Source organism: Quercus suber, unplaced genomic scaffold, assembly GCF_002906115.3.
Source record: "Quercus suber isolate HL8 unplaced genomic scaffold, Cork oak 2.0 scaffold_10, whole genome shotgun sequence".
Classification (NCBI taxonomy): Eukaryota; Viridiplantae; Streptophyta; class Magnoliopsida; order Fagales; family Fagaceae; genus Quercus; species Quercus suber.
Window position 1 is genome coordinate 1,615,525 of NW_027069476.1, and position 60,948 is coordinate 1,676,472.

At 37.7% G+C, this 60,948-nt stretch overlaps 5 protein-coding genes and 2 non-coding genes across 7 annotated transcripts; 3 read left to right on the plus strand and 4 right to left on the minus strand.

Annotated features, from left to right (window-relative positions):
* Positions 1–186: 186 nt before the first annotated feature.
* LOC111986518 (SNF2 domain-containing protein CLASSY 3) lies at positions 187–20,744 on the minus strand. Its single transcript, XM_065778161.1, has 7 exons — positions 19,770–20,744; positions 18,620–18,763; positions 16,535–18,299; positions 1,614–1,708; positions 1,385–1,492; positions 891–1,049; positions 187–746 (listed from the first exon to the last, which is right to left on the minus strand). Exons 1-7 carry the CDS (start codon positions 20,742–20,744, stop codon positions 606–608), a joined length of 3,387 nt encoding a protein of 1,128 aa, XP_065634233.1. The 3' UTR covers positions 187–605.
* A 20,023-nt stretch (positions 20,745–40,767) lies between these two features.
* Positions 40,768–41,205, minus strand: LOC136069523 (uncharacterized). Its single transcript, XM_065778164.1, has one exon. The coding sequence runs from the start codon at positions 41,203–41,205 to the stop codon at positions 40,768–40,770; it is 438 nt and encodes a 145-aa protein (XP_065634236.1).
* Positions 41,206–41,307: 102 nt separating this feature from the next.
* On the minus strand, positions 41,308–42,381 carry LOC111986519 (uncharacterized). Its single transcript, XM_024018160.2, has one exon. The coding sequence runs from the start codon at positions 42,379–42,381 to the stop codon at positions 41,308–41,310; it is 1,074 nt and encodes a 357-aa protein (XP_023873928.2).
* Positions 42,382–47,896: 5,515 nt separating this feature from the next.
* On the plus strand, positions 47,897–51,149 carry LOC111986521 (tRNA (guanine(9)-N1)-methyltransferase). Its single transcript, XM_024018162.2, has 3 exons — positions 47,897–48,466; positions 49,539–49,898; positions 50,718–51,149. The coding sequence occupies exons 1-3, from the start codon at positions 47,906–47,908 to the stop codon at positions 51,039–51,041; spliced, it is 1,245 nt and encodes a 414-aa protein (XP_023873930.2). The 5' UTR covers positions 47,897–47,905; the 3' UTR covers positions 51,042–51,149.
* On the plus strand, positions 50,293–50,374 carry LOC111986529 (small nucleolar RNA R32/R81/Z41). The gene has a single exon (XR_002880184.1). It is a non-coding gene; the product is annotated as a small nucleolar RNA R32/R81/Z41 (small nucleolar RNA).
* A 769-nt stretch (positions 51,150–51,918) lies between the features above and the next one.
* On the plus strand, positions 51,919–51,990 carry TRNAT-CGU (transfer RNA threonine (anticodon CGU)). The gene has a single exon. It is a non-coding gene; the product is annotated as a tRNA-Thr (tRNA).
* Positions 51,991–52,575: 585 nt separating this feature from the next.
* LOC111986522 (nuclear transcription factor Y subunit B-6) lies at positions 52,576–56,118 on the minus strand. The gene is made up of 2 exons (XM_024018163.2): positions 55,968–56,118; positions 52,576–53,396 (listed from the first exon to the last, which is right to left on the minus strand). Exons 1-2 carry the CDS (start codon positions 56,017–56,019, stop codon positions 52,768–52,770), a joined length of 681 nt encoding a protein of 226 aa, XP_023873931.1. The 5' UTR covers positions 56,020–56,118; the 3' UTR covers positions 52,576–52,767.
* Between the last annotated feature and the right edge of the window lie 4,830 nt (positions 56,119–60,948).

Sequence of the window (60,948 nt, forward strand, 5' to 3'; positions counted from 1 at the left end):
TTGTGACGCATTGTTTAGATCTAGATAATGTACAATAGAATCAAAAAAGAAACGAACCCATTTGGTGTTGTGCTAGTTTGTAGTGAGTCAAATTGGCGTGGAAGATTGGATTTGCCACAGTAATGTGTATATATATATATATATATATATTTTTATTTTATTTTATTTTTTTTTTGTCAATTATAATACAGATAACAACAAACATGATGTATATATTTATCAAAAATTTTCTACATTGGTTTTTGTAACTTTTTTTTTTTGTCAATTATAATACAGATAACAACTGGAAGAAAAGAAAAAAACAGGAGAATATTTTCTAAGGCTCTGCTTAGAAAGATCACATCTTGCTTTAAATCCTCCTCATAAATGAAGCATGCATTCTAGAAATCCCTATGCAAAATTTTCCTAAAAGAAAACTACTATCCACCAAAGTGTAGAACAAGATTGAGCCAAATGTACAAGAATTCTCTACATGGCTAAACAAGCATGACTCTACGGTCAGACCTCAAAACTTTGATCAACTCCAAAGAACTATTACAGGAAAAAACCTCTGGTTCCTCTTCTTCTTTTGTGCCATAAATGCAGTGGAGAAGAGATTGAGAAGGTCACAAGCCATTCTTCTCACTCTCTTTTACCTCGCCAAACATCTTTCTGCCACCAGAAATGGTTCTCAAGAGCTGTTTTGAGCACACATCCTGTGCCTGTGTGGCATTTTTCACACGATTGGCTCTAACCCATGCGGGTTCCTGCCAGAAAACAAAGTTCCATATGACCTTTAGTTTATTAATACCCAAAAATCTTAATTCAAATTATAGTATTATACATATTCTACATAAGTAAGAGAAATGGATATGGAAAAGAAGATACTTTACAAAAGAGACAAGAGTCACCTCAGGAACAAAGCGGGAGAATCCAAACTTAATCAACAGGAGGATATGTTCAATGACCAAAATTATTGCAAGTCCAGGCTCTATGCTCCATTTCCCCTCATGATCATAAAACCATACTAGAAATGCGCAGTTGGTGCATATTGACATTACTATCAGGAACTGAAAATTGAAGAGACATACTAAAATCAGTTGGGCATTGATGGAGTACATAGAAAACCACCTTTAGATTTGCATCTAGTGTGGAGTTTTGAAAGAATGGGGGAAATTTTAGGAACAGTGAACAGACAAATCAATGATTTCTGCTTTGTGAATTTGAAAACGTTTGTATGAACTATGAATGTGTGATTTTTCAGTTCATCATAGTGTTGCATCGACATGATCACACCCATCTAGTTTGTGTTGTCCTAGTATTTTAAATGTAGAAATAAGCATAGATGTTTTTCTTCCAAGAGTATTCATGATAAAATAGTTCTCACATCCAGATAATTAAGTACCTGAAAAATGTTCAGCCAAGCACCAATTGTCGTGGCAGCACGAGGGACAGGCCTTTTTAACATGGCAAGCAGCTTTAATGCATCTGTTCTAATTTCTGTAATGTTGTTCTGCAAATTGTGGAACTTCATCATTCACTTTACTTTGAATCAAAACAAACTCAAAAATTAAATAAAATAGAAGGGAAAAGAAAAAACACATGGTGGAAGTACCACAAAAAGCATTATATACCAAAGTAGCGAAGGCAAATGCGAGGGGGAATGCACAAGCAAACATCATGATCATTCCAAACTGTAAAGCCAGCTCCAAACAGTCTGCAGGTGAATCTTGATAATCAGTCAAACAAAATGTCACTAATCTATTCCCAAATTAATTGATATTAGAGAAACAGTAACCCACTGGCCCTGCTCCTACTTCAACCAGAAATACTGAAAATCCAATAAAAAAATTACAACTTTCTAACCCCGAACAAAAGCTGGAGTTTTTTTATGCCTTACCCCGAAGAAAACAAAAAACTTTCATTCAGCCTACCCCAGTACAACTATTATCCTTCCGGGCTACTTTGAGTTGAGCACCTCAGCCCTTGGAAACCAAAACAATGTATCACATAACACTCACAGTTCTCTATTTTTCTTTTGTTTTTTTCTTGACACTCTACCCAATTAAACTAAAAACACAAAATTTTACACCACAGAATTCAAAAAAAGGAAACAATTCATCTGCGAGATTGAAAACTAAGTGTGAATTAAGCCCTAATTTAACCAAATTATCCTCAAAACTTGACCAAAGCAATGAATTTCTCAACATTTCAATTCTAAAATTCCCATACCACTCCGTTTAAGCTAAACATCTAAAAAAAAAATTAAAATCTCAAATTCATTGCCAAATTAGCACTAACCATAACTAATTCCCACACTTCAGCTTAAGCTAATTCAGGTTTTTTTTTTTTTTTTCTTAAAAGAGAAAAAAAAAAAGGTCCACATGAGAGTCAAATTTGTAACTTTCTTTTGTCTTCATCTTTCCTTAAGCTGTCTCAGCAACTAAACAGAGCCAAACTTTCACAAAACAAAAACATTTCCTGACACTATCAACTCTAAAACTCACAAACCACTCCGCTTAACCTAAACATATAAAAACAAATTCAAAATCTCAAATTGTAGCCAAATTAGCCCTAACCATAACTTATTCCCTCACTTGAGCTGGCTAATTCAGTTTTTTATTTCACATGAGAATCAAATTTGAAAATTTCTTTCCTTAAGCTTTCTTGGCGACCAACCAGGCACCAAAGCAACAAATTTCTAGACACTACCAGCTCTAAAACTCACAATCCACTCCAATTAACCTAAACATACAAAAACAAATTCAAAGCCTCAAATTCATCACCAAATTAGCCTAACCATAATTAGTTCCCTGACCTGAGCTAGCTAATTCAGTTTTTTTTTTCACATGAGAGTCAAATTTGTAACTTTCTTTCCTTCAGCTTTCTCGGCAACTAAACAGTTACCAGAGCAACGAATTCCTCGACCCTACCAGCTCTAAAACTCACAAACCACTTGGTTTAACCTAAACATACAAAAACAAATTCAAAACCTCAAATTGTGGCCAAATTAGCCCAAACCAAAACTAATTCCCTCACTTAAGCAGGATAATTCAGTTTTTAGTTTCACACGAGTCAAATTTAAAACTTTCTTTCCTTAAGCTTTCTCAGCAACCAAACAGCCACCAAAGCAACAAATTCCCGACCCTACCACCTCTAAAACTCACAAACCACTCTTTTTGACCTAAACATACAAAAACAAATTCAAAATCTCAAATTTTCGCCAAATTAGCCCTAACCAAAACTAACTCCCTCACTCGAGCTAGCTAATTCCACAAAAGAGTCAAATTTGAAACTTTCTTTCCTAAAGCTTTCTCGGCAACCAAACAGTCACCAAAGCAACAAATTCCCCGACACTACCAACTTTAAACCTCACAAACCACTCCGTTTAACCTAAACACACAAAAACAAATTCAAAACCTCAAATTGTCGCCAAATTAGCCCTAACCAAAACTAACTCCCTCACTCGAGCTAGCTAATTCCACAAAAGAGTCAAATTTGAAACTTTCTTTCCTTAAGCTTTCTCGGCCACCAAACAGTCACCAAAGCAACAAATTCCCCGACACTACCAACTCTAAACCTCACAAACCACTCCGTCTAACCTAAACACACAGAAACAAATTCAAGACCTCAAATTGTCGCCAAATTAGCCCTAACCAAAACTAATCCCCTCACTCAAGCTGGCTAATTCCAGAAGCTTTTTCTCGGGAACCAAACAGAGAGCGCAAACCGAAAAAACTAAAAAAAAAAAAAAAAAGAAGTTTGAAAAAAAAAAAAAAAAAGGCAAAAGAGGAATGTAGGTAAAAGGACCTTCAAGAGCTTGACGAGAGAGTCTTTGGTAGAAGGAGGAGTCTCGAGCTTGGATCCGACCTCCTTCAGCTGAAGCTGAAGCTTCTGAGCCATTCCTTCCTTCTTTCAAAACGGCGTCGTGTTTTTTTTCTCAAAGCTCTTCTTCGTCTTCGAGCTCTTCTCTCATCAGCCTCTCTCTCAACAACAATATATTGAAAATCCAAAGGGTTTTCGGGTTTTCTCTCTCTCTCTCTTTCTTTTTTTCTTTCTTTCTCTCTCTCCCTCTCTCTATCTAAAGCTTATTTTTTAATGGGTTTTGTCCGAACAAGTGAGCGAAATAAACTCTTGAAATGAAACCGAAGAAAGTGTGTGTGTGTGTTTTTTTTCTTTGCCCGAATTGCTGACTTCACAAAGCTGTGCCTATTATGTTATATGTAAGAGATGTCTTTGTCCCGATAGATGCTGTGGCCTTTTTTGTTGTAGTCTATAAATAAATGACACTCGTTAATAAAATATATTTAAATTCAGTTAAAGTAAAATTTTATTTTGTAAAAAAAAAAAAAAAATTATGATGCATCCAAGAATGGTTATTGTTGTACTTATGAGACTTTAATGAGCTAATAAACCCAAGTTTAAGTTCCTTTATAGATAATAAATACAAGAAATTTGCATAACTAATTAGGTTGATAATGTCCACTTTATGATAATTATGTAGAGAAATGTTTCAGTTACAAATTATTTTACAATATTTTTACAAACTGTTGATATGGCCAACTTCTTATTAGTTTTCATCTAGACCCGTCATTAGTATCACTTTTTCATTTACCAATAATCACTTATCACATCAATAGTTTGTAAAAATTTTTATAAAAAAATGTGTATCTTTAACATTACTCAATTATGTATGCCTAAAACATTTGAATAAAATCATTAATGACTTCTAGGTCAAATGATTATTTTTTTGGTATTTTTAATGGTAACATTTAGGTTTGTACCATTTTTTCCTGCTTAAAATGTATTAATAAAACACTTAGAGAAAATATATGTTTCATTACATTGCTCTAATTGGCTCTTTGTCTTCGAGCTCAATAACCACTTCTCTCATAAGCATCAGCAATATTGAAAAACCAAAGGGGTTTTTTCACATTCTCTCTTTTTCTTTTCTTTTTTCTTTTTTCTCTCTCTCTGAAGCTTATTTCTGATCTATTGGGGCAGTTTTGTTTAAATAAGTAAGTGAAATAAACTCTTAAATGTAACCAAAGTTTTTTTTTCTTACAAATTGCTAACTTCACAAATTGTGCCTATTGCGTAATTGATATCTATCTACCGATTGATGCTATGGGCTTTTTAAATGATTTGTTTCTTTATGGTGATGCTTGTGTAGGTTGGATAACCTTTAGGGAAAAGCTAACTAATGTATTAAAACTATTGGTTTAAGAAATATTTTTAAAAATTTGTTATGAAACAAAAAAAAAAAATTTACTTTTTTTTTATTTCTCATGTAAGTGGTATCAAAATTTTTTTAAAATAATCTATTAACAAATGCTCTAACCGCACCCATTAACTGGCTTCTAATTTTTTTATGACGCACCCAAAAACTATTGTATTTATGAGACTTTTTTTTTTTTTGATACCGTATTTATGAGACTTTAATGAGCTAGTAAAATCAAATTAAAGTTCCATTGTAGATAATAAATACAACAAATTTGCGATTACGTCAATAATGTCTACTTTATGATAATTTATGTGTGACTAACACATTTGAGTAAAATCATTAATGACTCTAAATCAAGTGATATTTTTTTTTTAGCATTTTCAATGAAAACGGGTTTTAATCATTTTATCTCACTTAAAATGTATTAAAAAAAACGTAGAGAAAAAAATCTATTTCATTACAATGCTCTAATTGATTTTGGTCCACACTTTGCACGTTTCCTCATGTTTGGCACTTTACAAATGTCTCATCCCAAATTTGCCACTTGTCATGTTGCTAGTAAGATAGAATTTTTTTAATTTTGTGACCAACATATTATGCTATGAAATTTCCCTAGTTCATTAAGCCCTAGTGCCCTACAAGGTTTTTTTTTTTTTTTTTTTTTTTTTTTTTTTTTCATCTCAAAAGAGAATATATAACTATTTTAAATCACACATTATTTTTGCCTAACTCATTTTTTTTAAGTAAAATAAAAGGGAAATTACACTTTAACCACTTGTGGTTTGCTCGAAAAACAGTTTGTCTATCTGTGGTTTAAAAATTGATACTTTACCCACCTGAGATTAGCTCTATTTGTTTCTAGTTACCCACCTCTGTTAAAAATAAGGGTAAATTTGTAAATTTGTAAATTTTTTATGTCTCTCCTCTTTAAACATAAAAAACTAAAAAAATTAAAGGAAAAGAAGATCTAAAAGCTAAGTTTTGTAAAAATTAAATCCTAACTTTTAAATCTTCTTTTCATGTATCAACTTTTAGATCTATTTTAACACTGTGTACCATAAAATGTTACAATTGGGTTCCCCTCATAACCTTCCTCCCACATGCAACGGTACCCAAGCCTGTTTTTTGAATCCTCACAATGGCTATTTTCTCTACATACTTTGTTTTGAGCAACTTCACAGTTCTCGCAACCAAAATAGCCCAATCAAGAACCATCGAATGGGAAATATTTTTTTGTAAACTTGTAAGATAATCTGAGGAGAAATTAAATTGGTCTTTTCGGATAGCAAAGGCAAAGCTACATGGATTATTGAAAGCTAGACGTGTTTGTGGCCATTAAAGCTCTTTGCTTCTACAATAATATTTTTCAAACCTCTTACAATATCTATCTGCAACACCCAATCCCAGAGCAATTTCCATTGACTACATCACTTTTTCTTTGACATTCGGTCAGGCAGTTGGAGCTCTTTTAATTTTTAGGTTAGAATATCTAAAAGTTGATACATGAAAAGAATATATAAAAGTTAGGTTTTAATTTTTACAAAACCTAGCTTTTAGATCTTTTTTCCCTTGATTTTTTTAGTTTTTTAATGTTTTGAAAGGAGAGAGACATAAAAGAGTAACAAAATTACAAATTTACCATTGTTTTTAACAGAGGTGGGTAACTGGAGACAAACAAACCTAACCTCAGGTAGGCAAAGTGTCAATTTTTAAATCATAAGTAGGCAAAGTGTTTTTTGGGCAAACCACAGGAGGGTAAAATGTAATTTTCCCTAAAATAAACCAATGAATTAACTATATCAAACAAAGACATATCTCATATTTAAGACATATCTCATATTTAATCTATATAATGAGATAATGAGTTAGCACTAAATCATAGATCATTAAAAGAAAGAGGAACTAATTTAACTCATAAGAAAAGAAAAGGAAGGATGTTGGAATTAGTGCAAAACGGCATAACATGTTTATCATATATAGTCCTATAGTCCTATTCCTAAAGTCGATGCACAGATACTTCTGACTTCTGACTTCTGACTTCACTTCAGGCTCATGACTCATTTTCTTAACGTTGGAACATCAAAATAACCTTACGTTTCAGTTATGGAATTTACTTTTTCTGATGCCCTTTTCTCAAAAACAAAAAACAAATCAAAACAAGCAAACTTTTTCTAATGCCCTGATTTTATCTACTAGCTTGAAACTTCATGCGTATACATAAATATATTTAAAAGATATATATTAAAATACATAGTATAATAATTTTAAATATATAATTTAAATATTATTGATAGTCATTCTTTTTTTTTTTTAACTTTTTAGTGCAAAACGGCATAACATGTTTATCATATATAGTCCTATAGTCCTATTCCTAAAGTCGATGCACAGATACTTCTGACTTCTGACTTCTGACTTCACTTCAGGCTCATGACTCATTTTCTTAACGTTGGAACATCAAAATAACCTTACGTTTCAGTTATGGAATTTACTTTTTCTGATGCCCTTTTCTCAAAAACAAAAAACAAATCAAAACAAGCAAACTTTTTCTAATGCCCTGATTTTATCTACTAGCTTGAAACTTCATGCGTATACATAAATATATTTAAAAGATATATATTAAAATACATAGTATAATAATTTTAAATATATAATTTAAATATTATTGATAGTCATTCTTTTTTTTTTTTAACTTTTTAAAAAGTCTATTAAGAATGTTATTAGGTAGAAAATGTAAATTGTTCATTTTTAAATAGTTTTATGTTCATTAATTCTAGACTCTTTGATTTTTGTATATGGCACAAAATTGGACTTTAATTGTAGAATCTATTTAGATTTTCTCTAAACTTTACCTATTAAAATATATATAAATTTTTTGTGCCAAATGAATTTTATTAGTTATAAAAAAAAAGGCTCATAAATATAAAATCATTCAAACTCTCTCTTTCTCTAATTTTATATATAGTGTTAGATATATGATTATGTTTTTTATGATTTGTTTATATTGGACTCGTCGTTTTCTACTCTAAATTAACTCATTTAGCATAAAAATTAAAAAAATTTCGATTAGATGGAACACATGCCATAAAATTATACTCTAATTGAAATACAATATTTACACTAAACTAACTAACTTGGTTTAAAATTTTAAAATTTTTTATTAAATGAGACACGTGGCGCAAAATTTGACTCTAATTGAATTTCAATTTAAAATCTAATTGGATTTTCTCTCAGCTTTACTTATTAATATATATATATATATATAGAGAGAGAGAGAGAGAGAGAGAGAGAGATAACTTATAAACTTGAATTGTTTTTAGTTCTACAAAGAAAAAGGCTCATAAATATAAAATCATTAAAAAATTATGTTTTTTTTGGTTTACTTATATTGGACTTCTCATTTTTTACACTAAATTAACTCATTTGGTAAAAAATTAAAAAAAAAAAAAAAAAAACTTAGATTAGATGAGACACATGTTGCAAAATTAAACTCTAATTGAAATCTAATTTTTACATTGAATTAACTCACTTGACACAAAAATTTAAAAACTTAGATTAGATGGGACACATGGCACAAAATTAGACTCTAATTGAATTCCAATTTGAAATCTAATTGGATTTTCTCTCAGTTTCACATATTATTAGATATATAGATATATAGATTACTTAATGGATTCTCTCTCTCTCTCTCTCATTTTTTTTTTAATGTAAATAGTAAAATACACTTTACCACCCACATGTGATTTGGGTTGTTTTAACTTTCTATCTAATTTTTTAAGTTTACTCACCCAAAATTATATCATTTTTGCAGTCATTACACACCGCATCACTTTCATTAATTTTTTTTGAGCTAATCACTTTCATTATTAAAAACATAATAAATAAGTAAAAAACGAAATCAACAAATCTATACTAAATTATAAAAAAAAAAAAATAAAAAAAAAAATTCTCTGCCTACAATACAACAAATCTTACCCAAAAAATTACAAAGAAAATTATGGTGAAATATCATAATAAGACCAATGCAACAAGATTCCACAATCCACAAGCAAGCAAGAAAGATTCCAACTAATGCAGCAACTTTTTTTTTTAATAATTTTATAAATCACATACCCATGGTATGCAGTGGTAACCTCACTAAATGTTGGGTATACAAGTGTGAGTGAATCTCACATTAAATAATAATGATAAGAGTAAATGGTTATTATAATATAGTTAAGCCCAAAGTAATAGGTTTAAGAATTTGGGTTGAATAGTGTCCATATATGTTATATTAAATACTTAATCTGAGTCTCTACAAGGTGCTATTCCCTTAACAAGTTGCATAACCTTGCTCATGGTCACGGTGGCACCCACCAAAAAACAAATCATAAAGGATGATATCCGATTTGAGATAGAGATTCAAAGATAGAGTTTTGGGGGAGAATTATAGAAGAAAGAGAGCCTTGGGTTTCAAATCTTGATTTATTTATAGGTAAAATATTATTTTAGTTCTTAAATTTTACAAAAAGTTTGTTTTTGTCTCTAAACTTATTTATTTATTTATTTTATCTCTAAACTTTGTAAAATGATTTTTTCAATAGTTTATAGACAAAAATATGGACAAAAAAGGAACTTCCTTCAATAGTTTAAGGGTGAAAAATATCATTTTAAAAGTAAGGACAAAAAGTAAAACATTTTCAATAGTTTAAAAACGGAAAATGAACCTTTTAAAGTTGAGATTAAATTATGTAAGGATGTGGTGTAAAACTCATATTTTACCCTTCCAATTCCATATCATTTTATCACATTTTTAAGAATAAGTCAATTTTAATACCCATATATAAATCCAACCAAATTGGGATTTTATTGAGATGTTATTAGGTGTGGTAGGATGTATTGAATTTTAAGTAAAATACTTATATGGCAATTTCAATTTCTTATTGGATGGTGTAAAACATGGGTTTTACACCACATCCTTACCAAATTTAAACTCTTAAAGTTTAGAGACAAAAAACAAACTTGTGGTAAAGTTTAGGGACCAAAATAATATTTTAACATTTATTTATTTATAATACTATGTTTTTATTTTATTTTATGTTTGTAGTGATGAAAGTGATAAGATCAGTAACGAATGCATAACAGGTCTTGGGTAGAAAAAGTAACAATTTTTAAACCATGAGTATATCCAAACCACGAGTAGATAAAGTATAGTTAATCTCATACTTGTGCCTCAATAACTTCTTATTGTCCTTCTCAAAAAAAAAAAAAAAAAAAAAAACCTTCTTATTGCCATTGTAAATGTTGCCAAATAATATTCGTTTCTAAAATAAAAATATTTTAAAAAAAAAAAAAAAAAAAAAAAAAAAAAAAACCTTCTTATTGCCATTGTAAATGTTGCCAAATAATATTCGTTTCTAAAATAAAAATATTTGAAAAAAATAGTAATGTTTGAAAGTTATTTAACATGATAATTGTATTCGTATATCATTTATTATACAGATGAGCTCAACACAGAAGTTCCACCTCTATGCTAGACACCATGTCCATGTTGGCGAACGATTACATAAAACTCATCTTTAAGAAATATCAGTTTGTGTTTTGAGTGGAACTCGTCTTTTAGGAAAGACGGCTACACTTGGACTCGCCTATCTAGTCAGTCGTGAGTTTACAAGAAATGTTGGGGTGTTTGGTAGGGGTATTTAAATAATAGTTTTTATTGTTTAAATAATATAAAATATATTTTTATAACACTTTTTTACTTATATTTATTTCTAAAAAACTTAAACAATATTTTTAGAATAATATTACCAATCGGGCCATTTTCTTAAATAATTTTTACAACATTGCAAATTCAGAAAATTATTTTTTTTAAATGTATTATTTAACAAAAATGTCCGCAAATTTGGGTTAAATTGCCATGAAACTGGAGGAGGAGGCTGATTTGTTTGGGACATCAGTATGGCTAATTTTATAATTTCACTCTGTAAAAGTAAAATGGAATATTTTAATTTTTAGGGTCACACTCATATGGCATGCACCCGACTGATGGGTGCATTTGTTGTCTCTAGTGAATAAATTGAGGGTACTTTCGATGAAAAGGGCATCACAATTCATGTTGTCATTGAAAGACAAATTTCATATTTTAAGGCTTTTTTGTCAAATAACTTTCAACAATTGTTAATTTCACACACACACACACACACACACAAATTAATGGTGAATTGGTACTTTACAAGCAAAAAGCAAAAATGGCCCACATTTCATAATACATTTTATGAAAAATATATTACATTTTTTGGTTATTGAGAATGTAAGGTCAGGATTTGTAGTCCAAACTCAAAACAATGAATTTGTAGAGAGTGGGTAAAAGAACTGGGTTATTTGTGAATTTAGCAACTGTTAACTATAATCACTGGGAATGAACTAACATAAGAACGCACTAAAAAGCTAAACAAAATGATGTCCAAAGAGGAATATTATTGATTGAACAATTAACACAGTTCTTAGAGCTTCAGTAAAATCTTTCTTCCTCTCTTATTATCTTTTTCCCCCATCCCTTATTATTAGAGGCCTCTTCCCTTTATATAGCATCCTTCCCTATCATCTCCATTGAACACTTGTTCTTTATTTACGTATCCACTTGAGTACATGTCATGTCAAGTATCTGCCTCAGCTTTCCGTGAGTGGTGGTAGCTGAGATTACACTGTTCAGGGGTCTTCTCCACATAAATGCGGTCAGGAAAGTTGCTGCAGTGCATTAAACATGGTGGTAGCAGCTTTTTCTTTTAGATATTTCTCCGTTCTTATCATCTCCAGGCATGCCCTAAGCTTATCCTCCTCATTGAAGTCGTTAGGAAAATCACTCGAACTTTCCAGATACATGCTTGATCGAGACTTCTTGTATCCGAGGAGAATGACCTCTTTGGATTACTGGTGATCTCTTTGGACTACATTTCTTGTACATTTTCAGGAATATTTCTTCCACACGGATTCCTTCTCAACCACTTTCTTCTCTTCGAACGCACAATAATTTTCAAGTAGGGCCCTAGACCCAATATATAAAGTTAGCAAGTCAATTTTCAAACTTGTGCACACAGCACTGCAGTGACGGAACCAAAGCTTGTTCAAGCGGGCCCAAATAATTATATAAATAATTTTTAAATCCACAAAATAACACTTATACATTGTTCATAAAAAAATAACACATACACTTACCATATGTATGTTTGACATAAAGTGTGTATTTACCATGATTGGTCATACCATTCCAAAAAAAAAATGATTAACCGTATATATTATTTTCTTAAATATAAGAAAATTTCATCAAGTTAATTATGTAATTCGTGACAAGTATTTTATATCATTAAAAAGTCTTGAAAATCATCCATTTAAATGACAGAAGATGTCAATTGAGTTATAAAACTTTTGACAAATATGAAATGAATCGAATTATTAAATAAAATTTACTCAAATTTTTATTAGAAAAATGGAGGGCAATGAGAGGAATTAGAAAAGTCAGGGAGCATTGGCCCCACGTCCACCTCTATCATGTAAAGTCTGTTTGGATACTGCTTATTGTTGAAAACTGAAAACTTATTGCTAAAAACATTGTAGCAAAATAATTTTTAAATAATAAATAGTGCTCGTGGGCCCTATGAATAGTTTTTAAATGATGAATAATTTGTATTTTTCCGTATAGCTGGGTCCCATGAACAATACCCAGGATCGAGCTGCTGAACGCAAATGCCAGACGTGATGAGTTTGGATACCGCTTATTGTTGAAAACTGAAAACTTATTGCTGAAAATACTGTAGCAAAATAATTTTTAAATGATAAATAGTGCCCGTGGGTCCCATGAACAGTTTTTAAATGATGAATAATTTGTATTTTTTCGTACAGTTAGGTCCCGTGAACAATGCACAGGACCTAGCTGCTGAACGCAAGCACCAAATGTGATGAGTTTGGAACGCAATCCAAACTCACACAAAGTATGAAAAATTAAGATAGATTACAATATAAACAATACAATTATAGAATTTGTAGAAGAACAAGATTAAGGTACAGTACTTTAAGTACTGTTCATTATGTTCTCATTTTAAGAATTAGTCATGTGACTATTTAACTAAAAAATACACTTTCATCCCATGTGAAAAAATCTACCTGACAGAATTTTAAAAGGAGAATCTAAAGAACAACACTTAAGTGTTGTATCTAAGTCTTGCCCTTTGTAGAATATGTGTAAAAAAATTATAATTTTTTTTTATGATGAAAAAAAAAATTATAATTAAGACATAGTATTTGTTATAGGGAAACTAATATGTCTTAGTGTCTAAATTATTATAAAATAAATAAATCATAATTCATACAGGTATAGATAAAATAAATAAATTATATGTATAATTTTATTTAAAAAGTTTCAACTTATGACGTCTGCTCTTAATGATAGCTCTTTATTATCAAATTAAGACACAAAATCGGTTTTTTGGTGTAGGCGGGGATTGAATCCCAAATCTCTTATTCAACCATTAGAGACTTTACTAGTTAGGCTAACTAGAACCTATAATTATATGTAGATTTAAATATATATCAATATATATACACATACACTAGTCTCATGACATGCGCTTTGAGTGTGCGTGAAGTTTTTTTTTTAATGTCATAATTTTCCTTTTTAAAAAGAAAATAAATTTGGATAAGTTTTTTTTGAAAACATGAATTAGTAGGAGAGTGTTTTATTTTGTAGGTATTTTAAGTAGAGTTAGAGATATATTTTTACCGGGTTGTCCTCAAATTTTTTTCCTATTAAATATATGGTTTATGAGTATATTTTTGAACCACAAATTCAATCCAAAGAGAAAAATCCTCTTATAAATGGTATTGATATATACACGCTTAAATTTGGGGCGAAGTGGGGTGAGTAAATCCTGTCCTTGTCCAGTCACTTTTTCGGAGCTTGTAAAGTCCATGTGAAATGGAGCAGGACATGGCAAGTTAGGCGGGGACATTTTTGCCATTTTAATTTATAAAAATTCCTCCTAGTATTTTCTCATTCCTTGGAAATGTGAATACCCATTTATTTTCAAAGGAATATTTCCACAAGTGTGAGAATTGAGATTATTTGGAAATGCTTATGAATTCTTTTAGAACTTCCAAGAATCTTAAAAGATTGCTCATACCAAAATTCAGAGCATATTTCCTGATTAAAACTTGATTTAATTATATCCACTATTGTTCATTCTCTCATTAACTACTGTGATCGCATTCAAATTTATTAGTTACTTCCAATCTTCACAAATGAAAGTTTTTCTAGCACCATTCAAAGCAAACAACACAATATTGTACTTTCTATGATACAAGCCACTCAACACTACCATTATTCACCTTCTTAAATTCATCCAATTGCATTATATTCTTTTTTTTTTATAGGTAAATTCCCTTCTTATAATTTTTCATTTTCCAATGGTAATTGTTACAAGATATTTTTATTTTTGATCCAACACCACCAAACCATTAACCCTATACAAGCTCTACATGTATAACAAACTAAGACATGATCATGTAATAAGGGAACAAGAAAGTATAAATGACACGTGCAACACAAGATTTAGCCAAAATAGATACTTGAAAGAAAGCATATTATTAGTTACACTTATATATTTAACAAACCCAACAAATCATTTTTTTAACTGTTTTGAAATTGTGTCAAACTTTCCTTTCCACAGGTACGGCTATCTTATTATCAAACTGAATCTAATTTTGTATGATATAATTTTAAAATCATGCTTGAAATTAAATCTTAAAATCAACTTCAGAAAATTAAAACATTACACTTTCTGTTAAATTCCTTAAAAAAGTTGAAAGTACAATTTGTACTCTCCCCATAATCACGACAATTAAGACTTAGTCCTAAAATTTTAAAGTCGGTTATGAATTCTCAATAAACCAATTAGGATTAGCATGTGTATTCTTTTTCATCATTCTATTAAATCCAAAGCCATATTTTTTGTTACCTCCTTAATTGATAGATCATTTTTTTCCCCAATATTAAAAATTAAACTTAGCCTAAACTTTCATTTCTTCGACAACTTGAGGCTCTCTTCCAAAAAATGGAGTAATTAACTTGAGGTTCTCCACTGCATTCTGCATACTCCAATAATCTAGCATAATCATATAACTTACACTTGTTTTTTCCGATGCTATATTGAATTTCCCATTGGTTATGCTAATAAGAGGAAAGGATGAGTAGTAATGTAGTATTCGACCATTATGCAGTCATGCAATCACTGTGGCCTTTGCCATTGTCATTTTAACCCTATACTATATGTGCTGCTAGCACAATATCCTTCTTTTTCAGCTTCACTGCATGCTTACTTGAGAAAACTCTTTCTTAAGTTACTTATGGTCTATATCCAAGTCAGGATGTCATACGAACCTTTTGTATATTGGGACTGCTAGATACATTTGAAAGGAGAAATGAAGGGAAGGGTGATTTTTCTTTCATTCTCTTTTCCAATTGGGTTTTTTTGGTCCAGAATGCCAAATTATAGAAGTTGTGGTTAACTAATTAGAGATTGTGCTCTTCTCTCTCTTTCTAGGTGCTGAAGAAAATGGCCACTGAAAATTCTATGATCATGAAATTGCTTGCTCTTGTTTCTTTTTATTGAATTACTGTAATTGATATATATACTAAGACAATATCCTACATATGGTTCTTACAATCAATCATGCATAAAATAATCTGATTGTGTACAAAAGTGGAATCTTGAGAAAAGCGTGAACTTGTAAACTATCATAATTCAAGCAGATTCAATGTGGCCAAATCCTAAAACTCACCAATCATAATTCAAGCAGATTCAATGTGGTCAAATCCTAAAACTCACCAAACCAGAGGTGCAACTATACAACACAAGCATCAGAGCTGCAAAATTACAGACAACAAAGCAGTTCACATGCACAGTAAATGGAACTTTCCACAAACTACATAGGACCCTGTTTTGAACTGAATATCCTAAGTTTCTACCCAACATCCTGCCTGATGGCTCAAACAAATAACATGACTAGATGAGAAAGCAAGTCTTTGCACTAGTGTTGACATGCTTCAAACCATCGAATAACCCAAATTCTGAAATCCAATCAATAAAAATAAATAAACAAAACTCACAATTACTAATTGCAAACTGAAACATCCAAACCTTATATTCTGAAATTCAAATAATGAAAAAAATCAAGAAAAAGAACTCAAAAATCAAATTAAGTACTATGCACACCATTTAAGTATCTAATGCAACTAGACTTTTTCAACCAAAAAACAAGTTGATTTCATATTACTAGTTGCTTCTCCAACAAGCTAACAGTCAGTCGATCCAGACTTCTTTTGGATTCTTATCTCTTTAAACATATATTTAAGTTTCTTACATGCTACCAATCCATCCAGAATCTTATCTTCTAAGACTTTAGGTGAGATTTTCTGCTGATCACCACTCTGACTCGAAGAAGAGAATAGTAACTCAGACAACATGTCTTTCTCAAATTGCAGATTATACTTTTCCTCTTCCTCTGCCCCGGAAGCAATAAGATGGTAGATGTACACAACTTTTTTCTGCCCAAGCCTATATGCACGACATACTGCTTGCCTTTCCACTGCTGGATTCCATACCACATCCAGTAAAACAACCCTTGAAGCCCCAACCAGATTTATACCTTCAGAACAAGCCCTTGTTGATGCAAATAATACCTTTGCTTCACTGAATGGATCATTGAAAATGTTAATTGAAGATTGCCGCTGCATAATTTCCATCTTTCCATCCATATACAATACCTCATTCCCTTCAATCCAACCAAAGTGAGATTGAAGTTGGTCCATTATTAATGATAATGGCTCAAGATGTTGACTAAAAACCAAAACTTTTTCTTTCAAAGCCATAGAAAGCCGGATGAATTCAATTAAAAATTTTGTTTTGACTCCAACCTCTGCATTCAATCTAAGTCTTTCCAACTTCTTTTGCTTGTTAGAAGGAAACTCTTCTTTACCACACTTGAGCAACAGTGAAGGATGGACAGAGATTAAAGATTTATAATGATCATATTTTAAATGGTTCTTTGTAGTACCATAGTCATTCTTGAGATCTTGCAAGAGACTCTTCTGCAGCTGGGTTGGGTGTAATATAACCAAAGAGTCCCTCAATCCAGGAAGTTTTTCTTGTAGTATGGAACCTTTGTGCACATGCACAAATGGGTCAATCATATCTCTTACCCTCTTCAGCTTCTCTTTTTTCACATTTTCATTAGTGATGTTGGTGAAAGAGCTTGTAAGAGCATCCCATTTACCTTTTTCGCGTGCAAACTTCGGCCTTGCCAGGCAGAGTGAATTATATAGCTCCTCAAAATTATTTTGGAAAGGAGTTCCAGAAAGGATGATGCGCTTCTCTGTTTTGATATTTGACAAAACCTGAAAGATAAGACTGTTGTCATTGCGAGGGATGTGACCTTCATCAAGGACTACAAGACCAGGATCATCAAGAAGTATTTTCCTGAAATTGTAGTCACGTGCAGTAAGTTCTTCATATAGTGTGTAACTCATCCACAAGATGCTTTTTTCGTGTTTCCAAGAAGTTATCATTGACTTACGAATATCATCTTTGCCAGACAACTTGGGGTGACTCAGATTGTGAAATGGTATATCAAACTCCCATTTCTTAAACTCATTTTCCCAGGTTTGGAACATGTTACAAGGAGCAATAATGAGTGGTCTGCATGTAGGGTATAGTTTCAAATATGTTTGAAGAAAAGAAATGGTTAAACAAGTTTTTCCTGTCCCAGGAGCATGTGATATAATGCATCCGCTTCCACCAGCATATGTTGTTTGGTTTTTTAACTTTTCAAGATGGATTCCTCCAGCTATATTCTTCCAAATAAACTCAAAACCTTCACATTGATGTGGATACATATAGGTCTTTAAATTAGGAATGATGTCCCACACAGTGCCTTCAGTAGGAACCTCAGGATCACAACCAGAATTGAAAGCAGATCCTGAATCTTGAGACTTTAACTCATCAGAGTGGGAGCGGTTCATTTCACGTGAGTCTCTCCAGCCCAATTTTCTAAGATGAAAATTACTCTGCAATATGCAAAAACAAGTTTAAAGAAAAGAAAAAACAGATGATAGTTTTTACAAAACTCCTCCATTATCAAATTAATAAGTACGGATTTCTAGAACTGAGAGACGTGTAAAAAAGTAGAGATAGGATCTTAAAACAGTAAAATTAAATAAGCAGCTAAACTCAACTAAGCAGCTAAACTCAACTAAGCCTTAACCAAAATTTGGTTTGACATAAAATCGCCAACCGTTCAGCTAGGTGGAAGAGAGAGATAGAAAGAAAGTATCATAAAAAATGTCGATTAATTTAAATGGGAATAAGACAAAGTTGCATGACTTACAGAAGGTAATGTGATATCCTTAATCTCTTGTGCCACATAACTGCAATATCTACATATAAGTCCGATTTGTTCATCAAGAATTAAGTCATGATCCCCTCTGAATGGACAAAGGGTAGCTCTATCAACTTTATCATTGTCTTCAACCTATTGATCAACATTAAACAATAAAGTTTCACCAAAAACAAGTGCACACACGAAAGTAATAAGTTGCAATGTGAGGCAGATGTGTTAACAATACCTTAAAGAATATAAAATACATTGAATGCATCCAATCCATTTTGTTCACCAAAAGGCCTTACAGTAACAACTCTAAATTTAAAGAAACTTGCAATTTTAGGTTTTATAGTTAATGCTTAATACACATATTTATATACATGTCATGCACATATAAGACAGCAAGTAACTGCTCTTCTCTGTGAGTACTTGAAACCAATATGTTCAAAACTGCAAGATTTGAATCAATTATGTACCTCTGTCCAAGTTCGAGGATCGAAAACACAAGCAAAATGATATTTAAAATGACATTAAGCAAAAATATAGGCTAAAATTTGCTCCAAAGATAATAAAAAAATTAATGGATCAATTTGCAATTAATCAATACATGAATTTAATTGCATTCCCCTTCTTTCAATTAGAAACTATTACATGCATAATAAATGCTTTAAACATATTTCTTCAAACTCATTGAATTATGTAAAACAATTATTCCAATTTTGATAAAAAAAAAAAAAAAAAAACCTAATAATTGAAACTCGGCTATTTATTAAGTGTGGTTTAATTATTTTCCATCAAATTTATAAGACATTTGGTTATTAGAATTTAAAACTTGATAGGCAAGTTTTATTCCTAAATATTTCAACAAAACACTACAAGCTAATAGTCTTTGACTTTTGGGCTCCTCAAAGCAACAAAGTTAAGCAAGAGCACAATCAAAATGGGATACTAAATTTACAATTTCAGCAAAACTGAATATTCTTTTACAAATAATACTTGAAAATTCCAGTTTCTAAAATATGTAAATTTTCAAAAATTGATCATAAGATAAATTGTAAGGCAAAATAGACAGAAAACAGAAGTCACTGTACGTGGCTCACTCACAGCTTTGAAGCATGAAAAGCTTTGAAGCATGAAAAGCTTTAAACCAACATACCTTATCAGGATCATCTGAATCAATTTCAGTCAATCTAAGACAATAATCAAGCTCATCCCAAAGTCTATCCAGTTCTTTCTCCTCTTCCGTTTTCTCTGGTGGCTCTGGCTCTTCTTCGACGCCAAAGGTGAACTTCAAAGGCAGAGTCATCTCAGCAGCCAGTAGATTGCTGTCAGCATCTCTAGAAGGAGCTGACTCTTGAATAGGATTCTCTCCCTTATCATCAATCTTTTCCACTCGCTTTCCTTTGCTTTTGTTTGCCTTTAATTTCTTTCCAGTTGAAACCACTTTGAAATCACCAGCATCATCACCACCATCATCACTAACATCATCACCTTCATCACTATTATTTTCCTTAGATGCTCCCTCCTCATCAACAATAATTGGACAATTTAAAGTTCCCAACTTCGTTTCCTTCTTATCCCATTTTGAATGAAAATGTGAGCGGGTTCTTTGTGATACACATCTAAGATTTGCATTGTCATCAACAAAATCTAAGTCAATCCACATGTCCAATCCGTCTATCCTCCTTTTCACTCCAAATACAGCTCCTTTTGGTCTACAACTTCCTCTATTCATATCCACATTTTCCCCCTCTTCACACCCACCATCATGAACATCCTTAGCTTCTTCTCCCAAATCAGCCACCACATCCGAATCATCACAAAGAAGTTTGTCACCACTATCAGAATTCAGAGCACAGCTTTCCTTCAAATCTTTCTCATCACTCAAATCATCTTTTTCATTACCATCAATACAAATAAAATTTGTATCACTACTCTCCGCCCCCAATCTCATCTCATTCTCACTAACAAGCCCTTTATATTTTTTCCTATTCCTACCCGCCCAGTATACCCCATCAATCTCCTTCCTTTTCTTCCTCTCGCTTTTCAGAACTTGACTGTTCCGGGTTCTGATGGATATAGGCAACCAAAGTTCTTGCTTTTGCCTGGTTCTGCTTGCTATGGTGTCCATTACTCGTCCAAGTCCCAATCTTTCTAAAAAAAAAAAAGACAGAGAAATAAAAAACCAGTATACAAAAAAACACACATATACATATAACAATACAGAAAACATTCTAAAAAAACACGTACCAAATGTAGTCCTAATCTTTCTAAAAAAACAAAGAAATAAATAAATAAATAAAACCAGTAAAAAAAAACACACACACACGTATATAAAGACAAAAAATAGTTAGCATTCGATATTGAATGCGATTTGCTGCACTAACTTATATAGCGAGAGAAAGGAAAGGGAAAAGTGACGAAACTGCTTTTGCTGCAGGTATTTATTGTAGGTTAAGGAGAAGAGGAAAACAATCAGAGTATTTTTCTTAATCTCTATTACGTACGTACGTAGGTTTATCAAATTCTAGTTGTTTAGGATTCAGTCTGTCTCCTAGTTAGCTCTTTTTGGTTTTCTGCTCTACTTCTGATAACCAAGTTTACCGACTTCATAGTTCGTATAAAATAATATTAAAAAAAAATTAATTGAAATGCTTATCATGAAAGATATGCATGGAAGATATATGATTTTTATTTATTTATTTATTTTTTTATTTTTTTATTTTTATGTTAGAGATATATTAGCTCATTAGCATAGCCTAAACTTAATTCTACTTTGGGTGCAACAAGTCTCCTACTTGTATTAGAAGTCTATTAGTCTAGGGTTTAGTCTTATATATACAATATTATGGTTCATTGTAATACAAAATTTATACTATACTCTAATATATTAAAGATGTAGCCTTTTAGAATTTCCTCTCTAAACGTAGGCCGTAAGACTAAACCATGTAACCCTCGTGTCCTTGTATTTCTGTTTTATGCTTCTTTAATAATAATAAGATAGTAATTATTTAGTAATACATATTATATAACATGTTTAAAAGTTACATTAGTTATACTTCCAATCTAATTATATATACTCAGTCATATATATACTTCTTCTAACCTAGACTATTCAGTAATGTTTTAGGGAGTTAGGGACCCTATTTTTTATTCTCGGTGCCCACAGAATGTGACACTTGAGGGTTTATGAAAAATAATGTACAACTTTTACTTCATGGAGCTTACAAATTAATATGCTACCAATTACCATAAATATTACCATATTTGTTTGTAAGCTTTATACTAGTAACTTTATGGTGAAATGTTTACAATTTGATGTAAATTTAGGGTTTTGTGTCTATCGCTTTAATTTCAGTTGAGATTTTTATTTGTGCTATATGTTTTGTTGCATAGTAAGCATAGGATTTAGATGAGCAGAACTAATGTCGATGGTAAGTTGCAAAACTAACAACCCAATGAATACCACTTTTTCATAAATACCACAATTTAAAACATAAAAAAAAAAAGTTCTTTCAGTCATTCTACTCTTTTCACCTTATAAAAAATATAGAAACATTGAAAGGCACTATAGCCAATTAGCCATTCTGCTAATTGGTAAGCTTGATTAATTTGAATTACAATGCACTTTTACATGTTTGAAATCTTGAATTTTATCTCAACACAAAAATTTGTTATCTGTTGCCTATATAACAATCTTGAATTCTACCTTAACACCTAAATAACAATTTTATTTTATTTTATTTTATTTTTTTTGAGAACAGATAGAATTTTATTGATTGTAAGTTTATACAAGAAGGTAAAAAAACAAGCCAACTATGCTTGTTTCAGAGAGACAGTAGCAAGCTCATAAAACATAAGAAACAAAAACAGAAGATGCACATTTCAAACTGCTTCTTGAGTTGCAGAGACCCGCTTGTAAGTTTCGTATGTGGCCATCGCTCCTTCCAAAATCACCTTTGGATGTGTTTGGAGTTTCTCAAAGTAGAGCTTATTTCTTGCACTCCAAATTGACCACGACAGCACTGCCCATTGCTCAAGTTCCATCTAATTAACAAAACCTTAACACCTAAAAATTTGTTATTGGACTACTTCACGATGAGTTTAGACAACCAAATGTAGATTAGTTAACAATATGTAAGTAAGAAATTATAATTATTTTAATTTTTTGAGAAATGTAAGCTACAAGATTTACATAACTCACAACAAATCTTAGGTGATAGATTATTGTGGGAGCGGTAAGATCTGAGCACAAAATAGAGCCTGTGGACCCAGTCTGAGGAGAGGGAAGGACCCACCCGCATGTCAGTCTTGGTCTGACACGTAGATGGGAATCCAAGGAAGAAAGGTGAAGAGGCCGATCCCTCCCCCGAGGAGCCCGAAGAGCGAGCATTTCTTGGGAAGCGTTGAGCAGGCTAATTGCACCAAAAGACAAAAAAGTCCTAAATAAGAAGGTAGATACGTGCAAACAGAGAAGAAAGGAAATGTCCAAATAAAGTACTCATGACTTTCGCATTCAATGCATGCACCAACTCAATTGGTCGCATTAATGGTGGAATGACTCTGAACAGTACCCTCACAGCTTTTAACACCTTCAGTAGGAAATTATTGTATACTCACGGAGTACCATAAATGCGTACTCCCTCCTCTCACATGATAGTGAGTCCCACTAATTAAATTCATGGTGGGACCCACCATTCATGTGAGATGGGGAATACGCATTTATGATACTTCGAGAGTACTAATAATTTTCCATATTCAGCAGAGCTCTGATGGGACAAGTATCCAAAGAAGAATTAGTAATTGTACAAATGGAGGGTTGTGATGTAATTCAGCTGGATATATAAAGAGAGGAAACCCCTCCAGAGTGGGGGAAAAAAAAAAAAAAAAAAAAGGAATACTGATATTGTACAGCATTATCCTGTGATTAAGACTTGAACAATATATGAACAACAGCTCTTCGGCCAAGCCCGAGAAAGTGTTAATTCCAAAAATTTGTTCTTCTCTCTCGAATTATCTAACTTTTTCCCATCCATTAAGATTAAATCATATTAGTACATTAAAGTTGACATTGGAAGCCCATCCTCTAACAAATTAATTGTATTGGGCCATCTAGCCTAAATCTACTATTCTAAGTGGGCTTAGCCTGTTGGACCCACTTACAATTATTATTGGCTAACTACTATTAGTGGATAAAAAAGTAATTTCAGTAGTGAATTCAAATTTGAACTAATAACAATTTACCACCTATGATTTTTTTGAAAATACACTTCTCCAATTCATTAGCTACGTTAGAATTTAAACATGAATTTTCAATGAGTTAAAAGGTAAAATTCAACTCACCATAAGTAGAATTTATTATAAAAGACAAACAATATATTTTAAAAAATAAACCATTACCTATACCAATCCAAACTTTTTTTAATAATCCAAACTAATTTATTAGGCATTATTCATTCGCTATGTAAGAATTTATTCATGAATTTTAAATGAAAATTTATAATTATGATAGTCATTATTAGGAATTTATTATGATTGTATTTGTATATGGATTATATATTCTAAACAAAGTGAATGCAACCAATTAAAATTAGGCACATGTAATACCAAAGAGCCATGCATGGTGACACATGTTTAGTACATTAAGCCCACACAATTCCTCGAACATTTACAACCACAGGGTTCTCTATAAAGGGGAGAGACCATTTGGAAAAGAAGATGCTCTCTCATTCTTTTTAATTCTCTTCGAGTTCTCTCATTCTTTTTAATTCTCTTCGAGTTCTGAAACTTTGAGGGATTATCTCCCTTTTGCTAAGAAGACCTTCCGGAACACTTTCACAGGCCCTCTCAAGTACTCTCTCTGACTTGGTTGAGGTGCATCAGGCTGAGGACTCGCCTTGTTTGATGTAAGTCTCATCTCTGCCACCAATCTCATCTCATTCTCACTAACAAGCCCTTTATATTTCTTCCTATTCCTACCAGCCCCATCAACCCCATTAGTCTCCTTCCTTTTCTTCCTCTTATCCTCCCCAACCACAAGAAACTCGTTTTTTAGAACTTGCCTGTTACGAGTTCTGGTGGATATAGGCAACCAAAGTGACTGTCTTTGCTTGGTTCTGCTTGCTATGGTGTCCATCAGTCCCAATCTTTCTGAAAAAACACAAAGAAATAAAAATCATTACCAAAAAAAAAAAAAAAACTAAAACGTATATAGATAGCAAGATATACAATAGCAATATAGAAAACATTAAAAAAAAAAAAAGTACTAAAAGTTAGAGACTGCTTCAGAGACAAAAATAATTAGCATTCAATATTGAACACTGGTTGAGTTGTTGCACTATTTCAGAGACAAAAATAGTTAGCATTCAATATTGAACACTGGTTGAAAAAACGATCAGAGTATTTCTCTTAATCTCTATTACATGTGTAGGTTTATCAAATTCTAGTTGTATTAGGATTCCAGTCAGTTGCAACTTGCTGCTAGCTAGCTTTTTGGTTTTCTACTCTACTTCTGATAATTATTAGTTATTTCTCCAACCAAATAAAAGTCATTCAGTCCAAAATCTTTTTGGTATCTAATCTCTTAAACATATGATTAAGTTCCTTATGTTAAATCCATCTAAAATCTTATCTTCTAAAACAGATTTTATGCTAATCACCCTACACATCCTTCTTAACTTGTCAATTATACTTTTCCTCTTCTACTGATCATAGATGTTCATGCGTATCTTCAAAATCTTGAGTACAATATTGAGAACCAAGTTTAAACTTTAAAGAAAATAAAAAACAAATACTAGATAGTTTGTACAAACGTACTCTATTATCAAATTAATTAGTACTATTTCAGTTCTCGCACATGGGGTGAGGTGCATTTTGTTGTTAGTTTTCTCCAATATTTCAATAATTTTCCTTGTAAAAAATCTTAATATTTAGTGCTCTATTTTATAGACATAGAAAGACCATAAGAGTGGTGTAGAGATTTGATCTTATTATATGTGTTTACAATTTGAAATTTGCATGATATAATCACTAATATAAATAGGCATGTTTCATACCTACTCAAGAATGCAAATATTGTTTTGATGGTGTGTTATTAAATTTATTTATTTTTCTTTTGTTAGACTTTGTTTTAACTATTGCAAAAACAGCTAATTTGAGCAAAAATACCATATTTCAAATCAATTTTTTCGCATATAAATCTTAACGACATCATAATTTCGTTATATTTAAATAATTAAGGCATCACTTCAAATAAAAAATCTAATAAAATGAATGTATTTATTCTATTAGTAATCTTTTTAATTAAGTGAATTCATTTTTATGTATATCACAGTATAAATTATAGATTATAGATTATTATAGATGATATATTATGGCATGATGTGTTAATTTTTTTTTAATAAAAAAATCAAAATACAAACTTTTGATGTATGATGTCAAGAGTCTTGTAACTCAACTGGTTGACACCTTCTGGTATTTTCAAATGAAAACATCCAGTGTTCATATAAATTTTAAATTTCTTGATAGTTTTTTTTAGGAGTGGCAAAATCTAACACGACCTATGAACATTACACGACATGACACGAAGTTGACAAATAATAGGTTGAGGCTTAACGAGTTTGTATCATATTTGGGTTGATACGACTGACTTATTTAATAAACATGTCGTTTTCGAATGTTAATTATTATTATTATTTTTTTAAACCATTGTACACACAAAATACATGCAATGAAACTCTTATTTTTTTTTAATAATACTTCAATAGTTTTTTGAGTTGAAATAATTGGATAGTTATAATGCAATGAAGTTAGTCTACTTCATAATGAAAGTAAAAATCTTTGTTGGGGGAGGGAGAGAATTAGGAATGGCAACGGGTCGGGTTCAGGCCGAGTATTTTGATACCCGGACCCGACCCGCGGGCCCTCCCTTATTACCCGAATTTGGCCTGTTTAATAAATGAGTCTTCTTTTTAGCCCCAAACTTAGCCTGTCAGGTCTCCGCAGGCCCTGTCCAGCCCCTTCTGGGCCTAATCCATAGCCCAATTCGACCCAATCTTATTTTAAAAAAAAAAAAAAAAATCAAACACAAACAGCAACACAAATCAATCAACATTGTTATCAGTTTTGCTAAAATGAGATTTTTAGACAGAAAATAAATAATAAATAAACATAAAAAATAGAAGAAACAAAAATCCATTTATCATTTATGGACTGATCATCACAAAACTCCTTGTAGAGACTAGGTTTGAGCATTTCTACTGTTGAGTGAGTGGACTTAAACCCAACTAGCCCAATACAATGAATTTGTAGAGAGCGAGTTCAAGAGCTAGGCCCTAGTAAGCGGACAACGCCTTATGCAGTGTTTTCCACCATCGAATGCCGGCGAACCGAAACCATCCTCAAGAATCTGTCCTCGGCCCAGTCCGAGGAGCTTCTTAGCCGTCCCCTTTCCCCTGGGGCTCCCCCTTCAATCTGTTTCTCCTCCTTTATATAGTCCTCCTCCAACGATCCCTTTCCTCCACTTGTTGATCATCCATGCCTTCCCCTGACAACCCGTCCCATCAGCCACCTTACTAGAACTCCCAGTGAGTTGCAGCAACCGAGGAAACACTGCTCAGGGGTCATTTCCCATTAATGCTACCTGAACATCAATCGTGCGCATTTAATGTGGAGGTGACAGTCCATCTTGGACACGCTCCTCCACCATGCTTCCGTGGTCGACACGTTATGCTTGTTCCTTCTCTTTAGATGTTCGGGAAGGCTGCTTTTGGTGGCTCGTTACTTCCTCCTCCCATGGTCTCGGTTTACCGAGGACAGGGTCGTCCTCGGCAGCGTTCCTAGGCAACTTGGACTTTCAAACTTCATCCTCGGGCGTTCCTTCCTCCTCGGCATGGGCCTTGGGTCGGGTATTGGGCCGGGGTTTCCAAATTCTCAGGCCCCACAATAGCCCCTCAAAATCCTGCTATCCATATCCTCGGACGGGAATGAGGATTTTGATATCCTCGGGCCTTCGTCAGGGCTTGCCCAATCTTGGCCTACGTCAATGTTGGAGTCTTTTCGCCTGCCCAATGCATGTTTCTGGCGCCTTGATATACGGTGCACACCCACATTAAATTCTAGTGGCTCCACACTCCCTACGTTCAACGGTGTGATGGTAATCAGTCGGTGGGGATCTTCCGCCTTTATGGGTGAGAAACTTCGCCTGGTTGTTTTTAATTGAGGATATAAGTACTCATTTGAATCGATTTTCCTCCTTACTCTTGCATTCAAGAACTCTGGCGCACATACTATGAATCCGATCAAACCTCCAACCCAACCAGCGTCCTTCTCCAGCATAAAAAGCCTGTCTGAGGAGCTTTTCCTCATTTCTGTAAGTCTTCTTCTCTCTCTTTCCAGCTCAAATTTTCTCTCTGAGTCCTTTCTTTACTTCGCCTTTTCTTGAGTTTCTTGGCCGTTGTTAGGGATGGGTAGATTTAAGAAGTTAGTTTAGTTTGAAGAGGCGATGGAGAAATTCATCGCCGATTATAGGATACCCAGCAACATGGGCCTGAGGTACTGTGAGGAAGGGGAATGGTATATTAGGAGGAAAGAGGGTGAAGTTGTGATTCCCATAATCACCTTCTTAGAATGGGGTATGAGAATCCCTATGGGGCCAGTGACGCGCGACTACCTTAGGCATTTTTGGTTAACTCCCACCCAGTGTGCCGTCATTGTGTTTAAGATATTAGGGTGTGTAGATGCCTTGAATGAGAAGATGGGGTTGAGGTTAACCTATCATGATGTAAACTAGTGCTATAACCTCCAACACTTGAAGGGTAAGTCTTACTACATGAAGACGAGGGACGATAGGGTTCGGCTTATTTAGTGCCTCCCTGAGTCCAGCAAGGGGTTAAATCTGGACTTTCTTATTATTTAGGAGAGTGGCACGATGGCCTCCATTGCCCGATAGTAGAGGGAGAGCCAGGTAGGGTGCTCGGAGTAGAGGAAGGTTGATAAGTTGTGTTTTCATAGTTTGCACCGTTTGGTTGCTGATCAGCACATACTTTTCTTTTACAGATCCATACGCCTTTGAACGACATTTCCATTTGGTCAACAAGAAAGACTTGCAATCCGTTCTCAGGGCAGATATCTTCGTGAACGAGGCTGACGATCAAGTTAGGGCTGCTCACAAGATCCTTGGGTATAATCTAACTCAGAAGTCGTTCTCGACCCCGAAGTATGTGATCAGGGCTTGTAATCCTCGGCTTCGCCAAATTACCGTGGTACAGCACGGGTTCTCATTTTCTGAAGGATCTTCCATCCCAGAGGGCGTCCCGTTAGCAGATTCTTCCTCATCCCATCAAGCTGCGGAGGTCGAGGGAGAAAGTTTGGAAAGAAAGAAAGAAGTAGTTGATCTGGGTTCGTTCGAGAACAAATTTGGTATATTCGACCAAGCCTATCATTCCGAGGATCCCTCCGGTGACTTGGGCGACCCCCGCTTATCTGAAGCAGATCTTCTGTCTCCAAGGGCTGGTACTCAAACCGAGATGGGTTTTAAGAGGCAACCCCAAACCAGCTTGTTTGATTTGCTCGAGGGCCAACCGGGGAAGGACACATCGGGGAGGTCACATTCCAAGCCTCCTTTTCCTCCACCTAAGCTTCCCCCTGCCCCATCGAAGTCTTTGCCCGCACAAACTAGGTCATCCTCCACTCTGTTAATCTCAGAGCCTCGACCAAAGCCCACCGACCCGAAGAGGAAGAGGCCTTCCAAAGGCAAAGACCCAGTGGATAGAGGGAGATCTCATTCTTTCCAAGAGGACAATGAAGCCTGCCGACCTTCCAAGCAGCTGAGGATTGGCGGTCAGGATAAGGGGAAAGAGGTCGTTCAGCAGTTCGAGCCCCAGGCCTGGCTGCTCGTTGCCATGCTTCATGGGAAGCCTTAGATGGACGACACCACCCTCAGGGACTTTCGAGGGGGCAAGGGGGCTTGCGTAGCCGATACTCTGGAGGGGTCCCTACTTCTCCCTATTGACATGGCTAAGCTAGGGGGTATGAGGAGGCAAGAGGTTGCTCGCAACCTCAAGAGGTACTTGGGCATGGTAAGACTTTTGGTACTTGTTCCTTCGTTTAAGTTTTATTCCTCAGTATCCAACTTATGGTGTACTTGTTTTGGTTGGCAAGCTATCCAAGCCACCTTCAGGTTGGAAGAGGAGGCCGACAACCAGGACAAAGCTTTAGGTCAGGAGCGCGACAAATGCCTAGATGCCGTGAATTCCTTCAAGAAATTTGAGACTGATCTCAAGAAGGCAAGGGAGAACTTGGATGAGATGACGAAGGCCAGAAACAGCGTGGCATCTGACCTAGCCGGCGTTATGAAATAGGCCGATGACCAGACAGGGCGCTTGTGGGATGTCGAGGGTCAGTTGCAGGTCGCCAAAGAGTATATCGCTGACCTTAAGCAGAAGTTGGCTGAGGCAGTAGGGGCCTGAGGCGCCGCCGAGTATGTTAGGGACGAGGCCTTGAGGGCTACAGAAGAAGCCGTGTTTGCGAGGACAAATGCTGAGCGCTCCAAAGAGTAAGCGAAGGAAGAGGCCTTTGCCGAGGGGGTAGCTAAGACCGAGGCTGCCCTTAAGGCTCAAGTCCCTGAGGTATGCAAACGCTACTGCTCCCAAACTTGGAGTGAGACCTTCAACCAAGTGGGAGTCGAGGCCTCGTCTGAGCTTAGGAGGGCCGAGAGGGTGTACTACCCCCCCGCAATTCGCGAGGCTGCCTCCGTCACCTCTAAAGTGGGTTCAGCCTTACGAGTGACGGATGAAGGCTAGGCCAGTGTTGCCGATGATCCACTGTCAACCGACAAGCCCGCTGAGGAGACTAGGCACCAAGGGGCTTTAGGGGACGAGGATTCTGGTAACCCAGCAGGGCCCCATGACGTGGTGAAGCTTCCCGCTGACCCCCAGGTCACCCCTGCCGACAAGGAGTGCTCCGAAGTTGCACATTCGAGCTAGAATTTCGAGGCGCCAGATGAAGCTTCTTGACTAACCCCTAAGGACAAGCTTTCTACCGAGTTAAAGAGATGGGCAATTTCGTTGGGCCACCATGCTATGTTGACTTGCGCCGCCCTTGTCTTCGTTCCTCTTTGTCTTGGTTTATCACTGTATATTTCGTTTTGGTTTAAAACACTGTAATGTTACCTTTTAAGCTGGATGCATGGATCTTCTTTTTCTTTTTACTTGGTGTCTATTGTCATTGCGATGAGTTTGGCTACTTATATAACCTGTGCTTTGACTATAAGCTTCACAATCTTTGAAACTCAGCACATTTTTCGTTCTAAACTGGCAACCAAAAAACGTAAAGCCCCTAGCGATGGTTCCCACTTGGATTTTGATCGATAATTGAACCACCTTAACACCACGACCTATTTTGGCCAAATTGAATGTTGAGGGAACGACTCGATGATATTGGTTCCACATCACATGAATGAGATACTGTAAACAATAAAAAATGCTTAGGAAAGCCATTAGTTGCTGACTGTGCTAAGGGGTTAGGTTCAATGTGCCTCAGAATGCTTTAAATGATGCTCATAGGCTTGTGTTTGTTTACTCCTTTGCCGAACGTAGCCAGTCTCTCTAGGGACCTGAGTCTGAGGACTATGCGAAATCTTGACTCTGTCTGACACTTAGGTTCCTTTGTGAGTAACTAGCCTCCCCTTAGGTTTGAGTTCGAGGGCCATGCAAAACCTTGGCTCAGCTTAAGGCTTATGCTCTTCTGTAAGTAACTAGTTTTCCCATAGGTTTGGGTCTGAGGACCATGCAAGACCTTGGTTCAGCCTAGTACCTAGGTATTTTTGGAGTGGTTAGTTTTTCCATAGGCTTGAGTCCGAGAACCATGCAAGACCTTGGTTCAATCTAACGTTTATGTTTTTCTGTAAGTAACTAGTTTTCCCATATGTTTGAGTCTGATGACCATGCAAAACCTTGGTTTAGTCTAGTACCTAGGTATTTTTGGAGTGGTTAGTTTTCCTATAGGCTTGAGTCCAAGGACCATGCAAGACCTTGGTTCAGTCTAATGCTTATGTTCTTCTGTAAGTAACTAGTTTTTCCGTAGATTTAAGTCTGAAGACCATGCAAGACCTTGGTTTAGTCTAGTACCCAGGTATTTTTGGAGTGGTTAGTTTTCCCATAGGCTTGTGTGCACATCGAAAATGGAGCTGATGGGGTTGGGCTCTTTCGGACTCACAACTTACTTGTATGGTGGGTTTGGGTTTCCTACACTAGGTTATCCTCGGTGCGAAAACTCAATGAGATCACTTTTCTTTTCTCTATTGCCCTAACCAACTTTCTGCTACCTTCCCTCTCTTTCTCTATCTTCTTGCTCTGACGTAAACTTTTCCAACCCCCATTTCTCCCCAAGCTTCTCATATTTATAGTTCTAAATTAGTGGTGAGGTTATGATTACTCTCTGATTTAGTGCAGCGGGCGGTCCAGTGTTATTGAACATAAGTGGGTGGTTAGGTGGGAGTGGGAAATGGTGAATATGGCTTCGAAACTTGGTTCCCACTTCAGTAGATATGCTCGGCGGAGGTGTGCCGAAAGGAACTGCCGGGTATATCCTGCACGTTATGCTCGGTTGCCGGCCACGACAGTGACCAGTAAGGATTTACCGAGCATAAGCAGGAGGCGACCCTTGGGCCAGTGTTCTGTAGAGTTTCGAGATGGGCCTGCAGAGAGAGAGAATAGGCGTATGGGCCGTATCTTCTCATGAGAATAAATGGCCCAAGTGGGACTAGGTATGAGTGCCGTACATTAGCCCCCCCTTGATTCATGCCCGGTCCTCGACGAGAATCAAGGAGTCAAACAGCGAGTGATGCTCGGGAGGTCCGGAGGGGTATTGTCTGGGGCACTCCAGTAGTCCCATTAATGCGCTCCTAAAAAGGCACACAGGATTCGGTCGTTTGGTTCGCCCCTCATAATTACCTGACGCTTCGTGAACCGAGGTGGCGTAGACGCCAGTTTGGCGTTGGAACCTGTGAAGTCTACCAATTAATCCTCATAATTGCTGATCATCCGTCGTTAATTCTTCTCAGGACCTCTATAAAAGGCCCGTTTCAAATCACTCACCTACTCTTTATGCTCTCTTTCTTCTAAGACCCACTCTCCGCCGTACATTCATCCGCGCACTCATCCTCCAGCCCAGATCCTCTTTTCATCTTAGAGCCCAAAGTAAGTCCTCTACTCTCTCCTTTTTACTTCCGCATCTTCGTTCATATTTCTTTTAGTGTTTAGGATGGGATACTCCTACCTTCTAGATACGGACGTAGCCTTAGCCACCTTTAGGCAAGCCTTTGACACCCACAGCGATGTGGAAGTGGCGTACTGTCCTGAGAGTGACATCCCTCTTCATAGAAGGGAAAACACTGCCTTTTCCCCCTTGATGGCAGTTTTGGAGGGTGGGTTGAGGTTTCCAGTAGACCTTCTTTTAATAGACACCCTTAGGAATTATGGGTTGTGCCCCGACCAACTTCCTCCCAATTTTTACCGGGTAGTGAGTTGCATGAGTCGATTAAACCAAATGTACGGTTTACAGTTGGATCAGCATGATATAAACCACATGTATAGTTTGTGTGGCAGTAAGAAAACAAATTATTATTTGAAAGCAAGAGATATGATGCGAACCTCAATCGACACACTTTGAGACCCAACAAAAATATTGGAATACTTGCCCAAGAAAGCTAAAAATTCAATTTTTTTGATAGAAACCTTGACCCAACATTTATAATCGAAACGCGAACTAAAGGTATAAGTAATAGACCTTGACCCAATGATTATAATGAATCACGAACCAAAGGTATAAAGTTTGAACGCCACAAGGAAGAATCCTTGATAAGTTCACAGTCCTTGAAGAACCAAAAGAAGAGCAAAATCTCACATTTTCTGATTTTTATTCACTAATCTCCCTATTACAATGAGTGCATGCTATTTATATGACATGACTGGAAATAGAAAATATAAAAAAACGTACTAAATAATAAAACCCTAAATAAAAGTTGATTTGGTCTGAAATTAGCAAATCCAAAATAGGAAAAATAGCTAAAAACGTTCTAAATAATAAAAGCCTAAAATTAAGGTAGATTTGGTCCAAAACTAGATGCTCCAGACTAGAAAAAATATCTATTAACTGATATGGAGCTGGAAAATCAATCAACCATTAATCCACACCATAAATCATGCCCAATTAAGCCAGATCAGCCCTCAATAGCTTGGATTAAATTTATTACGCCTTCATCTTCTTTGGGCCAAGCTTGGAACGTCCTCCGTTAGAATCAGCCCAAATCTCTTGAACAAGCCCATTAAGTGCTTCTTTGATCTTCTTAGATCTTACTTTAGTAATAGGCCCAACTGGAACATGCAATGGATCCTTGATTGCTTGTTGATTCTCATCAAGATATGAGGGTACGGCTGATCTCCTGCCTACCTGACTCAAATAGAGACTCCGCCGAGGAGTTGTTCGGGTGCGCGGCAACTGGTTTACGGTGAATTTCCTTGCCCCCTTACCAGGCGCGAAGTGGGTTCGTTCCGATCACTGACCTGCTTTCATTTCTTATTTAATTTCATGCATGAATGTACATCTATATCGTGTTGTGAACAATTTACTCACTCTAACGCTTATCCATGTGTTTCATTTCAGACGGTAGAGTGTTTGTCCCGGACGTTAGAGTCGCGCATGTGCGGGATCTGAACTTCGTGCTTAGGTCTGAAATTTTTGTCCATTCGGACGGTCAGCTCCGAGCATCCCACTTAATCCTCGGTGTCGATCCCGTGTATTCCACTTGGCAGGCATTCAGCCAAGCCCTGCTGGTAGATAGCCCACTATTGTCTTACATAGATGTTTGGCACGCCAATTTCCTCCCTCCGAAGTTTACAGTAGGTGAGGCTCGTGATTAGGGTCCTTGGTGTATTTGCTCCGACGAGCTCCAGCCAGTACGGGACGAGTAAGCCGAGCGAGTGTCCCGAGCTCGCCAAGAATGAGCCCACGAGCAAATTCAGCAAGAAGCCCCTGCTCAGCCGGAAGGTCCCATCGACTAAGGAGCCCCAGCCCCGAAAATCGAAGAGGCAGTTGCAGAATCTCCTGACCGCCCTGAAATCGATCACAACCGATCAGCGGCGATGGTGACTCGAAAGACGATGACGATAAGCTGTTTCATCCCCGGAGCCAGACCTGCCGCACAGCAGTCACAGCAGCAGGTTCGCGGCCACACCCCTCCTCCTCCCACAGCCCTCGGTAGGCAAAGGAAAAAGCAGCGTACAACCAAACAGACAGTGGTCGGCCCAGGTGATGTGCCTTTCAACACCCCTCCCTGGCTATCTGGCGGTATTGTAATCCGCGAACCTACAGCCTAAATCGGGGTGCATGTGGCGTCTTCCTCCCGTGTCATACCCACGTGGCAACCTTCATTTATGCTGCATGGCAAACTTCTTCCCTCGGATGCAAGTGTGCACGTCTGGCAAAAGGGGGCGGGTGGTCACGTCGCCCAGAGCTTGGTGCGGGGCCTCTTGCTGCTGGAGGACGTGCGTGCTTTAGAGGGCACGGATGAGTCAATGGGAAGGAGGCTGCAGTGGCACACTGTGGCGGTAAGGTTTTTTTTTTTTTTTTTACTAACTTTTATCTTCGGGGGTATGGCACCCGTTTCTTATCACTTCATCAGGCCGCGTAGCTGGCATACATACTTGATAGGTGCGTCAATGATCTTACCGAGGATGCTAGTCGGGAGAAAGCCCTCAAGGATGTCGCCGAGATAAATGCCAAGGAAAAAGCCGTGGCCGGTTCGACCACAGAGAAGAAGGCTACAGCGGCAGAGAAGGTGAGGGTGACAGCGGAGAAGAAGTACTCAGAGCTGCAAGTTAAGGTGGGAGAGACTGAGCTTAAGTTAGCGGAAGCTGAGAGCATAAACAGTGTGCGTACCAAAGAGCTGGCCGACCTGAGAGCTGCCCTGGAGGCCAGCGAGAGAAAATGGTACAACGAAGGATTTGCTGATGCCGAGAACTCAGCAGAACTCATTATAGGGGATGCTCGGAAGCTCGGCTTAGAGGAGGGATGGCTGGCCAATTTGCAGGCTTTGGAAGTCCCTGAGGATTCCCCACTGAGAAATCCTGGCCAGATTTCGTTCCCGGTGCCCGTTCAGAGCTCGCAGGACCCTCAAAGGCCCATCGATGAAGAGGAGACGACCATCCTAAGGGAACTAGTAGAGCAGATAGACTCCCACGTGGAGTTGGAGGAAACTGAAGTGGCCAGCCGCCACCGCTCTGAGGATCAGCCTGGCCAGAACCCACCCCAGACCTTGACGCAACAGCACTCCGCGGAGACTAACTCTCGAGAGCAACCTGCAGACTCTGCCTCATGATTGCCGAAACAAGACCTCTGTTTTATGAAGCTTTTTGTTTTTAATAGACTGGCCTATGTCGCCGGGCTGTGGTGACTGAACAATTCCCCCCCTCTTTCTTTTGGTTAACACTGAAATGGCCACTTGGTTTTGTGGTTGAGATACTATTTTAATTTTTAACGTGATAATTTAGTTTTGGAATGTTTATTGTGTCGTTTGTTGGTTTGCTTCATACCTATGCTGTAGTGGTCCGGGTAGTTGAATCCTGTTTCGTCGTAAGGCGGGGATATCCTGTTCCGGACCAGGCATCAGGTTTCTGCACTTAGATTAAGTGTTAAAGGTTTACGCCTGTTCGGCGATGTAGATCGAACCGAGAAGCAGGTTTCTGTCCTTAGATTTTTTTTAAGGTCTACACCTGTTCGGTGATGCAGATCGAATCGAGAAGCAGGTTTCTGTCCTTAGATTTTTTTTAAGGTCTACACCTGTTTGGCGATGCAAATCGAACCGAGAAGCAGGTTTCTGTCGAACTGAGAAGCAAGTTTCTGTCCTTAGATTTTTTTTAAGATCTACACCTATTCGGCGATGCAGATTGAACCGAGAAACAGGTTTCTGTCCTTAGATTTTTTTTAAGGTTTACATCTGTTCGGCGATGTAGATCGAACCGAGAAGCAGGTTTCTGCCTTTAGAATAAGTGTTAAAGGTTTACACCTGTTCAGCGATGTAGATCGAACTGAGAAGCAGGTTTCTGTCCTTAGATAGTTTTTTAAAGGTTTACACCCGTTCGGCGATGTAGATTGAACCAAGAAGCTGGTTTCTGTCCTTAGATAGATTTTTAAAGGTTTACACCCGTTCGGCGATGTAGATCGAGCCGAGAATCAGGTTTCTGTCCTTAGATAGATTTTTAAAGGTTTACACCCGTTCGGCGATGTAGATCGAACTGAGAATCAGGTTTCTGTCCTTAGATTTTTTTTAAGGTCTACACCTGTTCGGTGATGTAGATCGAACCAAGAAGCAGGTTTCTGCCCTTAGAATAAGTGTTAAAGGTTTACACCTGTTCGGCGATGTAGATCAAACCGAGAAGCAGGTTTCTGTCCTTAGATAGATTTTTAAAGGTTTACACCCGTTCGGCGATGTAGATCGAGTCGAGAATTAGGTTTATGTCCTTAGATTTTTTAAAGGTTTACACCTGTTCGGCGATGTAGATCGAACCGAGAAGCAGGTTTCTGTCCTTAGGTTTTTTTTTTTTTAAGGTCTACACCTGTTCGGCGATGTAAATCGAACCGAGAAGTAGATTTCTGCTCTTAGAATAAGTGTTAAAGGTTTACACCTGTTCGGCAATGTAGATCGAACCGAGAAGCAGGTTTCTATCCTTAGGTAGATGAGAGTATGAAGGCTCTTTCATGATCGGCAATAGAAGTCAAACAGAGAATTTGGAAAAGTGTAGCCACATGAACGCTATTATCATTGTTAGTGAAACCGTGCAACATTACATCGACCTTACAATTTTCAATACCGCTTGTTAGTGATAGAATCTCTTAAGATTATGGACGTTCCATGGTCGGGGAAATGGCCTCTCGTCTAGGCCCTCCAAGTAATACGCTCCCGAGCCAGCGACGGCGGTGACTCGGTAAGGCCCTTCCCATGTCTGTGCTAGTTTCCTGGCGTTCGTATCCTGCATATTCCTTACGGCTTTCCTGAGGACCAAATCCTCGGCACCAAACTCCCTTGTTCTTACGTCACGGCTATATCTCTGGGCCAGCTTTTGTTGATACTCCGCGAGCCGTATAGTCACCACTTCACGGAATTCTTTCAATCCGTCTAAGCGTCCTACCATCATCTCATCGTTTTGGCCGGGATCGAACCCTGCGACTCGAGCACTGCACAAATCTACCTTGGTCGGTATCACGGCCTCGGCCCCATATGTGAGAGAAAACGGGGTCTCCCTGGTGGACCTTCTAGGAGTTGTCCGGTATGCCCACAGTACTTTGGGCAGCTCCTCGGCCCAGTTTTCCTTCGCACCCTCCAGCCTTTTCTTTAGCCCGTTCACAATAACTTTATTTACCGCCTCGACCTGGCCGTTACCCTGGGAATACGCTGGAGTTGAGTATCTGTTGTTGATGCCGAGATCACCGCAGAATTCTTGGAATGCACGGCTGTCGAATTACAGCCCGTTGTCTGATATTAGAGAGTTCGCCACCCCGAACTTGGTGATTAGATTCTTCCAAACGAACTTCTTCACATCCACATCCCGGATATTGGCCAAAGCCTCCGCCTCCGCCCATTTGGTAAAATAGTCGACGGCCACCAGGACAAACCTTCGATTACCCGTCACTCGGGGAAACAGGCGTACGATATCCAGCCCTTATTGTGCAAAAGGCCAGGGACTGCTGATCAGGTTCAAATGGCCTGCAAGCTGATGGATTAGGGGTGGATGCTTTTGACACTGTTCACACTTACGTACATATTCGGCGGCGTTCCGCTGCATCTGAGGCCACCAAAAACCCTAAGTCATTGCCCGGTGCGCCAACAAACGACCTCCCATATGGCTGCTGCACACTCCCTGTTGAAGCTCGGCCAAGAGCTCGGCTACCTTTTTCGGGTGTAAGCACAAAAGGTAGGGCCCCCCAAAGGACCTTAGATACACCGTTCAGTCTTCTAATAACCAATATCGAGGGGCCACTCTACGGACCTTTCTGCCCTCCTTTTTGTCAGACGGGAGTTGGCCATCAGCCAAGAAGTCCATAATGAGGTCCATCCAGCACGGCCCCAATGTTGCGATCGCTGCGATATCGATTCCTGCAGTCCCCGAATTAGATACTGCCCTGATGCTCGGTTCTGGAACAACCTCAACTCTTATTAGCTGGGGTATCTCTTCGGCCACTGATGACGCCAGCGTGGCGAAGGAGTCGGCGTGTCTATTTTGCGTCCGAGCTACTTGGATAACCTTTACCGTGCTGAAGCCGAACGTAGCTCGCTTCACCTGTTGCAAGTATGCCTTCATCCGAAGATCTCGGGCTTCAAAACTGCCCTCGACTTGACTAACCACTAGACGCGAATCTGAATACACCTCTACTACCCGGGCACCTAAACTCGAAACCGTCCTTAGTCCAGCCAGCAAGGCTTCGTATTTCGCCTCATTGTTGGAGGCTCTGAAGCCCAATCTAAATGAGTGTTCTAACCGAATTCCCTCTGGGGTGACAATGACAACCCCAGCGCTGACTCCCGTGTAGCTTGATGCCCCGTCCATAAACACCTTCCACGGGTGAGACTCCACGTGGCAAACAAACTCCCCCTTCCCTCTTGGCGAGAACTCAACGACAAAATTTGCGAGGATCTGGCCCTTCACTGAATTTCGGGGCCTGTACTGTATATCAAAAGAACCTAGCCGGGTTCCCCATTTTGCTATTCGGCTAGTGAAGTCTGATCTTCTCAACAACGACTGTAGGGGATACTCGGTCAAGACATAAACCGTATGAGCTTGAAAGTATTGCGGCAGCTTCCTCGTGGCGTGTATCAAGGCGAGCACAAGCTTCTCTAGGGGTAAGTATCTCGTCTCTGCATCAACTAGAGTCTTGCTGATGTAGTACACGGGTTGTTGGATTCCCTGGTCTCTCAATAGCACGGCGCTCACGGTGTGTTCGGAAACCGCCAGGTATATGAATAGGTCCTTGTCGGGTTCTGGTGCCGTGAGCATGGGTGCCCGGGTCAAATAATCCTTCAGATCCATAAAAGCTCTGTCGCACTCTTCGTTCCACTGAAAACCAGTCTATTTCTTCAGAAGTTGGTAGAACGGTCGGCATCGATCTGCAAATTTGGAGATGAACCGATTGAGGGCGGCTAGCATCCCGATCAACACTTGCATTTCCTTCGGACTGCTCGGTGGTTTCAAACTCTTCATGGCCTCAATTTGGTCGGGATTAATCTCTATTCCTCGCTTAGTGATCAAGTACCCTAGGAATTTTTCGGCCCCCACGCCAAAAGCACATTTCTCGGCATTCAGGCGTATCTTGTGTCGTCGAAGAACCTCGAAAACATCGCGAAGGTCGTTCGTGTGCCATGTTGTCTGCTTGCTTTTCACCACCATATCGTCAATATACACTTCAACCGTGCGCCCTATCATATCTCGGAACATCCTCATCATCATCCGCTGGTACGTGGCCCCGACGTTCTTCAATTCGAAGGGCATCACCGTATAGTGATAATTGGCCTCCGGTGAGATAAACGCCGTCTTCTCTTGGTCCTCAGGTGCCAAGGCGATCTGGTGGTACCCTTGAAAGGCATCCAGAAAACTCATCCTCGGATGACCACACATGGCATCCACCAATTGGTCGATTTTGGGCACGGGGAATGGGTCTTTAGGACATGCTCAGTTCAAATCTGTGAAGTCCACGCAGACCCTCCATTTGCCATTTTTTTTCTTTACCACCACGGTATTTGCCAACCAATCCGGGAAAAAGATTTCTTTTATCGCTTCAGCATCCTTTAGCTTCTGAACTTCTGCTTTCACTGCTTCGGTGTGCTCCCAGGCCGATCTCCTCGGCTTCTGCTTCTTAAGGGGGAACAAGGGGTCAACCCTGAGTCTATGGACTATGAACTCGGGGTCTACCCCGGGCACCTCATATGGACTCCATGCGAACATGTCCACGTTCTGTACGAGGAGTAATAACATTTCCACCTTTTCCTGCTCGTTCAGGCCTACCCCTACTTGGAACCACTTGTCGGCATCTGGAAGTACCCTTACCCTCGTTATCTCTTCGGCACCTCCACCCCCCACTTCTCCTCGGTCATTCTGTAATTGCTATAATGGACCCCCCTGCGGCGGACCCTTTTGCTGGTCGTACCCTTCCTGATCGGCTCCCTCCTTCTCTTGGTTGACCATGGTAATTAAGCATTGTCTCGCCATTTGCTGGCTCCCCTTCACCACAGCAATACCATGCTCGGTGGGAAATTTTACCTTCACATGTAGTGTGGATGGCATGACCCCCATTGCATGAATCCATGGCTTGCTGAGTATCGCTGTGTACGGGGAGAAGGAAGTCACCACTATAAACTTCACCATCACCTCCTTGCCCTTCATATTCACGGGCATAGATATTTGCCCCTCGGGTATTACAACTTTACCATCAAACCCGACCAAAGGCGTGCTGTACTTAGAGAGGTCCCTACTCTTTAACCCGAGCCCCCGGTACAGATCTGGATACATCACGTCGGCCCCACTACCCTGGTCTATCATCATTCTTTTTACCAGGAACCCGCCTACCCGTGCGGTGACCACCAATGCGTCATCATGCAGTTAGGCCGTTCCCTCTAGGTCATTGTCACCAAAAGCGATAGGCTCCTAGGCGAGCTTCATCTTGTTCCCTATCGGTGGCGCGGCTGAACTTCCCTCCTCCGTGACTACGTTTAGCACCCTCTTTCTTGTCGCCGAGGCGAGACTTCTCAGTGGTGGAAGCGGGTTTCCCCTCTGAGTAGCTCTCTGCCCTGTACCCCGGTCCTCCGCGTCTAGTACGAATTCCTTTATGTACCTTGCCTTGGCTAGCTGCCCGAGATGGTCTTTTAAGACGCGGCACTGCTCAGTCGTATGTCCTTTGTCTTTATGGTAGGTGCAGTACAAGTTCTGATTTCTCCTGGAGAGGTCACCGCCCATTCTGTTCGGCCACTTGAAATACGGCTTGTGTTTAATCCTTTCCAGGATCTTGTGCACGGGCTCTTTGAACGTCATGTTCACTTCCCCTACTTGCGCCTTTGGTTTTTGAATTCTTAAATTCCCCCGGATCCTCGGCTGAAAAGCACCGGCCTGAGGATGACTCATCATTGGCGCCTTGCCTTTGCTCTGCATCCTGTCATCTTCTAGCCGTTTGTATTCTTCTATACGCCTCATCAACTGCCTTATATCCTCGGGAGGCTTCTTGGTCAGTGACTCCCTTAGCCCGGACTCCTCGGGCAGCCCCATCCTAAATGTGCTCGCATCAATCTTTTCATTCCCCCCGTTAATCTCGTTGTAGAGCTCCCAGTACCGGCTGGCATAACTATGGAGGGTTTCCCTTATCCTCATTTTCATGGACAGCAAAGCGTCTACCGGTTGGGGCACCCGGCTGCACGTTACAAACCGAACACTGAACTCTTGTATAAGCTCGGCAAAACTGTGGACAGAACCCTTCCGCAACCCGTTGAACCATCTCAAGGCGGTGGGACCAAGACTCGAGGGAAAAACTTTGCACATCAGTGCGTCATTGTAGGAGTGTAGGGACATCATTTGGATATAGTGACTGACGTGCTCCATTGGGTCCGTCTTCCCATCATAAGAGTTGAAAGGAGGGCGGGTGAATCTGTCCGGCATTGGGGCCTTCTCGATGTCGGCCGAGAAGGGGGATCGGGCAGCTCTTCGTAGCGTGCGACTTATTGCATCCATGGCCGCGTTATGGGGCCGTTGCTCTTCTGGAAAATCCGAACCTCGGTTGGCGTACTCCCGTGATCTTGAGCGGTCTCGATGTCGACGGGATTCAATCGAACGAGCCCGTTCCCTACGCCGACGGGATTCTTAGGAATGAGAGCGTTCGCGGCGGTTATGAGACCCCGATTGGCTTGACCCAACTGGGCGACGATCTCCTCCGGTATTGGCTCTTCTTTCTCGGTTGTCCCTACCTCTCCTCTGATGCCTGTTCTCCGCTTCCAACTCCAAGTCTCTTACTATCCCGCGCAATCGCTCGAGCTCTTTGTCTTTCTCATCAAGTTGTCGGTCCCGCGCGACGTTCGAAATCGTTCGTTGCGTCTAGTACGACCCCTCCCCGAGGCCGGACTGCTCTTCTCATTCACGGTCCCTGTCTTCACGCCTCTTCTGTCTTCTTTCTTGCCAAGAAGATCCCCGAGAGGATCTCGTTGAACCGCTTTTGGCGTCGCTCCCGGACATCTCCCTCCCCGGGGTTAAGTTTCAACAGGACTATGGCTTAGTAGGAGTTTCCTACAGACGGCGCCAATTGTGCACACCGAAAATGGAGCTGATGGGCTTGGGCTCTTTCGGACTCACAACTTACTTGTATGGTGGGTTTGGGTTTCCTACACTGGGTTATCCTCGGCGCGAAAACTCAATGAGATCACTTTTCTCTTCTCTATTGCCCTAACCTCCTTTCTGCTACCTTCCCTCTCTTTCTCTATCTTCTTGCTCTGACATAAACTTTTCCAACCCCCACTTCTCCCCAAGCTTCTCATATTTATAGTTCTAAATTAGTGGTGAGGTTATGATTACTCTCTGATTTAGTGTAGCGGGCGGTCCAGTGTTATCGAACATAAGTGGGTGGTTAGGTGGGAGTGGGAAACGGTGAATATGGCTTCGGAACTTGGTTCCCATTTCAGCAAATATGCTGGGTGGAGGTGCGCCGAAAGGAATTGCCGGGCATACCCTGCATGTTATGCTCGGCTGCCGGCCGCGACAGTGACTAGTAAGGATTTACCGAGCATAAGTAGGAGGCGACCCTTGGGCTAGTGTTCTGTAGAGTTTCAGGATGGGCCTGCAGAGAGAGAGAATAGGCGTATGGGCCGTATCTTCTTATGAGAATAAATGGCCTAAGTGGGACTGGGTACGAGTGCCGTACAGCTTGAGTCCATGGACCATGCAAGACCTTGGTTCAATCTAATGCCTATGTTCTTCTACCGAGAGTGAAGGAATTGGTCCTCAGTGTTGGGAAGTTTACTTTTAGTGTGACGATGACCTCGGCCTCGCTTCACCAGAAATGGGTTACTTCTCAGACTGGGCCCTTCGTCCCGCGCTGCCCTGGGCGGGGGCGGCTCGGATTTCTATCCTTATGCGTGGCAGTAGCCCTTCGTTCGCTCTAATTCTTTGCCCTCTTTGATTACGAGGCGTCTTTTGATTGTTCGAGTTGTGTGCCTGATGCTTCGGTATGCGAGACGCGCCCTCATTAATATTCTCGTGGATTAATGGAGACCCAGTGGTTGGCGGCCTCTTTGGAATTCGGTCAGGATTGATGTCATTGATAATTATTCCTTCGAATCTTATGTGGACCAATTCCCACCAACCTTCGCCTTTTATATAAGTTCTTCTGGGGGAATCGTCCTTCCATACTTCACAAACCCTTTAGTTGAACAGGAAACATGATCCTCCAACCTTCTAAGCCCCTTCGATAACCTCGCCAGGATTGTGATCAGGGCTTGAAGGAATGGGACGGCCCTAGATGAGGGCGAGGGCACCCAAGCCAAAGGTGCTCTCGCCCTTAAAATGAGCAAAAAAGGGGGTCTGCCTCCCTCAACCGAGAGCCATAGCAGGTGTAGCTCGTGTCAGGCTTCCAGTGCAGCAGGGCTTGGGTGTCATCCTGATGGTAGCGTGGCTGGCTGTTAGGAGGAAGGTCCATGAAGAGCATAATGCTTTTCTCCGGTAAGCATCCATGCCTGCCCTTCAAGCCGGTAGTGACCCGCGCCCAGCTCACCCGCCGATGGAGGCTCGCAAGATTACGACAAATTTGGTTCTCGAGTGTTGCTGCCTCCAATGTTTAACTATTATGAGGCTGGGGGAGCATCAAGGGAACATCATGGGGTGGGGAGCATCAGGCGTTTTTGCATCTGCTCCTATCTTCTCGCCGGTACCACCCATACCGGCCCAGGGGTTGTTGGCAGCCTTAAAACAAGCCTGCCTTAGCCTTCCTTCCTAGGGTTAGCTTTTGAACAGGCCCGTCTGGACCTCTGTTTGTAGAGTTAGCTTTAAAACAAGCCTGTCTAAGCCTCTGTTTGTATAATGTATATATTCTTTTATTTAATAAAAAGGGTTTCAATGTTTATTCACTTTTCATTTTCTCCGAATCTTTTATTTTTCTGCAATAATCGTCTCTTGAGCAAATGCGTCGTTGTTCGTTTGTTTTGTTTGTTTGTTTGTTTGTTTTTTTTTTTAAATGGGATTTGGGATCAGTGTTGTTGGCGGTGACGAAAAACTGCCTACCTTCTGTAAACTAGTAGCCTAGGAACGATTGTCCATTGTGCTTGCTAGTGCACAAATTCTTCCCACAGACGGTGCCAATTGTAGGGATTGGGTTTGAGCACTTCTATTGTTGAGTGAGTGGACTCAAGCCCAGCTAGCCTAATATAATGAATTTGTAGAGAGCGGGTTCAAGAGCTAGGCCTTAGCAAGCGAACAATGCCCCATGCAGTGTTTTCCATCACTGAACGCCGGCGAGCCGAAACCATCCTCAAGAATCTGTCCTCGGCTCGGTCCGAGGAGCTTCTTAGCGGTCCCCTTTCCCCTGGGGCTCCCCCATCAATCTGTTTCTCCTCCTTTATATAGTCCTCTTCTAACGATCTCTTTCATCCACTTGTTGATCATTCATGCCTTCCCCTAACAACCCTTCTCATCAGCCACCTTACCAGAACTCCCAGTGAGTTGTAGCAACCGAGGAAACACTGCTCAGGGGTCATTTCCCATTAATGCTACCTGAACATCAGTCGTGCGCATTTAATGTGGAGGTGATAGTCCATCTTGGACGCGCTCCTCCACCATGCTTCCGTGGCCGACACGTTGTGCCTGTTCCTTCTCTTTAGATGTTCGGGAAGGCTGCTTTTGGTGGCCCGTTACTTCCTCCTCCCATGGTCTCGGTTTGCCGAGGACAGAGTCGTCTTCGGCGGGGTTCCTGGGCAATTTGGACTTTCAAACTTCGTCCTCGGGCATTCCTTCCTCCTCGGCATGGGCCTTGGGTCCGGTACAAAGTGGGCCGGGGTTGCCAAATTCTCAGGCCCCACATTCCTCTATTATCAAATTAATTAGTACTATTTTAGTTCTCGAATGAGGTGAGGTGCATTTTGTTGTTAGTTTCCTCCAATATTTTAATAATTTTCCTTGTAAAATATCTTAATATTTAGTTCTCTATTTTATTGATATTGAAACACAATAAGAGTGGTGTAGAGATTTGATTTTACTATATGTGTTTACAATTTGAAATTTGCATGATATAATTACTGAAATAAATATGCATGTTTCATACCCACTCAAAAATGCAAATATCATTTTGATGGTGTGTTATTAAATTTATTTATTTTTCTTTTGCTAGACTTTGTTTCAACTATTGCAAAAATAACTAATTTGAGCAAAAATACCATATTTCAAATCAATTTTTTATCGTATAAATCTTAACAAAGTAACAAAATTTTGTTATATTTAAATAATTAAGGCATCGCTTAAAATAAAAAATATAACAAATGAATGTATTTATTCTATTAGTAATTTTTTTTTTAATTAAGTGAATTCATTTTTATATATATCACAGTATAAATTATAGATTATAGATTATTATAGATGATATATTATGGCATGATGTGTTAATTGTTTTTAAAAATCGAAATACAAACTTTTGATGCATGATGTCAAAAGCCTTGTAACTTAACTGGTTGATACCTTCTGGTATTTTCAAATGAAAACATTTAGTGTTCAAATAAATTTAAATTTCTTGATAGTTTTGTTTAGGGGTAGCTAAATCTGACACGACCTATGAACATTGCACGACATGACACGAAGCTAGCAGGTAATTGGTTTAGGCTTAACGAGTTTGTATCATATTCGAGTCGATATAACTGACTTACTTAATAAACATGTCAATTTCAAATGTTAATTAATATTTTTTTTAAACCATTGTACACTCAAAATACATGCAATGAAACTTTTTTTTTTTTTATAAATAATTTAATAAATTTTTGAGTTGAAATAATTCGTTAGTTACAATGCAATGAAGTTAGTCTACTTCATAATGAAAGTAAAAATCTTTATTGTATCTTTAACAGGATTGAGTTTGTAGGCCCAAAGGCTAATTGGGAGAGCCTGATAAATAGAGGCCTAACCAATTTGAGTAGAGCAGGCTCGACCCTGAAGAACCTTGAAGGCACACCAAGGAGGAAAGAGATAAAGGCACAATCATCTAACGGTTGACCACTCTCGACGAATCTCTGAGGATCACCTTATCCTTTGTTGCATGTCAAGAACACCCCCCCCCCCTTCACGATGGCAACGAGAAGGCAAACAAAGGATTGTGTGAGTTCAATAGTGAACAAATCCAAAGGCCTAAAGAAAAAAAAACATTTAAAGTAAGCAATCATCCCCCTCCACATTAAATATGATTCACCCGCTAGCAAAGCTGTATTTATTATTGAATGACCATCAGAACAGTGCCAAACGCCCCATTTTCCACATAGTTTTACCTCAAAAAAATGTGGAGGGAAGTAGGGAATGAGACAGGTATCTACCCTACGCCATATACACCCTATAGGTGGATGGTAAATGATGAATAGATTCTAGTGTGAATAGGGGCAAAACTCCCTATGAATAAGGGCCCGAAAATTTTGAGTAAAAAAATGTTAATTGTAATATCAAGTGAGAGGAAAAGTTGTATTGATCATATTCATATCCATCCTCGGGACTTCCAAGGATATATTTTTTAACCAAATATTAGTCTTTTTCATCATTTCTATTGTGTATTTTGTCTCAATCCATTGAGCTTTCGTTTACTAGTTAAACTCTTGACCCATACTTACTAAATTAATTCTAACGGTAATTTAAGTAATTCTTCCTAAAAGGTATTTTTTTGACCCACACATTTATTTATTGAAAAATTATATGGTAGCTCTATGTTATATATTTTTAAGTGATTTAAGCTCTATTATTTCTTATAATTGATTATATAAATAAGGACAAAGTTTAGCTACAAAATTGGTTGCAGTTTTAAACTATAATTTTACTCCATAAAATAAAAATTAATATAAGTAATTAGTTTAGTAATTAGTTTATTTTTCAAACAAAAAAAATTTGTAGTTAAATTTTTTCCTATTAATAAAAGGAATTTATTTTTCTTAAAAATATTTAAACATTAATATAAGTAAACGAGAACAATAGTACTGAATCCAAATTTGGTCTTAAGAAAAGGGAGGAAAAAAAAAAAAAAGCGCGCATGAGGACGACGTCGTTCCACTCTTTTCCTTGTCATTCGATTTCCCAAAGAAACGTTAGTGCCCTAACCCCACACACACTCGCGCCCAAATACAGAGAAAAGAGAACAACACTGATTAGAGCAACAATGGAGGCCACGCAAAATGACGAAAATGCCCTCTCACAACCACAACCACAACCACAACCACAACCACAACCACAACCAATATCTCAACCGCAAACTCTCTCGAAGAACGCTCAGAAGAAGCTGCTGAAGCAGCAGAGGTACGAAGCGAAAAAGGCGGAGAAGAAAGCGCAAGAGAAGCGGCAGAAGAAGGAAGACGCGGAGCGGAAGAGGAAGGAGTGGGAGGAGACTCTGGCGAGCGTCACGGAGGAGGAGCGAGCGAAGCTGATAGAGTCGCGGCGGAGCTTGAGGAAAGAGAGGATGGAGAAGCGGTCGGAGGAGAAGGAGAAGAAGATGGAGAGGCTGAACAAAGCGATGCAGTGCGGACACAAGATCGTCGTCGACCTCGACTTCGCTCACCTCATGACTCCCTCTGAGATTCAAAGCCTCGTTCAACAGGTCCTTCCCTCTCTATCTCTATCTCTATCTCTAATACGCCGTCCTTTTTAGCAGTAGGTTTTATAATACGCTGTCGTTTCGTTTTTCGCTGTGGTTATTCATGAGACGACGTAATGCTAAAGTTATTACCAATTGTAAAAAGTTTACAAATTGCTTTTTTTTTTTTTTGTTTTGTGTTAAAAAAAAAAAATGAATACATTAGTTTGTAACTTTGTACTGCTTATTATGTAGTAAAAATTATATTTGTAATTTTGTAGTATGAGTGGTGCATTTGGTTAGTTTCCAAGGCTTATGGGTTGTTGTTTTATTAATCGAAATGTTCTGGATTTGTTACCTAGGCTAGATATGAATTTTTCATGTGATTTTCTAGCTCAAAACAAGTTCTTTTAATTGCTGTTTATCGCATTCACTATCGTTATGGTAAATGATATTTGAAGTTACTTATATTTGTGTGTGTGTGTTTTTTTTTGGGTTCGTCATTGAAATTTAGTGCAGGTTTGATTTCTATCCTTCAAATTTAAAAAGGTGCAATTTTTATTAAAAAAAAAAAAAATAGAACTCATCAATTTTTCTAACATAATGAAAGGTATGTTAGTGATGGGTCTGTGTGAAACTTTGAAAGTAATATGCCATGCCAGTTCTAGTTTTCTCACATAAACAATTCCTTTGATGGAGATAAATGAAAGGACAAAGATTACATCTTTTAAATTTTGTAAGGATGAAAATTGCAACTTTTTATGGAACTGAAATTTAGTTTTGGTTGAATCTTTGTCCAAAATTAATAATCTTACATGAGGGTCTGTAACTGTTGAGGCCCAACCATATCTCTAGATGTCTTACATTTGTTGATATCATGGAGCGAAGGGTTACACTATTTGTAATTGAATCCTTGCAACTTAGAATTGATATTTGTACTGGTCTCATTGTCAGTCTCTGGTCATAAATCAGTGCATCCTTCTGTAATGTTATTGGTCCTATTAATGGGTGATTTATTTTGTTGGGGAACAGTTCAATATTATAATGGTTTGCTTGGTAATATATGAAAGAACTTTATTATTGATGAAACCTGCAGATTATGTATTGTTATGCGGTGAATGGAAGATGTATTAACCCTTGTCATCTCTGGTTGACTGGATGCGAGGGAGAAATGGGAAGCCAATTGAAAAGACTCCCAGGGTTTGATAATTGGATAATTGAGAAAGAAAATCGACCATATATTGAAGCATTGCAAGAGCAAAAGGAAAATCTGGTATATCTCACAGCAGATGCAGAAACTGTTCTGGAGGAACTTGATCCAAAGAAAATATATATTGTTGGTGGATTAGTGGATCGTAATAGGTGGAAAGGGATTACCATGAAGAAAGCAAAAGAGCAAGGAATCCAAATGGCAAAGCTCCCAATTGGGAATTACTTGAAGATGTCAAGTTCCCAGGTATAGTTGGTCTCAATACTTGCCTTTTATTTCTCTTGGAAGGTTGACTACCATAGCACTAGTGCTTGTTATAATAGAAATATAATTTGTCAGGATTAAGTTTCAGCTGGAGCTGCGCCTAATAATAAGTGGAGTTGTTTCTCAATCTGTGAACTGGCATATTGTCAGCAAACATTCGTATACTATTCTGGTTTCTATGGGAGAATATATTCATCATTTGAGAAGAACTCTCTGTCTCAATTATGGTCCTTAGCTATGAAATTAGGAAGTATGCATTGGCAAGTTCCCTATATAAGTATATGTTCATCCAAAACTGCATATTTGGTTCTTATAGGAGTTATTCTAATACCCTCTCTCTCTCTCTTGTGGTGTGTGTAAAATCTGATGCTTTGAATTATGGACATGATGAAAGTAATGCATGAGTGATGATCAACATCATGTGATTAAAATCTCGTTACGTTCTTTCTGATTCTTGTTTCTGAATATGTTTAATATTTATCTTTTGTTTTATCAAACTATTAAACTTATTAAAAAAGGAGTAATTCAAATTATGATGCATCATTTAGCTATAGTGACCTATGTCTGAACCTTACAAATAAACTGGGGTTTATCTTGTTCTTTCAAATTTATTTGTAGTAGAACTTATGAAATATTGCCATTACGTAATGTTTGGCTACAAAGTAGAACTTATGAAATATTGCCATTACGTAATGTTTGGCTACAACCTGTTGGTCAATTTTCATGTTGCCTCTAGCAAGTTAGTGATTCTTTTACTTCTCTCCAATCTCAACACTTCACGTCTTCTTTATTTGAGTGCAGGTCCTTACTGTGAACCAAGTGATAGAGATACTCCTCAAGTTTATTGAAACAAAGGATTGGAAAGTTTCTTTCTTTCAAGTAATTCCTCAAAGGAAAAGACCTGAAGCTGATCCAGAAGGATGTCAAGAAGTAGCAGGGGAAGAAAATGAAGGGAAAGATGATCAATTGGATGGCAAAAAGAAGTGTATTGAAGTCCCTTCTCAGAGGAAAAGACCTGAAGCTGATCCAGAAGGATGCCAAGAAGTAGAAGGGGAAGAAAATGAAGGGAAAGATGATCAGTTGGATAGAAAAAAGAAGTGTATTGAAGTCCCTTCCCATGGATAGGACTTGAATGGGTACAAGTTCCCATTAATGTGTTGCATTTGTAAAAGGGGAAAGAAAAATTTTGCCACATAATTGATTTTTCAACCAGAGCTTCACATTTTGCATGCACATACCATATCTTTTGCACTTTTACTGTAATCACGAGTGCTAGAAGCTGTAGACAGTAGCTTGTCGGTTTTAGTTGCCTTTGTTTGAATGTGCATGCACACCAATGCTGTTTTGTTGTACAGTCCTTGTGCAAGAAAACAACTAATCATGTGCATCAAGCACTGGAAGTTTGAGGCCCTTGTATCATTCTTAATGATATTGGCTTATTGCTGCTCCTGCTTAAACCAGAGATCTCTATGCCTCCACCCTATTAGTCTATTACACTAACATCTCCTAGGCTAATGCCGTTTATCATCCCAGTGCGAAGGCGTGCTAGATGGCTGTGTGGAACCTCCCCTATTTACAAATAGCTTTCTGCATTTCAATTTACTCGTTTTCTCTTCAGTTAAGCCGAACTGCCCACTCATGAGATTGGTTGTGTAATTTTAGCTGGCATTCGGGATATCAACCTATCGATGAAAAGCAATAATGTTAGCTTATCATAGCTGATTCACTAACTGGTGCTTCTTGTGGAATTTGAGTGTTGTTAAGGAAAAAAGAAAAAATGACGAGGAATCTTGTTTGGATGTTGGACTTCGTCAGATGATAATTGTGGAGTTATCCAAATGGCCAAAAAGTTCAAATTTCAATTATAGCACACACTGAAGTTTGTACAACAATTACCAACAGTGTACAAGATGTGAGAGGGAAGGTACACTTGTAGTCCTTGCATTGGGTGAGAACCTAAAAGTATTAAATAATAATTGTCTCCAGGACCACCAACAACGTGGCTTCCATAGCATAGTGGTAGTGCGTTCGCTTCGTAAGCGAAAGGTCGCGAGTTCGATCCTCGCTGGGAGCTCACCGTTTCTATTTTACCGTAACTTTCCTTTACTCGATTGTCGTTTTTTCATAGGCCCTTCAATAGTAGTCGTCTACTGATACCATTTGTCGTTTTAGGCAACGTTTTCTGTATGTATCAATTTCACCGATTCTATCCTTGCTGGTGCTGCCATTTCCATTTCAGAATTCTAGTCAATTTATTTATCATGATAAAAACCCAATTGGCTTTGTTACCTCGAAAATTTAGTTTATTCCAATCCATTAATTCTTGTTAGGTTGGCATTTTTCCTTTCCTTCCATATTCATACATTTTTTTTAAAAGAGCTTTAACCTATGACGTCCGCTGTTGATAATAACTCTTTATCATTAAATTAAGATACCAATCATTTTTTGTGTAGGCGGGAATTGAATTTCAGATTTTTTATTTAACTATCAAAGACTTTACCAATTGAGTTAACTAAAACCCACTTATTTCTACATCTATAATGACTTTAGACATAATTTTTTCCCCGTTCTTTAAAAAACACATGGATATTATTATATTTTATTTTTCTTAGAAATTAAGCACCTGAAAATTGCAAACTAAAATTAAGCAATACCTCAATATAGAAACCATGTTATTCACTTTTATTCCACTGCATGATAGATTCAAAGTTTCAAACCCCCAAATGACTCTACGTTAGTGCGTTACATAATCATAATTATTAGCATACCATAGCATATATATATATATGCATCGATCCATGCACACAAACACACACACACACATATATATAAAACTTTGGGTGATCTTATCTCACTTATACTGCCCAAGTGGTTCACCACTGGCCACAGCAGCCTGAGCCGAAGGTCCAGCCACATTTCCATTAGGTGCATCCTTCAAGTTCCACCCACCCATTGCAGCACCAAAAAACCCATGGTGATGCCCCATATGAAAAGCTGGTGCAAATGCAGCAACCCCAAGTGCCCCAAAATCAACACTGCCACCGCTACCCCTTTTCCCTAGCGGTTCACCTCGAATGGAGCCACGGTCACCTTCCATCTCGCGGTAGCGGTGGAGGTACAATGTGAGTGGCTCAATGTAGTCATCGAACCCGAGCTTGCTCATGGCCCAAAGCACATCCTCAGCGGTGATAGTCTTGCGTTGCTCGCGCTGGCAGCGCTCGTTGGCTTCCCCAGTGATGAAGCTGATGTACTCGGACACGCATTCTTGGATGGTCTCTTTGGCATCATCAGAGATCTTGGCGTGTGGAGGGAGAATCTTGCGCATGATCCTTATCACGTTCGCGATTGGCATGAACCTGTCTTGTTCTCTCACCGTGCATAAGTTGTCCTCGGTGGTGATCGTGGCCGTGGTTGAGTGGTTGTTGGTGGTGTGGTTCATCTCTGCTAGCTGCCTCATGTTGATGTTTGTTAGCTTCAGGCCTGGGACAATGTTAGAAAAGCAACAATATAGCTTATGTTACAACTGTTGGAAATCTTTTTTTTAAGTAAATAAATAAGTTTTGAGAAATTAGCCGGTTGTTCTAGTAACGTTATTTATATTTTTTAAAAATTTATTAAAAATATTTGTAAATGAAAAAGTGTATAAAAATACGTGTAATGTTTTTTAAGTATTAAAAACTATAATTCAAAATATGCTACCATACAGCCTCTCATATTTTTCACCAGCTTGAGAAATTTATATATTTAAAGCATAGAAGAAGTGTGAAAAAAATGTTAAAACTATTATCAATTTTATTAGAAAAATACTATGGCATCACGTATTTTTAGAGGGTGACCAAGTGGCCCTTTTACTATTCTCCACATAGGCATATATGAAAGAACAACAAATCTAATATCTAATTGGACTCTGCAAATAATAATAATAATAATATTATTATTTATGTTTTTAATAAATAAAAATAATAATAAAAATAACAAACAAATCTAATATCTAACAAACTACATTATTCATGTTTTTTTGTATTCATCTATCATAACTTAAAACGCACCTCGAGAGCTTTTGTAGGCCTTCTAAGCAAACGAGTTAAGAGCATCTTAACTCTGCTAGCTTAGCTCCTAACTAAATCTAAAATTTATAAGAATAATACAAAAATTTATGAGATAACTAGTTTATAATAACAATTAACGATACTATATTTTAAGAAAATATTATATTTACAATATTTTCATAATATTTTTATAATAAATCCTAAATGGTAAATTATTATTAGTTATTATTGGTAGAAAAAAATAAATTAAGTTGTAAATTCAAATTAAAACTAATAATAATTTATAATTTATGATCTGTTGTAAAAATTAATACTATGAACGCAGCATTTCTCATGTTTTAAAGTTATTTTTATCTATCACAACTTAATATGTTAATAAGTTGGAAAAAAAAAAAAAAGAAGAAATTTTTTGTGTCTCTTAATTTTGAGTCAAGTCTAAACTATCTCTAAATGAAACATAATTGATTAATGGGAGACCCAAGAGTAAAAAGAGCATGAGGGTTGATATTAATTGCTATGTGAAAATCTTAAATTTATTGCTAATTTTATTAAAAAATTTACAATCTGACATGAAAATAAATATAATTGTATTATTTTAAAAAAATATATATTTCAAATTCGAAATTTGAAATATTTTGCAATGGGTAACACGTTTGTTTATAAAAAGTATGCAGAAAAGTTATAATATCCCTTGCGTATTCATTGAATTGCAGTAGGTGGAGACTAAAGTGGGGGTCCCACTTATGCTTGCTTATGCATGAAAGACACATGGTCTTGTGGGGTCCTAGATTGCATGCATGATACATGCCACTTGTACAACAAACCCTATTTCAAAGTTTCATCAGCCGTTACCTTTCCACCAACATCTTATAGTCCACAACACTCAGATGAGATCATATAACTAAAGCTGACTTAAAAAGAGGAACAAAGAAAAAGATTATTACGATGACATTGTTTATTGCATACTACCCAAATACTAAGTTACGTCTGTATACAGTATATAGTGTGTGTAAAGAATTGTGTGCAATATATTTGCCCCTATTATTATTGAAGTGTAAGGTATCAAAGCAACAGATCAATCAAATAATAATATCTTTGTTGCAGATGATCAGGTATATTTAGCCCACTGTAAGTGAATAGATAGTCGGACCATCCTGCAGAATTTAATAATGGACAGAGAGACAGAGAGAGAGAGAGAGAAATAAACAGTTTATCTGCGTATTACTATAGAGAACTAAAACTTTCCCAAAAGCAAAAAAGAGTTACACAAGCAAATATAGTTGCATGAATTGAAAGATCAATAGAGAAACCCATTGAAGTGAAAATAGAGAGAGAAATTATGCTAAAATATCAAAGAATTAAAGAGCTTGAGGGTTATTAAGCTTGAAGGTCCTTACTTTAGGGTCTGTTTAGATTAAGTTAGAGGGAGGGAGAGTGAAATGGGAGAAGAGTAGAGTTGACCTAAATTTGGCCAATTCTATTCTACTTTCCCTCCTTCTCCTTCAATTCAAATGGACTGTTAGGAGTTTGTGTTCAAATCGTGGTGCCAAGAATTTGTCACATGAAAAGGTCGATCTGGGTCTGAAAGCTTAAACTGCAGCTAACCTATTACTTTACTAGCTAGCTAAGAGGGGCTAAGCTTGATGATACATTCCATTGTATTCATCAAAATTGATTTAATTAAAATATTAAAAGAAGAAGAAGAAGAAGAAGAAGGAGGAAAGGAAGAAAGAAAAGTACATTTGCATGCAAGAGAAGATGAACATTAAGATAATTGCTTTCATGAAAGAATAAAAAGTAAGATCTTCGAGAAAGAGAAGGTCAAAAAAGATCCCAGATAACAGAAAATGTAAGCATATTATAAAATCTACACAACACACACACACACACACATTTATATATAATGTACAACACATACATATAGCTATAGCAAGAATATATATATAAGAAAAATAAAAATTACAGTGACAAGTAGTTGTGTTCGTGTAAATATTGAGTTTACCAGAGTTTGTGTTGGGGATCTTGCGGTAGCCATGGAAGCCTCCACGTTCCATTTCTGATATCCCCACTAAAGCTAGCTCTCTCTCTCTCTCTGTGAAATTTTTTGATCAATCTGTGGTAGCTAGTGGCGTGAGTGTGAAGTTGAAGCTAAATAAAGCACTTGGCAAGTGTCAAGTTATATAGTGCCAAATTAAGTATATACAACGTGGCAGAGGCGACGTGAACGAGGAACCCCCTTGTAACCGGTCGCGTTAACAAGACAGCACTCAGTAGAAGCGGGTTGATATGACCGGCACTCGCAGGTTGCGCCCTCATCCTCAACCTACACTTGCACAACCCCTCAAGTCAGTCACGTGAGTGAGGCTCACATGCATGGAAGTAGGCATTTCAACTTGGACCACCGCGTCCAAATCTTCTATCTCATCAATTGTGCCCCACTTCATACTCTACCAATAAAACTTAGACAACTAGCCTCTCTCATTAAATGAGATAACTCTAACTTTAATGAGAGAGGCTAGTTGTCTCATTTAATGAAATATCTCATTTAATGAGAAATGCTAGCTGTCTAAATTTTATTGGTGGAGCATGAAGTGGAGCACAATTGATGAGATAGAGGATTTGGACTTTTGGACCACCCCATCTTATGGGGCCGTGGGCTCATGTCATAAGTGGGGACTCGAAATTCTAGAAAAAAGTATTTGAATAATTGAAAAAGCTGTTTTAGTTAACAAAGTCTAAAATTTTAAAAATTTTAAAGCGAGAGTTAGGTATAGTATTTAAATATTTTTTTTAAGTTTTTTTTTTTTTTAAATTCTGTTATGTGTATTTTTTTTTTCATAAGATAAAAATATATTTTTTAATTAAGTAATTATATGACTGAATTTTAAGAGAAAAATTTTAAAAACAATACCTAAGATACTGTACCTAAGTTTTATCCTCTTCAATGTATATTCTCTCTCATAATTAGTAGGTTTTATTAAAAAGTGAGATCCATCAATATTTTAGTCAACACAGTCTAAAATTTAGAAAAATATACCTTGCATTAGGTATGTGTTTCCTCTCTTTTAGTTGGTGGGTTCTATTGAGGAGTGAGACCCACCAACTATGAGAGAGGAGTAGCGTATTCTCAATGCAGGTTATACATTCTCCTAAAATTCACCCACATATCAGGTCATGTATAATTTTGTAAAAATACATACTTATTACAGTAATCGTGTAAATTTATATTAATATTATTTATTTTATATTTAATTATTTATTAAATTATGCCATTTAAAGGGGTTATTTTACATTTAGTTATTTCAATTCAGCCATTTAAAGGGTTTATTTTTTATTTATAAATCCTTTCTAATATAGTAATTTTTCATTCACTTCACATTATTAAATTTACCAAAATGACGTTGTTTTGAAAATAAGATTCGTTAAAATTAATAGTGAGATTGAATGAAATTAGATAGAATAACTAGATAAAAAATAGACTAAAATTAAACGAAGGAAGTGGAAAAATAAAAACCTAAGTATTTAGAATTAAAAATAGGTCAATGTTAGATAGTGTGGTTTGTAAAATGTATCCAAAATGCTTTTATTTTTTAATTCTAATCTACTCTAAAAGAGTAATGGTGGAGACAAAAACTTTTACTTTTGTTAAGGTGATAAGTTTTGATTGGAAGTTATTTTTACATGGCTCTATTATTGACATAATTTTTTTCCTTGATAAAATTGACACCAATTTTATTATGTTTTGTTAAAAAAAATATAATAATCATTGATGGTGAACTAAAGATTGAATAAACTCCAATTCGTCTATGAGTGTCGTCCAAGTCAAGAAGATAGGAATGGTCATCCCTCGTAGGACGGTCGTCCATAGGCATGAGGGTTGTCCATCAGGAAAGTGCCTAGACGACCCCTAACACTTGGGAAATTTCCAGAAATATTTACCTACAAAAGACTAATGAATCGAATCACGTGTTACCATTTTGAAACATGAGCGAGATCCTAATTTATCACTATAACTTCCTACTAAATACTTAACCTCCAATGACAGTTATAGAAGATAAGATTGAACATTCCAACTTTTATAGCGGTTTGTAGAAGTTAAGTCTGAACCTTCTAACTTTTGGAAATATTGGGGAAGTTACGAGACAGGTAACCACTCCAAAGCACACTATATAAATACTCATCCACATCTAATGGAGGTAAGTTCTCACGACTCCCAAAAATTGGAATTCTAACATTCCAGAGGAAAACACTAACTTAAGTATCGGAGGGTTGTTGGCTGGTTCAACCCAGTCACCTTTGATCATGTCTTTTTCTTTTCTGGCCTTTCAAGCAATCACTAGTCCATTGAAACTTGGAGCATTCAACCTACTGATTTTCTTTACATCATCAATCATAACAAGTCATTTTTTAGCTCTAAAAATTTTTGTGTCACTAGAAATTATTGAAGACTAAAATTCACTTTATACCCTCCATATAAGTTTAGAGTCACTTCTAAATCGATTTCTCAACTTTCAAACTTACAATTTACACTATATAAAATTACAATGAAGCCAATGCACCTCTTTCTTTAAGGTTTGTCTCATTTTCTTTGTTAACCTGACTAAAAGCAACTCTTTTTTTTTTTTGGTCTAAGAAAATATTGTTTTTGTGTGGATTAATGATTGTCGGGGGCGAAAAAGTTTTCCTTCTGACAAATAAGTTCTATGATGGGTCGGGGGGTCTAAATTGAAACTCAACGATGGGCTTGATGCACGGCCCAAAGGCTATAGGTGAAAATCCAAGAAATCCACTATATTTTATGCCTTTGGCTTAGATTGGAACTGACAAGAGTGGCCCATAAACAATCCCTACAGAAGACACGTCAACAAGATTAAAAAGCATACAGTCAAACATGGCCCAGCAGTAAAACATTTCTACAGGAGATAGCCCAGCGGTAAAGTGTTTTTGCAGAAAATGGCCCAACGGTAAAGTGTTTCTGCAGAAAACGGCCCAGCAGTAAAGTAATACAAACAGAATAAACTTCAATCTGTTAACTACTTCACAAATCAAGGGAAATGTCTATATTTTCAGACTCATCGTTCGTTAGCTCTAGAGAAGAGTCTTCTAATACGACAATATGAGGGAAAAATTATATAGTGACAGTTACATCATAACCATCAATAGTAAATGAATAAATAAATGTCATGGGTTCCATAATAACAAATAATGGAGAAAACTTAGCGTGAGATGAAGGGAGAGAGAGAGAGATCCCAGCTAGCGAAGCAAGATCATTATGGTGCCATGGCATGCTCATGAGTATAGTATATGTAGTGAGTAGAGATAGTCATTTGTGAGTAGTATGAGTAATGAGTGAGAAGTATAAGCAATGAGTAAGAGTATATAGCAAAGTTGATGGAGTTTTCTGCTAGGGTAAGTAAGCGTTTTATGAGTAGACCTATGAGAAATATTTATGAGCTAAGAGTTGGGGAACTTAATTCCTAGGCTTGAGATTGAGAACTCAGTGATTTTTCAAAGTTAAGAGAAGACTCTTTGTAGAGAGCTTAAGGAAAAATCTTGGTGTGTAGCTTAATGAGTTGGTTGTGTATTGGTTGTAAGTTGGTTGTAGCATTAATGGAGGGTTCCATTTATACCTGAGTTTTTAGGGGGTGATTAGCAAAATAATCTTTGCTAAATCTTTCTCAATCTTTCAGAAAATCCTTAGGAAATCGTTCTTAGGATTTTTAGCTAAGAGTAATAAGCTCAACTTTAGAAGGTTGTTGCTGTTTTAGGTAGTAACAGCTGGGTTTCTGACTTAGCATTGAATGCTAATTAGCCTCGACTGATGGGATTAGGGCATGCTTGAGGTTAATGATCTTGGTTATGCTGCAACTAGAATTAGAGTTCCCCAAGGCAGATTGGACCACCCCAAGCCAGGTGTCAACCTTGGAGCCCTTGTTGGGAACCCTGCTGGGATCTCTTTGGTGCCCTCCAAACCACATTTCCCTAAGTTTCCCCATTTGAGATTTATGTGCTTGGTTCATAAACCAGAGAATACATATTTTTAGTATGAAAATGAGCTGGTTTCATCTTGTTTCAGGAACTTTGAAGGCCTTGTCATGGCAGCTTTGAGTTTTTGACTAAAATGAGTTGGAGAAGAAAGAAGTGACAGCTGGCTGAAGCTTTTCAGCTTTCTGTCACATCCCTTAGTTTTATGTCACTTGAGAAATGATGAGACTTCAGCTTGTGGAGAAAGGATCCATCCCTTGGTGGACACGTGTCTGTTTTCTGCTCTGATTGGACACTTTGGGACCTGATGGGAAGGGGCTCCAGTTGTTTGTGCTAAGATTTGGTTGGTCACTTCACGTAAGCTTTCAGCTTGCTGGATTCTGTGTGTGGGCTGGCCTGTCCCAGTTGGGCTTTGTAAACAAACTTGCTTGGGCTTGGTTAACCCTACAAAATGAGTGGTTTTGCCATGGGTAATATTCATGGGCTTTGTAATTTTAGTTGATTATGGAAATAATAGACATAATTCCCATAAATCTTGTGAAAGCAAATTTTTTGAGAGATGAGTGATTTATATTTCCCATAAGTTAGGGACTTAGTATATGTAAAGCATGTGTTGAAATAATACTTGATTGTGCCAAAACAATATTGGGCTTTTGGGAATAGTTGTCAAAATAATATTTGGGTTTTATGAAATAGTGCCAAACAATTATTTGGGCTTTGTAAGATAGCGCCAAATAAATATTTGGGCTTTGTAAAATAGTGCCAAATAAATATTTGGGCTCTGTAAAATGATTTAGGGTTTTGTAAAATATTTTCCGTGAAGCAACAGACTTAGTAGAAGTGCCGCATCGTAGAGGGCTTTATAAATGGTGCCGCATCATAGCGGGCTTTGAATTTGCCACATCGTCGTGGGACATTGAATTAGCCACATCATAGTGGGACTGTGAATTAGCCACATCGTAGTAGTACTTTGAACGGAGATGGTGTAATTTTGCGAC

Excerpts from the sequence above, each read along its gene's own strand:
- LOC111986518 (XM_065778161.1), bottom strand. The coding sequence starts at position 20,744 with ATGGACACCATAGCAAGCAGAACCAGGCAAAAGCAAGAACTTTGGTTG. Across the intron at positions 18,300-18,619 it reads AGGATATCACATTACCTTCT|AGTAATTTTCATCTTAGAAA; the intron begins GTAAGTCATGCA and ends TGCATATTGCAG. Across the intron at positions 1,493-1,613 it reads CATTTGCCTTCGCTACTTTG|AACAACATTACAGAAATTAG; the intron begins GTATATAATGCT and ends CACAATTTGCAG.
- LOC136069523 (XM_065778164.1), bottom strand. The coding sequence starts at position 41,205 with ATGATGATAGACCAGGGTAGTGGGGCCGACGTGATGTATCCAGATCTG.
- LOC111986519 (XM_024018160.2), bottom strand. The coding sequence starts at position 42,381 with ATGGATGCAATAAGTCGCACGCTACGAAGAGCTGCCCGATCCCCCTTC.
- LOC111986521 (XM_024018162.2), top strand. The coding sequence starts at position 47,906 with ATGAGGACGACGTCGTTCCACTCTTTTCCTTGTCATTCGATTTCCCAA. Across the intron at positions 48,467-49,538 it reads TTCAAAGCCTCGTTCAACAG|ATTATGTATTGTTATGCGGT; the intron begins GTCCTTCCCTCT and ends TGAAACCTGCAG. Across the intron at positions 49,899-50,717 it reads TGAAGATGTCAAGTTCCCAG|GTCCTTACTGTGAACCAAGT; the intron begins GTATAGTTGGTC and ends ATTTGAGTGCAG.
- LOC111986522 (XM_024018163.2), bottom strand. The coding sequence starts at position 56,019 with ATGGAACGTGGAGGCTTCCATGGCTACCGCAAGATCCCCAACACAAAC. Across the intron at positions 53,397-55,967 it reads GATCCCCAACACAAACTCTG|GCCTGAAGCTAACAAACATC; the intron begins GTAAACTCAATA and ends ACATTGTCCCAG.